At 35.3% G+C, this 72089-nt stretch overlaps 2 protein-coding genes and 1 long non-coding RNA gene across 6 annotated transcripts; 2 read left to right on the top strand and 1 right to left on the bottom strand.

Moving 5' to 3' along the window:
- The first annotated feature begins 6382 nt into the window (after positions 1-6382).
- LOC134851542 (uncharacterized) lies at positions 6383-7956 on the top strand. Its single transcript, XR_010164236.1, has 2 exons — positions 6383-6784; positions 7723-7956. It is a non-coding gene; the product is annotated as an uncharacterized LOC134851542 (long non-coding RNA).
- Positions 7957-14919: 6963 nt separating this feature from the next.
- On the top strand, positions 14920-56117 carry LOC134851235 (F-box only protein 21-like). 4 transcript variants are annotated; one of them, XM_063867233.1, is made up of 6 exons: positions 14920-15136; positions 24587-24868; positions 25161-25329; positions 32534-32674; positions 55147-55280; positions 55599-56117. In XM_063867233.1, the coding sequence occupies exons 2-6, from the start codon at positions 24656-24658 to the stop codon at positions 55701-55703; spliced, it is 762 nt and encodes a 253-aa protein (XP_063723303.1). In that variant the 5' UTR covers positions 14920-15136; positions 24587-24655; the 3' UTR covers positions 55704-56117. The 4 variants fall into 4 exon arrangements, with proteins under 4 accessions (XP_063723303.1, XP_063723301.1, XP_063723302.1 ...); XM_063867231.1 differs by having other exon boundaries at positions 24408-24868; XM_063867232.1 differs by lacking the exon at positions 14920-15136 and adding an exon at positions 17001-17230.
- A 2164-nt stretch (positions 56118-58281) lies between these two features.
- On the bottom strand, positions 58282-62341 carry LOC134851894 (uncharacterized). The gene is made up of 4 exons (XM_063868168.1): positions 60887-62341; positions 59982-60220; positions 58694-58982; positions 58282-58299 (listed from the first exon to the last, which is right to left on the bottom strand). Exons 1-4 carry the CDS (start codon positions 62339-62341, stop codon positions 58282-58284), a joined length of 2001 nt encoding a protein of 666 aa, XP_063724238.1.
- Between the last annotated feature and the right edge of the window lie 9748 nt (positions 62342-72089).

Raw genomic sequence — 72089 nt, 5'->3', positions numbered from 1 at the left:
CTAGCAGTTGCAGATATGGCCTGCTGACTATGAACGCTTAATCTTTTAATTTTTGACATGATGTTTTTTATTTAAAAAAATTATTAAAAGCTCAAATTTGATTTTTCTTTCAAGTTTTGAACTTTTCGACCCTAAGGCGGTGGGATGTGAAACTACCAAAGGGGTTGCAGGTAGGGCCTTTAAGTTTGACCGCTCAAATCTTTCGAGTGTTATCTGATCCAGTCATCCATCCATACATCCAACAAGCCATCTCTCCATTTAGCTATCCTCCCAGCTAGCAATCCATTCATCAAGCTATAAACCAATCGATCAAGCCTAAAATCATCAAACTAGCCATCCATCAATCCATCACTTTATCGAGCTATTCATCCAACCAATCATCCGCCCAGTTATTTTTCCGTCGAGCCACTCATTCAAGTAATCCATCCATCTAGCCATCAATCTATCCAACCAGCCAATCATTCATTAATCGACAAATCCATCTAGCCATGCATCCAGGAAGACATCTAGCCATCCGTCCAGCCAACGATGAAGCTATTCATTCATCAAGCGATCCATCCATTCAGCCAAGCATTCATCAAGTCAATCATCTATCTAGCCATCGAACCAGCTATCTATCCATTAATCTATCCATCCGTCCAACCAACCAATCAGCCATTCATCTAGCAATCAATTTAACCAGCCCTTCAACGAACCAGACATCGAACAGCTATATCTCCGTTCATGTAGCCAGTCATCTATCGAGCCAACCAGCTAACAAGCCATCAGTGCATCCATCAAAGCAACCATCCATCAGTTCAGTCACCTCTCAACCAATCCATCATTCCAACCAGTCCACTAGCCATCCAATTGTTCATCTATTCTGCCATACATAGATCCATTAACCGCTCTTCCTGTCTAGCACCTCTCAATGCTAACCAGCCATTCATCAATCCATCAAGCCATTTTACATCAAGCCATCGATTGATCAATCCAACCAGCTATCCATTTATCTTGATATCCGTCCATCCAACCAGCAATCCATTTATCTAGGTTTTCAGCGATCTGGCCATCCATTCTGCCTTCCATCCATTTATTTTGCCTTCCATTCATTCATCGTGCCTTTCATCGATCCGGTCAAACAGTCTTCCGGTCAAACATGCAGGGGGTCTGCTAGTATAATTTATGAAGTGAAATATATGCTAAGTAAGTGGTTAATCGAAGCTTGATAGTTAAGCTTCGAATTATTTGAATTACTTTACCAGCTACATATATAGAGCAAAAGATAAACAAGACTGCTCGTATCAGGGCGAAGCCCTGAATGTTCCGACTGCCTTTTAAGGTCTATGAAGCAGTAATAACTGGAAAAAACTTAAGGTAAAAAAATTGAATTTTTTTAATTTGAGTTTTTTTGTGAAAATTATCCCCCCACACGCCAAATAAAGTACAAAAAGATAGATTTCGTTCCTTCTAACAAATCAATTATGGCAAATAAGCTTCCTTCAACCAATTTGGAACGATTTATTAGACGGATTAAATCTCCGCTTACGCTTTATTAGCGCGAAATATATCGAGCGTTAATTGTCCCAAATTGCCAATCTTTAAACCCCCATAACTTAACAAAAAATTATCACAGGTGAAATATCTTTTCAAATTTAAGCTCAGGGCAACAATATCTTTTGGAGGCAACAATATCTTTTAATTTTTGACATGTTGTTTTTTATTTTAAAAAATTATAAAAAGCTCAAATTCGATTTTTCTTTCAAGTTTTGAACTTTTCGACCCTAAGGCGGTGGGATGTGAAACTACCAAAGGGGTTGCAGGTAGGGCCTTTAAGTTTGACCGCTCAAATCTTTCGAGTGTTATCTGATCCAGTCATCCATCCATACATCCAACAAGCCATCTCTCCATTTAGCTATCCTCCCAGCTAGCAATCCATTCATCAAGCTATAAACCAATCGATCAAGCCTAAAATCATCAAACTAGCCATCCATCAATCCATCACTTTATCGAGCTATTCATCCAACCAATCATCCGCTTAGTTATTTTTCCGTCGAGCCACTCATTCAAGTAATCCATCCATCTAGCCATCAATCTATCCAACCAGCCAATCATTCATTAATCGACAAATCCATCTAGCCATGCATCCAGGAAGACATCTAGCCATCCGTCCAGCCAACGATGAAGCTATTCATTCATCAAGCGATCCATCCATTCAGCCAAGCATTCATCAAGTCAATCATCTATCTAGCCATCGAACCAGCTATCTATCCATTAATCTATCCATCCGTCCAACCAACCAATCAGCCATTCATCTAGCAATCAATTTAACCAGCCCTTCAACGAACCAGACATCGAACAGCTATATCTCCGTTCATGTAGCCAGTCATCTATCCAGCCAACCAGCTAACAAGCCATCAGTGCATCCATCAAAGCAACCATCCATCAGTTCAGTCACCTCTCAACCAATCCATCATTCCAACCAGTCCACTAGCCATCCAATTGTTCATCTATTCTGCCATACATAGATCCATTAACCGCTCTTCCTGTCTAGCACCTCTCAATGCTAACCAGCCATTCATCAATCCATCAAGCCATTTTACATCAAGCCATCGATTGATCAATCCAACCAGCTATCCATTTATCTTGATATCCGTCCATCCAACCAGCAATCCATTTATCTAGGTTTTCAGCGATCTGGCCATCCATTCTGCCTTCCATCCATTTATTTTGCCTTCCATTCATTCATCGTGCCTTTCATCGATCCGGTCAAACAGTCTTCCGGTCAAACATGCAGGGGGTCTGCTAGTATAATTTATGAAGTGAAATATATGCTAAGTAAGTGGTTAATCGAAGCTTGATAGTTAAGCTTCGAATTATTTGAATTACTTTACCAGCTACATATATAGAGCAAAAGATAAACAAGACTGCTCGTATCAGGGCGAAGCCCTGAATGTTCCGACTGCCTTTTAAGGTCTATGAAGCAGTAATAACTGGAAAAAACTTAAGGTAAAAAAATTGAATTTTTTTAATTTGAGTTTTTTTGTGAAAATTATCCCCCCACACGCCAAATAAAGTACAAAAAGATAGATTTCGTTCCTTCTAACAAATCAATTATGGCAAATAAGCTTCCTTCAACCAATTTGGAACGATTTATTAGACGGATTAAATCTCCGCTTACGCTTTATTAGCGCGAAATATATCGAGCGTTAATTGTCCCAAATTGCCAATCTTTAAACCCCCATAACTTAACAAAAAATTATCACAGGTGAAATATCTTTTCAAATTTAAGCTCAGGGCAACAATATCTTTTGGAGGCAACAATATCTTTTAATTTTTGACATGTTGTTTTTTATTTTAAAAAATTATAAAAAGCTCAAATTCGATTTTTCTTTCAAGTTTTGAACTTTTCGACCCTAAGGCGGTGGGATGTGAAACTACCAAAGGGGTTGCAGGTAGGGCCTTTAAGTTTGACCGCTCAAATCTTTCGAGTGTTATCTGATCCAGTCATCCATCCATACATCCAACAAGCCATCTCTCCATTTAGCTATCCTCCCAGCTAGCAATCCATTCATCAAGCTATAAACCAATCGATCAAGCCTAAAATCATCAAACTAGCCATCCATCAATCCATCACTTTATCGAGCTATTCATCCAACCAATCATCCGCTTAGTTATTTTTCCGTCGAGCCACTCATTCAAGTAATCCATCCATCTAGCCATCAATCTATCCAACCAGCCAATCATTCATTAATCGACAAATCCATCTAGCCATGCATCCAGGAAGACATCTAGCCATCCGTCCAGCCAACGATGAAGCTATTCATTCATCAAGCGATCCATCCATTCAGCCAAGCATTCATCAAGTCAATCATCTATCTAGCCATCGAACCAGCTATCTATCCATTAATCTATCCATCCGTCCAACCAACCAATCAGCCATTCATCTAGCAATCAATTTAACCAGCCCTTCAACGAACCAGACATCGAAGCAGCTATATCTCCGTTCATGTAGCAAGTCATCTATCCAGCCAACCAGCTAACAAGCCATCAGTGCATCCATCAAAGCAACCATCCATCAGTTCAGTCACCTCTCAACCAATCCATCATTCCAACCAGTCCACTAGCCATCCAATTGTTCATCTATTCTGCCATACATGGATCCATTAACCGCTCTTCCTGTCTAGCACCTCTCAATGCTAACCAGCCATTCATCAATCCATCGAGACATTTTACATCAAGCCATCGATTGATCAATCCAACCAGCTATCCATTTATCTTGATATCCGTCCATCCAACCAGCAATCCATTTATCTAGGTTTTCAGCGATCTGGCCATCCATCCACCCATCCATTCTGCCTTCCATCCATTTATTTTGCCTTCCTTTCATTCATCGTGCCTTTCATCGATCCGGTCAAACAGTCTTCCATCTATTAATTTAGACTTCCATCAATCCTGCCATCTATTGATCTATCCAACGATCCGCCCATCCCAGCCAGCCATCAATCATCCGGCAGTTCATGCACACATTCAGTAGCCAGTTCTGCCTCCAGCTGTTCATCAGCGGTCTAGCCATCCATCCATTTAGATATCAATCCGTCCCGCATCCATCTATCGAGTCCTTCATGCATCCTATCAGGCATCCATGCAGCCCTCCAGTGTCGATCTAGCCATTAATCCAACTAGACATCTCCATCTAACAACCCATACGTCTAGCCATTCATTTAACAGGCCATCCATCCATTCAGACATCTCTCACTGCCGCCATCCATCCTTACAGCCATCCAATCAGCTAGCCATCCATTCATCTAGCTATCCATCGAGTCATCAATCCATCTAACTAGCCAGCCGGTCATATATTCAGGCATCAACCTATGTAGCTTTTCAACCAACTAGTCTATCCATCCATCCTTTCAATTCAGTCATCCATCCATTAAGCCATCTATTTATCCGACTACTCAGCTTCGATCGAGCCATCACGCAGGCCATCCATTCCTGCAAACATTCAATCAACTAGTCGTCCTCTAGCCATTCATCTAGACAGTCATCCCTGCGTTCATCTAGCTATCCATCTTGCCTTCAATCCATCCTTACAGTAAATCCAGCCAATGATTTAAACATCCTTTGATCCCTTCTGCCATCAACCAGTCAAACATCCATCCAACCTATTTTTCTCTTAGTGATAAAGGATGTCATTTTTCAGGAACAGCTAGCTGCAGGGGGTCTGCTAGTATAATTTATGAAGTGAAATATATGCTAAGTAAGTGGTTAATCGAAGCTTGTTAGTTAAGCTTCGAATTATTTGAATTACTTTACCAGCTACATATATAGAGCAAAAGATAAACAAGACTGCTCGTATCAGGGCGAAGCCCCGAATGTTCCGACTGCCTTTTAAGGTCTATGAAGCAGTAATAACTGGAAAAAACTTAAGGTAAAAAAAATTGAATTTTTTTTTAATTTGAAATTTTTTTGTAAAAATTATCCCCCCACACGCCAAATAAAGTACAAAAAGATAGATTTCGTTCCTTCTAACAAATCAATTATGGCAAATAAGCTTCCTTCAACCAATTTGGAACGATTTATTAGAGGGATTAAATCTCCGCTTACGCTTTAATAGCGCGAAATATATCGAGCGTTAATTGTCCCAAATTGCCAATCTTTAAACCCCCATAACTTTACACAGGTGAAATATCTTTTCAAATTTAAGCTCAGGGCAACAATACCTTTTGAAGATATAAAAAAATTCCGTCAAAAATGGCTAGTTAAAAAGTCGAAATTTGTCTGAAGAAAAAAAACCCACCCCGAGCACAAATATTCCGTTACTTTCGTATCGAAAGTCGGAACATTTAGATGCCTGGAGGGTAATCCCAAAGAGCGTTACTGCTGATCGAGTAGGATATCTTGGAGAAGAAAAAGGAGAAAATTTTGTTTTCGTTTAAGTTTTTTTTTTAGAAGTGGGCCCGATTTTGTTACGGTCCCGATCCAACAACCCAAAAAAGATGAATAAATTGTTTTCGTCCCCTAGATCTTTGATGATTCTTATCTGCTTATAAACAAAATTGCTATCAGAATACTTTTCTATAAATCAAGTATCTCATTTAAGTGAGAAGATAGCATATTACCGTATATGCTGGTTGTCGAGCTCACGTAAGCTGTTACAAATCATAGCATCTGTTGTTTAGAATAGGAAAAGCCTCAACAATCTTCAATCCCATAGGGTAACTATAGAATAAATTCTGAGATCTCTTAGTTGAGAGCCGAACTAAGGCTTCTCTTTAAATTTTTATCTTAGAATAGCTTTTTGATGATGAATGTTTGTTGCCGACCTTTTTTTCTTCGGTTTGCTCTACTGTACAAGAATAGAATACGTTTCTTGAACATCAATTAACAAATTTGTTTCTGAATCAGCGAACTTTTATTTCAGGTTCTTTTGAGTTTCGATTATTTTAAAAGTTATCATCATGAATTGGCAAGACAACCTGCAATCTTATCAGTTTAATTCTAATTGTCAATCAGTTGTCAACAGATACCAGTTTTACTATGCCTCAGTTGCACGTTGGCATTCGTGGGTTAAAATGCACTCGCAATCTTACTGGACTGTGGCGACAAATGCCGATATAAACACCAATTATTTTCAAGATAATGTTTCAAACGAGGGAAGTTATGATGTATCTTTAAACGAAGAGACCGAATTGTTTCTGAACTCAGGGGCAATGGAAGCACTTAGTTTGTTTCGAAATCAGAGTAGACAACATGATAATGCAGGAAAAAACAGTGAATCTGAAATTACATTGGTTGATGTCAGGTGAAATTCACTTTGTCTTTTCAACGATAGTTTAGTTTGAAAATTTTTTTTGATCGACCCCATTTTTTTGAAATTGTTGAAGACAATTCTTACCATTAAAAAGGTTCAAAAATACAATATGTTGTTACTACGTTGAAACGGAAACAACACAAAAATGCATTAGAAAGTAGTTGTAGATTCGCTCTTACTTCTCATTCAACTGATGAAAGCTGATCTGAACTTCATTCGAAAAACTGCCATACCACTGCGATCAGTCCACAAAAAATGTTTTAAAAAACAGGCAATTAAAATTTGCTTCTAGGATTTGAACAAAAAGTAGAATTGAAATAAACTATAAAAATGTTGTAATGTAACTCTCGAAGTGTCGTGAGTAAAACTGAACTAGACACAGGAACCAATCAAAATTGCTCGATTTCTGTGTCTAGAGCCAGATTGTTTGCTTTAACAGAAACTTGAAATTCGCATTCGAAGAAGAATTTACGGATCAAGTAAACCCTGTTTTTGGTTTCAAGTTCAAAGTCTATTCTTTTTTTTTCATTGTGGTTGTCCCTTTTGATGTCTTCCTTTTTTCGCCATTTTGATTTTGGCTCAAGTAGCAACTCGGTCTCCCGTCGTTAGTTTGTCGGGAATAATGGGTATTTATATAAAACACGAATACAACCTAACCATTTGTTTTTGCTACCTGTTTTTGCAATCTTATTTGAGGAGAAAATAACGTTTTCTTGGTCTCAAATAAAACACTGTTAATGTGGATAGAACGCTAACTGGAGACCGATTGTTGAGATCCAAAGTTTGTTTGGGCATTTCTTTCGACATGGTATAAAACTGGATCTTGGCCGTGAAATTAGTTGTGAAACAGGTATTGAGTTTATTAACGCGGTTCCAACTTAGTGTTGTCTATTTTTTGGCTATTTTTTTCATCAATCGGGTTTTTCTAGGTATGCTGAAGACCATGTGAGCAAAGCAAGCGAGGCTCCACCGTCAGAAAAGACAGCAGAGTATAAACTTCGCCAAGCAAAAGCGAAGCAGAAGTACGGAGAAGAAAGAAGCCTGAAGATAATAGCAAGTGAAAATGAGATTGACCACTCTTTTCACTCTTTTGTTGCCACACATAAACCCCTTTTGTGGCCTGTTATTCCCTTCAACTTGTGAAATAAGCTTTTTTTATATCAGTTTAAAACTAACAGGTTCTCAGAAGAATTATTGCAGTTTATTTTTGTTTGTAAATATGGAAAAAATAGTTGGATATTGTTAATTAGCCCCCCCCCCCCCCCCCTGATTGCGAAATGGCAAAGTTACAAGGTGCAAAATTAACTCAATTTTTTTTGCTAGATACGAGGAGGGATAATGAACAAGATCCAAATTGTTTGTTCTGGTATCTGTTCGTGCTGCTGATTGAAGCGAATGTTCGCTATAATGGTCAAAGTAGAATTTAAAAACGATATTTTCCTCCAAATTTTTGCACGTTTTCAGATGGGTTAATTTCATTGAAAAATGAAAGGTAAGAGGAGGCTTATGACCACTTTCTTTGGTTTAACTTCAATTAGTTTCAGTTTCTTCTTACACTTGCGAGAGCAAGTGTGTTGTAATCGGGCATTAGACTTTTTTCCCTAAAAATTTTTTTCTAACAAATCTGTAAGAAACTAAAGTTGCTTTATTAGTGAACCTCAACAACTTAAAGCCTCCTTCCCACTTGGTCGAGAGGTAACGAGAAGATTACTTTCGCGCCATAAGGTCTCAGATTCTAGTCCCGGCGTGGTCTTTTTTCTATCAGTATGCATCAAGATGATTTTTTTTTCCGAGAAAAATTGATCCTGACTTTCGTTTGTCTGCTCATGTTTTGTCGGCTTAGTTGCCGCATCAAGGTTTTTTGCTATAAGCAATTTTCATTAGCTCGCTCTAATTAATTGTTCAGGTCGTTTATGTGAAAAAAAGTTCAAAGTTTTAAAATTTAACTGCTTAATTTGTTTATGACAGCAATTGCGGATGGCGATTTTGAGCTCATGGGGTTTCTACCCACGCATTTTTTGCTTGGTAGTCGCTAGGTAAACACTTATTTGATGCTGTTTGTTGTGTTTCTTGTTTGATTTTCTTAAATGATTTTTTCATTTTTTCCAAAATAAATTCTATTATGCTTTCCGTTTCAGTCCATTCCGTCTCATTTTCTATTTGCTAATTTACAATGCTTTTGCTTTGTATCGCAAGGGATGCGAAGCTTTGCTTTGCCTCTGTGTTTATATCGGTGTGGCACGATTTTTTTGTAAATAACTTGGGAAATTGTCCTTCTCAAGTTAGCTTTTAATGTCCTGGTTTTTTTTAAATTTTGAGATTAAGTGTATTTGTTTCTACTAGGTTTTTCAAAGCTAGAATTTTTTCTATCTGGTCAAGTTGTGGGCAGTTGTTGGAATTGACGTCTTCATTGAAATGAAAGTTAATCTGTTATATTTATTAATGCGTCTGCCCATCTCCCTATATTTAAGAGTAATGAAGGTCTTACTGATTTTTTTTGTTTTTTTTTAATCCAGGAAAAACTCTCAAAATGTGCATAAAAGTCTAGTTTCGAAGGTGAAATTAATTTTTTGATTTCCAGCGGAATAAAAACTTTTCAAGTTGATCCATTTTTCTCAACTTGGTTGATGTTATCAAAAAAGCGCCAATCATAAATCGTTCTAGAATTCAAAGAGCTTAAAGGGCATCTATTTTTTTTTTGAAATTCGAAAGTTCGGATTTTTTCAAGAATGTCAGTTTTTTTATGTGTACTTGCGTTCATTACTCTTTTTCAATCTTCTATGTTTAAGCTATACCATATGTCTCACAGTTAAGCTTACCCAACTAAAAAATTGCAAAGGTTGCGCTATATTGTTTGTAGCCACGTTTAAGGCATCGCAGTAGAGAAAAAAAACGGCTAAATTTTACGCAGGCAATTTGAACAACCAATTGAGAGCTTTCCAAATTTCGCTTAAAATCCCACATTCCAAATATCGCTTGAAAAATTGTGTGAAATTTTGATCAAGTTCCAGATGCGATTTTCTTCATAAAGGAGAGGAAAGAGTATTAAGGGAATGGACCTTCTTAAATATTTCAAATATTCTTGTAATCGGGAACTCGACTTTTTCCCCGTAAACAACTTTTCTTACATATCTTACTTGCTTTACTTTTGAATCTTACCGACTTCCATTTCGTTCCCACTTAGCCTAGAGGTTACATGGTCGCCTGAAGGTCTAGGGTTTGAATCATGGCCGGACCTTAACTTTTTTCAGCATGTTTGAAGTTAAATTTTTTCCAGTCCGCCCACGTGTTGTCGGAACAGCTGCCACATCACAGATCTTTTTTGTGTTATAAGCTATTTTCATTATACTTGTAAGTGTTGTTCCTTGTAGTTTCAGGATGACTTTTTTTCCCACAAAATCATTTTTTTTCTGCGCAACTGATGTCTGCTCAAAGATTGTACGCTTTTTACCGCATCGTAAGTTTTGCTCCGCTGCTTATTTAGTATTCAAATGTTTTGCTTGGCAATTTTTGGTAGAAGTTGTATTTTTTTTTCAACTTTTTTCATTTTTGCACTCATGTTTTTTTAAATGTTTGTGGTGGGTTATGTATCGCCAGAGAGGCGAAGCTCTGCTTAGCACGTGTTCATTATGAATCATGTTAAACAGTCCGGGTAAGTTTATTCGATTTTTGTTTACTAGAATTTGAGACGACATAAAGTCATTTTAATGCATTAGACCTTGAAACTGAAGTGAAAATTTAGGTAATTTTTTGCATTACAAGTCAAAAACGGATTGCAAGGACAAATATGAAAATCAATTTGAGTTAACCTTTATTACTTTCAGTACTATCATTCATTAGAGGGAGCTATTTCTTCGGTTTTTCTCAACCTATCGAAAATAGTGCCATTCGCGTTAGTCAATAGTTACCCCATCTAACTGAGTCAATTACTATCAATAATACCTGCATGTTTGGGGCGCGATGGTGGTGGTAATTTTTCAAAGATGGGGTAAATGCGGACTGGGGGCGCAACGACAGTAATTTTTATTGTCTGGATATTTTGAATGCATTTTTTGATCGCCTAATTTATGAATTACAATTTTATTTTTCGGCAAAGGTAAGTTTCTCAGATCTATTATTTGTTTGAGTCGTGCTGAGCGCCATGTTTAGCATTTCAATTTCACCACTCAAAACGTTTTATCTTCTTCAGTTAAAACTTGAGCAGGTCAGGATTCGAAACGCCGCTAACAAATTGTGCGATGTAGTGTTGTATCCGCTAGAAGACGAGTGCATTGGTGACCTAAATATATAGCGATAGTAAAGAAAAGCTTTTTATCTAAGTATGTTTTTGTTCTATACTATATTATTTGCTTATAATCTTGGTTATTCTGAATGCAAAAGCTGCCAGTACGTGATTCAATTGGGACTACGCCTGGGATGGCAAAGGTCCTAGTTTTGAGTCTGGCGGGGACGTTTTTTATTTTCAAACTGAAAATGTTTCATTAAAAAAACGGCCTATCGTTTTTCTGATTATGCTTTGTCGTCTTAGTTCCCACTTCGCGAAAATTTCTTGTCCTGTAAGTAATTTTTCTTTTAGTTGCAAAATATTTTGATTTACTAGCCCTGAGCGTGAAAAGCCTTGAGTTTTAATAGCTGATTGGGCTCTTTTTCCTTCCCCCCCCCACCTGCAAATTTTTACATGTAAATTTGTTGACCAGATTGTCGGATTGTTATGAAAATTTACATACAGACTAATAAGGCCACGACAAACATATTTGGTCTTCATACTCAACCTCGTAAAACCACTCGTTACACTAATAAGTTGAAACTGGAGTCAAAAGTGTGATGTTTTAGTTATTGTGTAACTTTTTTTGACATTTTTGAACATTTTTTCCACTTTTGTTTTGTGACTTTCGTTTATGCTTCGACTATTTTTCTAACATTGCAACAAAAAATCATGCATATAGCCATAATAAATAACATGCATAAATTTTATGAAAACGAAAAGATTGCGGCTATTTTGATTGTTTGCCTCACCTGCGAAATTAAATCATTATAATTTTTGTTGCTTATTGAAGATTTCCTTGGAAGTTGGCGGAAGGCTATTCCAAGCATTTGGTCTTCATATTTTTATTTGTTTGACCGCCAAAAAACTCATAAAATTGATATTTATTTGAGGAGGAGCGAAAAGCAAAAAGAGCCGGCATTTGAGTTCAATGATGAACGAGTTAACTATTTTGAACTATTTGTTCTTCTAACTTTAAAAGAAAAATATTCGTTCAAAAAATCAAGTACAAATGTGATCAGAATAGTTAGCTTTTCAGCATGCAACATTTCATTTCATTATTACAAAGGAAAATGAGCCGGAGTGACGAATTAGTTTGGAATTGGGTTTTTATCATGAATATCAAATAGCCTGAAAATCTGGTGATATTATTGTAAATTCGAATTGGCTGACGTTAAAACAATTCAACATTCAAAAATCAGCCACCCATCACGGGCCTAGAAATTCATGGTCACGACTCGGTTTTTAAGGTATGGTCAAAGGGCTCTTTTTCCTACCCCCCCCCCTTCCACGTGCAAAATTTTTTTAGTGAAATTTTGTTCACGTAATCCGAATGTTACGAAAATTGACATGCTAACTAATTAGGCCATGACAAAGATGTTTGGTCTTCATGATTAACCTTGTAAAACCCCTCGTTTCACCATAAAATTGACGCTTAAATGAGGTGGGTGGGGGGGAGGGGAGGAAAAAGAGCCGGTCAAAGTAGTTTGCTATGGGCGAATTAAGAAATCCGTGGCTCTCTACTCTTATTCGACCGGGGCTCTTCTACATTACAGTAAGTCAATGCCTCTCCCTCCACCATCACATGTAATTTTGTGTATCTTCAAGTTGTTTACTTGTTAAAAAATTTTGACCGCCAAAAAACTCATAAAATTGATATTTATTTGAGGAGGAGCGAAAAGCAAAAAGAGCCGGCATTTGAGTTCAATGATGAACGAGTTAACTATTTTGAACTATTTGTTCTTCAAACTTTAAAAGAAAAATGTTCGTTCAAAAAATCAAGTACAAATGTGATCAGAATAGTTAGCTTTTCAGCATGCAACATTTCATTTCATTATTACAAAGGAAAATGAGCCGGAGTGACAAATTAGTTTGGAATTGGGTTTTTATCATGAATATCAAATAGCCTGAAAATCTGGTGATATTATTGTAAATTCGAATTGGCTGACGTTAAAACAATTCAACATTCAAAAATCAGCCACCCATCACGGGCCTAGAAATTCATGGTCACGACTCGGTTTTTAAGGTATGGTCAAAGGGCTCTTTTTCCTACCCCCCCCCCCCTTCCACGTGCAAAATTTTTTTAGTGAAATTTTGTTCACGTAATCCGAATGTTACGAAAATTGACATGCTAACTAATTAGGCCATGACAAAGATGTTTGGTCTTCATGATTAACCTTGTAAAACCCCTCGTTTCACCATAAAATTGACGCTTAAATGAGGTGGGTGGGGGGGAGGGGAGGAAAAAGAGCCGGTCAAAGTAGTTTGCTATGGGCGAATTAAGAAATCCGTGGCTCTCTACTCTTATTCGACCGGGGCTCTTCTACATTACAGTAAGTCAATGCCTCTCCCTCCACCATCACATGTAATTTTGTGTATCTTCAAGTTGTTTACTTGTTAAAAAATTTTGACCGCCAAAAAACTCATAAAATTGATATTTATTTGAGGAGGAGCGAAAAGCAAAAAGAGCCGGCATTTGAGTTCAATGATGAACGAGTTAACTATTTTGAACTATTTGTTCTTCAAACTTTAAAAGAAAAATGTTCGTTCAAAAAATCAAGTACAAATGTGATCAGAATAGTTAGCTTTTCAGCATGCAACATTTCATTTCATTATTACAAAGGAAAATGAGCCGGAGTGACAAATTAGTTTGGAATTGGGTTTTTATCATGAATATCAAATAGCCTGAAAATCTGGTGATATTATTGTAAATTCGAATTGGCTGACGTTAAAACAATTCAACATTCAAAAATCAGCCACCCATCACGGGCCTAGAAATTCATGGTCACGACTCGGTTTTTAAGGTATGGTCAAAGGGCTCTTTTTCCTACCCCCCCCCCCTCCACGTGCAAAATTTTTTTAGTGAAATTTTGTTCACGTAATCCGAATGTTACGAAAATTGACATGCTAACTAATTAGGCCATGACAAAGATGTTTGGTCTTCATGATTAACCTTGTAAAACCCCTCGTTTCACCATAAAGTTGACGCTTAAATGAGGTGGGTGGGGGGAGGGGAGGAGAAAGAGCCGGTCAAAGTAGTTTGCTATGGGCGAATTAAGAAATCCGTGTCTCTCTACTCTTATTCTACCGGGGCTCTTCTACACTACAGTAAGTCAATGCCCCTCCCTCCACCATCACATGTAATTTTGTGTACTCTTCAAGTTGTTTACTTGTTAAAAAATTTTGAATGTGAGTTAATTATCAACTATATGCCTTTTTTCGGCTCTTTTCCAGTTCCCCCCTTTTCAAAATACCGAGTTTTGAAAAGTCTATTTAAGGTTGTCACAATGCAATGAAATTTGGCGTGGTGAACAAATGGACAATTCTGAACAGATTTGTTCTTCATACTTTACAGCGTAACATCACACATTTAGCCGTAATAATACGTAAAACAAATATAAAACTCGGTATTTTGAAAGGGGCACTGGAAAAGAGCCCTTTTTTCATGTATACCTTGTAAGATCATTATTTACACCGCAAAGTTGGTGTTTTTATTTGGTGGGGACGACAGAAGACCGTAAAAGAGTCAAATTCGTTTGCTTGGAACTATCTTCTGATGGTGACAGGGTTTTAAAATGGTCAATAGCCCAAAAAGAGGCAGTGATTTGAAGTAGTTTTGCAGTTTGTCATTTTGTGTGAGAGTGATATACTAAGTTTGCTCATATTATAAGATACAATGTTGCTCTTCGTAGATCTCCTACCAGAAAAGAATGAAAGTTCGAAATGGTAGAATACTTGCAGGCAACTTGTTCTCAAAAAGCCACGTGTCTTTTCGCTATTTGAGAAATTATACACGTCAGCATATATTTTTCGTATTATCTATTTAATGCGCTGTCAAAAAGTAAAGCAATGTGTTATACTATTAACATTATATCTTGATTCGTTTTTTGCACCATATTGTTAAATCAAACGCTCTTGGTATAAATAGTCCTACATACAATTCTCTTATTAATTGGCCGTTTATTAATTTGAAGTCATTTTTGATATCAATTTCTATTTTATTGAATCGGTTTATCAGCTTGCTGTGTAAATTAACTTCATTCTGCCGTCAAATTCAGTGTCATCAGAGGTCGAGAAAAGTTAGTGTGCAATTTTTAAAGGCATAGCTTGGAGGCAGTGGAGGTTACCTCGGCTCTTTTTCCTCCCCCCCCCCCCCCACCTGCAAATTTTTATATTTGAAAATACTGTTACTTTGTCCAATTGTCGTGAAAATTGACATGCAAACTAATAAGGCCATAACAAGCATTTATGGTCTCCATAATTAACCTTGTAAAACCACTCGTTAGACCATAAAATTGACGCTTAAATGAGGTGGGTGGGGGGGAGGGGAGGAAAAAGAGCCGGTCAAAGTAGTTTGCTATGGGCGAATTAAGAAATCCGTGGCTCTCTACTCTTATTCGACCGGGGCTCTTCTACATTACAGTAAGTCAATGCCTCTCCCTCCACCATTACATGTAATTTTGTGTATCTTCAAGTTGTTTACTTGTTAAAAAATTTTGACCGCCAAAAAACTCATAAAATTGATATTTATTTGAGGAGGAGCGAAAAGCAAAAAGAGCCGGCATTTGAGTTCAATGATGAACGAGTTAACTATTTTGAACTATTTGTTCTTCAAACTTTAAAAGAAAAATGTTCGTTCAAAAAATCAAGTACAAATGTGATCAGAATAGTTAGCTTTTCAGCATGCAACATTTCATTTCATTATTACAAAGGAAAATGAGCCGGAGTGACAAATTAGTTTGGAATTGGGTTTTTATCATGAATATCAAATAGCCTGAAAATCTGGTGATATTATTGTAAATTCGAATTGGCTGACGTTAAAACAATTCAACATTCAAAAATCAGCCACCCATCACGGGCCTAGAAATTCATGGTCACGACTCGGTTTTTAAGGTATGGTCAAATGGCTCTTTTTCCTACCCCCCCCCCCCCCCCTCCACGTGCAAAATTTTTTTAGTGAAATTTTGTTCACGTAATCCGAATGTTACGAAAATTGACATGCTAACTAATTAGGCCATGACAAAGATGTTTGGTCTTCATGATTAACCTTGTAAAACCCCTCGTTTCACCATAAAGTTGACGCTTAAATGAGGTGGGTGGGGGGAGGGGAGGAGAAAGAGCCGGTCAAAGTAGTTTGCTATGGGCGAATTAAGAAATCCGTGTCTCTCTACTCTTATTCTACCGGGGCTCTTCTACACTACAGTAAGTCAATGCCCCTCCCTCCACCATCACATGTAATTTTGTGTACTCTTCAAGTTGTTTACTTGTTAAAAAATTTTGAATGTGAGTTAATTATCAACTATATGCCTTTTTTCGGCTCTTTTCGAGTTCCCCCCTTTCAAAATACCGAGTTTTGAAAAGTCTATTTAACGTTGTCACAATGCAATGAAATTTGGCGTGGTGAACAAATGGACAATTCTGAACAGATTTGTTCTTCATACTTTACAGCGTAACATCACACATTTAGCCGTAATAATACGTAAAACAAATATAAAACTCGGTATTTTGAAAGGGGGCACTGGAAAAGAGCCCTTTTTTCATGTATACCTTGTAAGATCAATATTTACACCGCAAAGTTGGTGTTTTTATTTGGTGGGGACGACAGAAGACCGTAAAAGAGTCAAATTCGTTTGCTTGGATCTATCTTCTGATGGTGACAGGGTTTTAAAATGGTCAATAGCCCAAAAAGAGGCAGTGATTTGAAGTAGTTTTGCAGTTTGTCATTTTGTGTGAGAGTGATATACTAAGTTTGCTCATATTATAAGATACAATGTTGCTCTTCGTAGATCTCCTACCAGAAGAGAATGAAAGTTCGAAATGGTAGAATACTTGCAGGCAACTTGTTCTCAAAAAGCCACGTGTCTTTTCGCTATTTGAGAAATTATACACGTCAGCATATATTTTTCGTATTATCTATTTAATGCGCTGTCAAAAAGTAAAGCAATGTGTTATACTATTAACATTATATCTTGATTCGTTTTTTGCACCATATTGTTAAATCAAACGCGCTTGGTATAAATAGTCCTACATGCAATTCTCTTATTACTTGGACGTTTATTAATTTGAAGTCATTTTTGATATCAGTTTCTATTTTATTGAATCGGTTTATCAGCTTGCTGTAAAAAATTAAATTATTCTGCCGTCAAATTCAGTGTCATCAGAGGTCGAGAAAAGTTAGTGTGCAATTTTTAAAGGCGTAGTGGAGGTTCCCTTTCGCGGCTCATTTCCACCTCCCCTACACATTTCAAAATTTGTATTTTCATAGCTGTTTTGCATGTTATTTTAGCTGAAGGTTAAAATTAAAACAGATTTTCGAAAATGAATATCAAATGTGGAGGGGCGGGTAGTTGAAAAGAGGGCTCTTTTTCCTTTTCCCCCCACCTGCAATTTTTTACTAAAAAAGGTTCTGTTGACATTGTTCGATCGCTATGAAAATTGACATGCGGACTGATTAGGCTATGACAAACATATTTGGTCTCCTTAATTAACCTTGTAAAACCACTCGTTACACCATAAAATTGATAGTTGTGTGAGGTGGGGGGGGGGGGAGGAAAAGAGCCCTTATCCCAAATTTGTGTTTATCACAAACCAGATTGCCCTTACATCGGCTATTGGCTCTTTTCCTCTCCCAGCCTATCAAACTTTCCACAAATAAATATTCCAGTTCTAATTGCTTGCTTACCCTTGCGATGAGCAAGAGTGTTGGGCTCTTTTCCAGTTCCCCCTTTTCAAAATACCGAGTTTTATGTTTGTTTTACGTGTTATTACGGCTACATGCGTGATGTTACGAGGTAAAATATGCAGAACAAATTTGTTCACAATTGCCGATTTGTTCACCACGCCAAAATTCATTGGAATATGACAATATTAAATAAGCTCTTCAAAATTGAATTTGAAAGGGGGGAACTGGAAAAGAGCCGAGTATTGTAATTGGGCACCAGACTTTTTTCCCGTAAATAACTTTAGGCACAGGACTCATCTCCTGGATCCTCGACTCATTCATCTCCTAGGCCAATCTGTTGCAACAGATTTTTTGAGCAGGTTAGCATTTCAAATATACGGCCTATTCGATTTTTTTTGCTGGTTCTAATTTTACCAAATCGGTTTGTTAAAATTTCATTTTTTTCTCTTATTTCTCGGTTTAATAGGTTTCGGCATATTTTAGTTCGGCTTAGTGGCCCCATGTTGCATCAATTGATGAGCCAAGAATATTTTTGTGCGCGTGTATGTGCGTTTTAAGGGTGGTTGGATTAGACAATTTTTATAATTTTGAATTTTTTGATTTCTAATTTTTTTTTTCGTTTTTAAGGGTTTCTGCTCTGACATGTTTGGTTTACTTCACCGCATGTTAAGTTTTTCGATGGTGAAGTTTTAAAATATTTTATTGTATTATTTTCGGCTCTTTTCCAGTCCCCCCCCCCTTTGATTTTCTCTGAAATTCATTGAAGGAAAGTCTATTTAAAACTACTTTTCATGATGAAAACTGCATTAAAACGTGTCAGCGTGAACAGGTTAACAAATTTTTATAACATGCAAAATGTTAGGTGAACAATTTTTGAACAGCTTTATAGATTTGCTATTTTACGAGGAGGGTGGGAAACTGGAAAAGAGCCTTCTTTTTTTTTGGTTTATAGAGCAGATCTAGTTTTTGTGTTTTTTTCGTTAAATTTTTTCGACTATGTTTTGTTTATTTTTTGAAGTTTTTTTGACCATTTTTTTCGTTGCAAGTGATGCGAAGCTCAGCTTTGCCTCTGTGTTAAATATTATGATAATTAAAATTTGCAACGCTGGGGAAAGGAAATGGAAAAGTGCCGTTACTTAAGTTTTTAGGCGGATTCGGGTTAAATGTAATCAAAGCGAGAGTTAATAATTAGTTAACTGCTAAAATGATTTTTTGATATCTTCGGCCGGCGAGAAAATTGGAAATCATTTACTGGCGTTTGATCTGGTATTGTTATTGCCGTTTTTTATGCTTTGGTGAAAAATATTTTGACGATTTCAGCAGTTATCGAGAAATTTTTTGGGCAAACACTTACCAATAAAAAGATAGTATACTATTCCAATGCTTTCATTTGCGAAGCACAGTGATATGATTGATCAAATATTTTCCCGGCCAACTTGTTTGAAGATTCGTTCTTTGCTTTGGAGAAAAACATAGATTTAGCTGGTGTATCCATAAAAACAACTGCACAGCGTATCCTGTCTAGGCTTTATTCAGGTTTATTTTATGAAGGGTTTTCATAATGATGTTTTTTGGCATTTAAATATTTTTTACAGAAGCGCATGATTTCTCCCTGAAAATCCACATTTTATAAAAAAAATTAATACTAGAACTTCAGGATCAACGTGTCAAATAAATAAATAAATAAGTTAATTCAGCAGATTCACAAGCTTCAAATCAAAAAGTGGGCTCTTTTCCCTTTTTCCTCCCAAATTTCGTATTTTCAGTTTTCTTAGTTGTCTTACGTGTTATTATGGTTGAATGCGTGATGTTATGATGTTAGGTATTATTACGCTTGCGATTAGCAAGCGTTATCAAACTGGAATATAGCCTTTTTTCTAGTTAACAACAAAATCAATTGAATCACTTACTGACTATGCAGCTAGCTGACATCTTTTCACTTTTATTCTGTTCTCTTAAGATCTTGTAGGTTGCTTACCGCTTGGCCTGGAGGTAAAGCATTTGCCTTTGTACCCTAAGGTCTGTGTTTCGAGTCGTGGCCGGACCATGTTTTTTCAGTATCAAGGAAATTGAAAAAAAAATCGAAAAAATGAATTGTTGGTTTTTCGTTTGTTCGCTCAAGTTTTGTCGGCGTGAATGCAACAGCGGATTTTGCTTGTGCTATAGACTTTTTATTGTAGTTGCAAGTGCTGTAAGTATTGTACATTCTAATATCAGGAGGGACTTGAAAGATATAAAACTTTTTTTTTTCGGTTCAGTTGGTGTCTGCTCAAAGATTGTTGGCTTAATTACCACATCACTGATTTTTTTTTGCTGCAAGCAATTTCCATTGTTGTTGCAAGTTAAGTTCTGTTCATTCTAGTTTCAAGGGGGACTTGAAAGATTTATAAAAAAAATCGGAAAATCCTTTTTTTCGGTTCAAGTGGTTTCCGCTCAAGATGTTAGCTTAGTTGCCACATCACTGGCTTTTCATGTGCTGTAAACAACTTTCATTCTAGTAGAGTGAGAGTAGGTCTTGGCTAATTTCCATTCCTTTCTCCACACTTCTCATTTTCTGTTTTCGCAGATTAATATGTTATGGCAAAATGCGTGATATTACGAGTAAAAAATGAAGATTTAAACTTCTCAATAGTTATTTTGTTCACGAGGCAAAATTTCAATTCACTATGACATTGTTTAATTGGTTTTAAACTTTGGGTGTTGCTTACATGAGAGTATGTCTTGGCTAATTTCCATTCCTTTCTTCACACTTCTTAATTTCTGTTTTCAGAGTGTAATATATTATGGAAAATTGCGTGATTTTGCGAGTAAAGAATGTAGAATTAGTCTTCCCAATAGTTATTTTGTTCACGATGCAAAATTTCAATACACTTTGACATTAATTAGTTGGTTCTAATACTCAAAATTCGTTCAGTCGGAGGGAAAAGAACTAGGTTTTTAACGCTGGAACCATATTTGAGTCCTTTCAGTTGTGTTTCAGATGTCGTCAAAATTTTAGAGTTTCGCTTTTTTGCCAGATTTGCTTCCGCAATTCAGACCCCAATTAAGCGATAAGCGGAACCTATTTGAAAAGCGGTCGTCTGGTGTTTGTCTTAAAGATGATCTGTTTTTTTTACTTTTACGTAATTTCAGATCGTTATTTCAAACGTTTATGAAAAAGGCTCTTTTTCAATTTCCACCATATATACACAAGCAAAGCTTGTGTGATATTACGAACTCATTGTTTTCCAACCTAAGTCGCAAATGATTGTTGTGCTCTTTTTGAAATATACAGCGATTAAATACAGCAAATGCTAAGGATAGTAACACACTATTGTATTACAAATAGGACTTTAGCTTCAAGGAGTTATGGTTCTGTAGTGTTGAGGTAGGGAAGGAGACCAGCAGCAAAATAAGAGGGTTCGAACCTCAGCAGGGTCGCATGTTTTTAATGAACTTTTTCGTATACTAATTAAAATGCGTTCGCTCTATAAATTGAGGCATGTTAGTGATAAGTTTCTTTTCAAATCGACTGGTACTGCTAATGCGTCATAATTGGCGTGCGTCACTTAAGAAATTTTGTAGACTCAAAGTTTTACTCATTCAGTTTTTCCCAGTCGCGTTGGCGGTCATATTTTTGCTTGTGTATGCGAAGTGCAACTTCCACTCTGTGTTTAAATTTTTCATCATTTCTACCTAGAGTACCAAGAAAGAAATTTAAGTTTTCTGATTGCCTAATTGTTTCGCAGGTTGTTGCTTAAATGCGTAATGTGTCGATGCAAAGTATGAAAAACAAATCTGTTGACAATAGTTGGTTTGTTCACTATGCAAAATTTCTTTGCATAATACAATGCTAAATTAGTTTTTCAAAGTGAAATCCAAATTTGAGTAGGGAACTGGAAAGGAGCCGAAGCCTCCTCTCCTTTTCATATTTTTTCCCAATTTTTCACCAAGAAATCATTTTTTGTTTTTTTAGTTGCCAATAATTTAGTCACTCCAAATTTAGATTAAAGACAAATTGGATGCATCGTTTTTGTATCTTCCATGAACAAGGCTATTACTTCTGCTTATAAAAATGCACCAACGAAGTTTTTGAATAGATTGTTAGAAATTTGCTGATAACTAGTGTATCGATTTTCATCGTTTTTGTTTGATCTACTTATATGACTAGGGTAGGTTTCCGGTGGTTGTTGTTTACATGAGGGTAGGTCTTGGCTAGTTTCCATTCCTTTCTCCACAGTTCTAAGTTTCAGTTTTTGTAGTTTAATATGTTATGGCAAAATGCGTGATATTAATTACGAGTAAAAATGAAGAATTAGTCTACTCAATAGTTATTTTTTTGCACGATGCAAAATTTCAATACACTATGACATTTTATAATTGGTTTTAAATTTTGGTTGTTGTTTAGATGAGGGTAGGTCTTGGCTAGTTTCCATTCCTCTCTCCTCACTTCTTATTTTCTGTTGTCAGAATGAAATATGTTGTTATGGCAAAATGCGTGATATTGCGAGTAAAAAATGAAGAATTTGTCTTCTCAATGGTTATTTTGTTCACGATGCAAAATTTCAATTCACTATGACATGTTTAATTGGTTTTAAAATTTTGGGTGTTGCTTACATGAGAGTAGGTCTTGGCTAATTTCCATTCCTTTCTCCACACTTCTAAATATCTGTTTTCAGAGGGTAATATGTTATGGAAAAATGCGTGATTTTGCGAGTAAAGAATGTAGAATTAGTCTTCCCAATAGTTATTTTGTTCACGATGCAAAATTTCAATTCACTATGACATTGTTTAATTGGTTTTAAAATTTTGGGTGTTGCTTACATGAGAGTAGGTCTTGGCTAATTTCCATTCCTTTCTCCACACTTCTAAATTTCTGTTTTCAGAGGGTAATATGTTATGGGAAAAGGCGTGATTTTGCGAGTAAAGAATGTAGAATTAGTCGTCCCAATAGTTATTTTGTTCACGATTCAAAATTCCTTCAATCGGAGGGAAAAGAACTAGGTTTTTAACACTGGAACTATATTTGAGTCCTTTCAGTTGTGTTTCAGATGTCGTCAAAATTTTATAGTTTCGCTTTTTTGCCAGATTTGCTTCCGCAATTCAGACCCCAATTAAGCGATAAGCGGAACCTATTTGAAAAGCGGTCGTCTGGTGTTTGTCTTAAAGTTGATCTGTTTTTTTTTTACTTTTTACGTAATTTCAGATCGTTATTTCAAACGTTTATGAAAAAGGCTCTTTTTCAATTTCAACCATATTTTAAATTTTTCATCATTACTACCTAGAGTACAAAGAACAAATTTGTTCACACTATTTAGTTTGTTCGTCATGCTAATTTTTGTTGCTGTATGACCAAGTTAATAAGATTTAATGATTAGTTTAAATGTCATTGGATTAGAGCTGGAACAGCCTTAAAACAGATTTTTTATTACCGGCGAAGTTTCAATGCATAAAATATCATTGTTGGAATTTTCTGTGCTACTTGCTCAGATGCGGGCCACTCATGTTGAGTTATGATTTTGAAGCTAAAATTTTTTATTGGCAGATATTTTGTCACGGAGTTTTTCAGTGCAAAAGAACGAAGTGATAAAAGTGATGGAGTTTTTTTATTTGTTCACATTCATTTTTAATGTATGCTGCATGATCTATGCTTCGTTTTTAAGTAAACTTCTTTTCATTTGTTATCACAAACAGCAAATATGAAGAGGAAAACCTGAATGACTTTGTTACAGAAAAGGATTTCATTTTTTTCGAGTTTCCAGCGGAATAAAAAAAATCACTGTTTTTTCTAAATGGGATAACAATAAAAATCATTACACTTGCGAAGCGAGTGTGTAAGTACGAACCTTTTTTTTAACCATTTTAAGTTGCAAATATTGGTCCCACTTTTAAGCACCTTTACAGCTTTTTCATAGTGTGGGCTTTGACATTCGAATAGTAATAAGTTAACACAGTTGATGCATTTATAATTCATCAAATGAACCGAAAGAAAAGATTCATTTCAAACTACATAAACACAATGAAAACTCGATTTCAGAAAATTTGTGACTCAAAATATCTCGCAATTTTTTGAAATGCATGTTTTATACATAATGTGGCTTTATGATTTGCGATTTGTTACATGCAAAGTTAATGCCTTCAGTTTGTTATAATTCAAATTATTACTTGCAAAATTGAGTCTATTTGTCTTTGGTGCTACTTTTGCTGATAAGTCTTGGCAATTATTAGCATTTGAAACTGCTCTATTCGTGACTAGTGTTTGTTGGTTGTTAAGCTTGCGTGGCTGATTGGATAGTGCGTGAGACTCAAAATCTTTTGATTGCAGTAGGTGGCAGATCGAATCCTAGACCTAGATGAGTTTTTGCTAATTCGAGGCTGATTTCTTATTGCACTCTCCAGAGCTGATTTGTGTTCTCGCAAGTATTGCGAAGCGCAGTTTCGCCTCTCTGTAAACAGTATTTTAAATTCAAAGAGCTTCAACGTGATATTTTTTCTTCGAAATTTGAAAAGTGTTTAAAAATTTTGTATAATCTTTTTTCGGTTTGTTTCTTAGACAGTTCCAACTGTCTGTTGGCTACGTTTTATGTTGCATCTAGTCGTAAGTCTATATAAATATACGATTCAAGGGATAATGAAAGAATCTTTTTTTTTTGAAAGCGTTATCTAAACTGTAGAAATGAATATTTCAGGTTAAAGATGAATCAATTCTTTACCTTTAATGTATTGTCTTGTTTTATTTGGGGACATTCATCAATTCAGGAAGAAGTGGATGCATAATAAATCACGATGAATTGGATGTTGTTTGTATTGTGCGCGTTTTTATTACATTAGTATAGGCAGAAAAAAACTTATTTATTGATATATTTAGCAGCCGGAGAACGCGCGAACATCTGCTTGATTTTTCTTCCTTGGCATCAGAGTTATATTAGTTTCATATATGCCGTTCAGTATTCCCTTTTTACGTCGGCGAGATTTCCGAAATGGGAACGAATTGAACTTTGCCCCCAACGAGCAATGGGATCGTGCTACTATACTCCAGCTAACAATCCTGATCCTCGTAGTTCCAGCCCAGCTGGTTCTAACAGACTGGATGGGAACTCCAGAATTCCAGAGGTCAGATATGATCCGAAGAATTGTGACTAATGCACAAGTATGTCGCAAAATGATAAATATGATACAGCGGTCCTTGTTAACCAGGTGTGATAAGTTATCCCTAAAACCAAAAATTAAACGGAATTAAACGACTAAGTCCGCTTGTTTTTTCACCATGGAGATAACTCTTTTTTTAAGGCCTTATTTTCTAAGGCCCAAGTATATTTCAAGGGAAAATTTAATTCATGGAACCCAATTCTTTTCCAGGATCCCGCCTTTGTTTTAATGACACGCCTGAATTTCAGCGCTCGTATGTTTTTAGGGACCAATCTATCATAATTATAATCTAGTTTTACTACGAGAAATATTGCGTGGACGTTGGAGCGTTGAGGAAGGCTATTCGTATTTGGGTGTTCAAAGAGGCATTTAATATTGACGACTATGATGAGCCGGAACCAGAAGTGAAGAAAGATGAAAAGAAAGAGAAAAAGGTCAAAACTGGAAATGGATTACTAGGAGGTGAGGAGTAACACTTGTTGCGACTTTCGAAGAAAGTGACGTAATATTTATCCTCGGGTGATTTTTTTCTCCCAAACAATTTTGGCTTTTTATTTATCCATTTTGAAGGAATTTTTTCATTTTATTTGAAAAGTATTGTTCTCTTAAGCTCAAATTTTAAAAGATATTTCTCCTGTGTCCATTTTTTGAAAAGTTTTGGGTGTTTAAAGATTGACAATTTGGGAAAATTAATTTACGAGACTTAGAGGTAAAAAGATAATATTGAATTTGGTCTTTTTTATGTAAATTCTCCCAGTTTTTGATAAATTTGCCATGGTTCGTAACTCAGGTTCTGCTGGAAAATATCTTTTCTCGGACTGTAAGATTTATTTCCAGTTGGATAGTTCACATTTGTTTTTTAATTGATCCGACTTTTGATGAAAGTGTGGAGTGTTTGTGGTTGGGGTGGTTTTTTATTCAGTCAATTTTCGACTTCTAAACTAAGCGTTCTTGACTTAATTTGCTATACCATCTGAAAGATATTGTTGTTTTGAGCTCAAAATTTCAAAGATGTTTGACCTGTGATCAAATTTCATAAAGTTAAGGGGGTTTCAAAATTGCTACTTTGGTCATTTCAGGACAACTAACGCGCTATATATTGCGTTTTTATAACAAGCGCGAGCGGCAAATTAATGCGTTCCTAATTGAATTGAAGCCAGTAATTTAGTCATATTTACGCTAGCGAGAAGCTAGTGTTTTAGTACGAACCTTGTTTTTGTTTCTAACCTAACTCGCAAATAAAATTGTTCATTTAAAGTGTTCACTTTTGTGCCTTTTTGCTATAATCACGATCTGTAGTATTGGAAATTTCATAACATTTGTTCTTGACCTTATTTGTGGCTAGTGTTTGTGATGGACTAAGCATCCATGGCTGTGTGGTTGCGTGAGACTCATAATATCTAGATCGCAGTAGGTTCGAGTTCGAGAACCAATTTTTGTCAATTTTTTTTTTTAACTAGAGGCTTTTTTAATTGCATTTTTTAGAATTCTAGAGCTGCTTTTTGCCGTGTTCTCGCTAGTGTTTGCAAAGCGCAGCTTCGCCTCTGTGTAAAACATTACGAGACGCTAAGCACACTCTTTATATTTTACAAAACGTGTGGGGTGATAAATTGTAGAAAAAAAATTCTTTTTTGCCTTTTCACTTATTCCATCAATTAATCAACCAAAACACTTTTTAATGGGCCTTAAAGGGCAGCCGGAGCATTAGGGCTTTGCATCTTGTCCGTCTTAGGAATTGTTCCAAATTGAATTGAGGCATTTTGTTTTAGTCGATTTAATACTTTGCTGCATGCGAAATAAATCTTTGTATTTCAGATAGGGGGGATGATTTAAAAAAAATAATATTTTGATTTTTTTTTTCATTTTTTTAATTCTCAATTTTTCAAAGCGCGGACTTTCTATCGACCTTAAAAGATAATGGGAAAATTCAGGACTTCGCCTTGATACGAGAGTAGTCTTGTTTTTCCGATTTTCGAAGAAAGTGACGGAATATTTGTGCTCGGGGTGTTGTTTTTCCCAACAGATTTCGGCTTTTTAACTTGCTATTTTGAGGGAATTTTTCAAATCTCGGAAAGTTATTGTCTTGAGCTCAAATTTAAACATTTATTTCACCTGTGATCTTTTTCACCTGTAAAGTTTGTCAAATTGGGACAATTAACGCGCGATATATTTCGCGCTTTTAACGCGTTAGCGCAGATTTAATCCCTTCGGAATCGTTCCAAATTGACTCGAGGCCTTCTGTTTTGAATTCTTAATTTCTTGCTATGCGGGAAATGTAATACTTATTACTTGGCATAGCCTTGTGATGATTTTCAAAAAAAGCATAAAGAATTTGAAGCAGAGAAGATCTTGTTGATCTCCTACAAAGTTGGTCCCATTATATGCCAGTTCTTTTTTATGCCATTATATGCCAGTATCGCGCTTTTATTTTTTAAAACAAAACGTTGCCCACGGAGAAGACCAATTCGATATGTTTCGCACGGATCATAAGGCTGCTTGAAAGGAAATTCCAGTTTTTTTTCAGATGAGAGTCGAATCGCGAAGTATAATGGTCACAGTTGTTAATTGTAGAAATCACCAACGGCATTTAGCGATGATCCTAATTTTCACTTAGAATAACTGCTGTATACGAATATCCGGCAATAGGAGCGAACGATGATATTGGTTTTTCCAGTAGGCTGCAAGGTTGCTGTAGGTTGTGTGTAATAGTTAATGTTACCAGCGACACTAGTTGAAGACATTTGGTTTGCATTATAATTTTTTGATAAACTAAAGTGCTACAGGGCGCTAAAAGGGGAATTATTTTATTGAACGTATATGCGTTGCAAGATGCTTGTTTTGTCTGTCTATATTCGGCAATGTCGCTGTTGAGTCCAAGCTAACAACTGTTTGCGGTAGTGATGCATTTTGATGTTGTGTGAGTAAAACTGAATGCATTTACAGTTCATTAGTTTTTCCATCCTGGATTCCATGATCATTGAAATTGCTGTATTTGGCGAAATGGATCCTCCCCGATAGACTTTGTTATGCATTGAGGGATCTGAATCTTTGAACTGTCTGGTGTGCATTGGGTTTAAATTCTGACTTGATGATGACGATTGAGTATTTAAATTTTTTTTGTAAATTTGAGCTACAAGTGCAAGTTTGAAGTTTTCATTGCTCCTTTGTGTCGTCTCTGACTTTGAACAGATTTTTGATTCTGAGTTTGAAAAGAGAGCTTGTTGAAAAGAGACTGCAATTTTCAGTTGGCTGGAAGATGTAGAGGCGAAAGATTTACTTGCGATGTTGTGGTGGGGTTTTTGAAATGTGATGGAAAACATGGGAAGGCGACGAAAAAAGATATAAAAACGATGAGTACCTAGATCGTATGAACACTGATTGATTTGGCAAAATCAGAAGTTCATATGATAGCAAATAGTTCCGCTCTTTTCTGATTGTTTCTTCGTGTTTTGGAGACTCTCCTAGGGTTTCTCTTTAAATCTTGTCTGCTTAAATAATCAAGGTTATTGAAGATTTCTCCGAGTGTTCCAATTTTTACAGCTGAACTTTGATGAAGAGCAGGATACTGCTTACCATTATCAGTTTTGAATAAATTTGATTGAATTATATATGATTTTTTTTTCAATACGGAAGTTTCCTTCTGTACCTTTTAATTAACCAATTTAACAGGGTTTCAAACTTGGAGGTCGCGAGACTGTTTACAAATATGCACTGAAGAGTAAGCTTCAGAGTTTTATTGCGAATTTATCTGGAAAACGCTTTGCATATGAAAGGTCAAAAGAAGCAATTATGCATGAAGAACTCTGCGCGATGAGTTTTGCAATTAATTCCAAAATTATTTGCACTAATTTACAACAAGATATCGAGCTATCGGGATAAGGTCTAACTATTAAGTTGTTCGCTACATAAAGCTTATCATTCAAAAAACTTAAAGATCCGTTAGATGAATGGCTGGAACTGATTGCTAAGATGATTGAATTTGTCTTCAGAAAATTGTTTTCATTAAATTTTAGTTGGATTGTTTGCAAGTCTAAGTTCTGAATAATGTTTTTGGCATGTTTGCCATAGCAAAGATAACATAGCTGGGCCCGGTTGCTTTGATGGCAGGTCGACAGCAGTAGTTGTCATAGTTGGAAACAGTTTTGATGTTGCTGGAGGGGTCTAGGACTAAATCCCCCAGGATAAAATCCCACCGGATATAATTCCCCAGGACTAAATCCCCCGTAGGACCAAATCCCCCGTAGGACCAAATCCCCCTAGGACAAAATCCCTCAGTTCTTAGTTTAAAATCCCCAACATTCGAATTCAATAAAACAGCGACACTGAAACTTAATTAAACGATCAAAGATAAATAACAGAAAAGAAGTAGATAGATAAAAGAATAGAAACTAAATTGAAATGTTAACAGCTATGGCTTTAAGATAATCCAACTCTTTGTAGATAGCGGCAGAGCATACAGTTCTTTTAATCCTCCCAAAATTATCCTCTTTCCTTTTATGCACTTTCTTGCCGAGCTGCATTTGAGCGAAACGAAAAGTTTGAAGTGGCTGCTGCCTGTGAATCGCCTCAATGAATTTCCATATGTCAGGATTAGACATTTGGAGCATGGATTTGAATCCACGGTGGAATCCTTCGAGGGCATTGTTTGTCCTGGGGAGGTCTTCATTGGTCCTGAAGTAAACGTTCCATATATCCATGTCGAATCGCGATTTCCGTCTTGTCGAGTTGCGCGTTTCTTTGCCTACAAAGGTGTCCTCAAAATAATTTTTGATTTCGTCAGGAATGTGGCAGTTTACTAGTATTTACTTATACCCGGCTCCTACATGTAAGGGCGGGGCAAACGCAAGAGCAGCTAAAAGACGTATAGCTAGGTTGAATTCTTTGTTCTCGCGATAATGTACAGCATAACCAAATTCGAGTATCTTTCTGTAAATGGCTTGCGAGAAGTGAAGGAAACAATCTTTGATTTCTGTCTCTGGAAATTTGTCACCCACAGAATTGATACAAGCCATTTCAAAGTCCATCATGATTGAACTGGGGGGGGGGGGGGACGATATCTGCTTTCAAGTCCGACCAGAAAGCGTTTATCGGGGAGTAGGGCATAGAAAAGTTGTTCGATCTACGAAGCAGTGGACACTGTATACTTGGTAAAAGTTATCAGGACAGCTTTTAAAGGTTCCATCAATAAACCAGTTTCCATAAGAGATAAAGATTTCGATATTTTTGTTGATTGCGAACACCAATTATCGCTTACCGGTTCCCGGAACTGTCGAATCTTCAAGAAGAAAACCTTCTCCACTCATGGTTTGCATGTATTTAACAGGCGGTTCAAAATCGAATCCTGTTGGGATCGGTGGCTGGGTACGATTTTCATGTCGGATTCTTTGTTTGAGGTGAGGCACCCCGGCATCTTCGAGGAGCATTCTGGTGTGGCTTTCGCCAGGGCATTTGACAGCACCTTTTGTGTCGAAGAGTCGGTGCAGGCCGCTGCGTTCGCGTTGATCTGTTCGTTAATAAAATATGTTTCCATTAAGGCATAGTCCGGGCCGTGTGTGTGCTCATGTGGCGACGATTTGAGAAATTTGCTCTTTGAAGTCCATATGCTTGCCTTACATTGTTGCTTTGATCGCCGCAACTCCCACTCCCATTGAAGAGAATTGACTAACTCTTTTTTCTTATAGTAAGCGGAAATATTGTGAAGCGCTTTCTGGCCCCCTTTGTTGCTTATTACAAATTTGACTTTGTTTTTTTTTGCATTGTAATTGTTTCGAATGAGTCGGTACTGAATAAAATGCACTTGTTTTACAAACTGAACAAAATTTTGCGTCAAGAGGCAAACGTTTAATTACTAGGGGTGATTAAGTTGCGACCACGCAAACTAGTAGCACACCTGTTACACTAATTGTTTTGCTGGGACTATATCGGGTTTTAATTTGTTTAGCAGTCAACATAAATTAACGTTAAATTAAGTTCAAAATTATGTTCAAAATTTCGGACCCCCCAAAATCAACACTCCGTGGTCCTAGGGGTCTGAAATTTTGACACAATAAAGAGGATGGTTTTCTAGGAATCGGGGACTTCCTTTCACAACATCCCGCACCCCCGCCTTAAGGGAAGCGCGGAATTTCTTACCCCCTGGGGGTAAATTTAACGGACCTATACATTGATTGCACAAAATGTCATATTTGGGATTCGAACTCACGCTGAAGGAGTCAACATTATTTTCCATTCACTTGTCGTACCGACTGTGGCTAATTAATTTTTGCAATCAAAGCTCATTCTTAAAGTTGCTGAAAAGTCACGTCAAAATGGCGATGGATGCTTAAATGGAAGTCAATTCAAATTGGAATCAATAGAAACATGAAATTATATAATGTGTACAATTTGATTTCCATTATACTGAATAAAATATGGGGGATTTTGTCCTAGGGGTATTTAGTCCTATGGTGGATTTAGTTTTGAGGGATTATATCTGGTGGGATTTTATCCTGGGGGATTTAGTCCGCGGGCGTTGCTGGAAGCTTCTGCTGCTTCATGCTCTTTAACTAGTGATGGTTTTACAGCGGTTTTTTTTTTCATTTTCCGCAGTTTGTCTGCACTTTGCTGTTTGTCTGCTTTTTATTCCGTCTGATTCGTGACATATACTGAATACCTGCGCCGAGGGCAAAAGGCTTCAAGGCTTGAGATTTTGGAGAATCAAGACTTATTTTTTTCGTAAATTCTCGGCGGGCTTGGTTCATTTTTGTGATTGAATTAGTGTCGGCAGGTATTCTCGTAGGTGTTTCAAGATTTGCTGGTTGTGGGCCTGAGATTCATTCCATGATGTCGAGCTCGTAACATGTCTTTGCTGAAATAATCAAGGTGACAGGTTCACAGATGGTCTGTCTTACAAGCCGAAAATGATGAGGCTTCAGAGGTTCTGAGTGTGTGGGGTCAGATGACTCATTTGTTAGGTGCAAGAATTCATGATTGCTTCTACATTGCAGGATGACGTAGACAAATTTCGTCATTTAGGGTGCGTGATCCAATTAGTTTGCACAAAATATCTTCGGAAATCTTTACCAATCTTTCCAAATATCTTCCTAAGTTTGGTGCGGCGGGCGTGTTCAATTTGTCTTTTGAAAATTGTTTTAAGTAAGTTTTTGTTTGATTGTTGACTTTTGGTTAGTGTTCAAAGTTCTTGATGAGTGATCAAGGCTGTTCCTCAGCTGGAGAACGGAAGAGCTGTAAAATGAGGCGTGACATGTTTAGTGAAAGATAAATTGATGCGGTGTTCCGATGATTAAATCAAGTTTTCACGGTTGGGAGTGTCGGTAATGAGTAGAGGTTAGTTACTCAAGTTAGTAACTTAGTTCTTCAAATAAGTTTGCATTGGATTGAACGTTTTTCAACCAGATTCCTTCTAAAAAGTGGTAAACTACAATAAAAAGAAGTTGGTTGCGGGATCTAAAAACTGATTTTGAGTTGGTTGTTTCCAACTACGACCTATTTTTATAAATTTCTCTAATTTCGAAAGCGTCATCCAGGTACTCAGCTTCTTCAGTGTTAGCTTCTGCTAGCTTTAGTTGGCTTTCTCGCCAGCAGGTTCATTCAGCTCCAAATTTCATCGGCTTGATGTCTTAAACCCTCCATAGCGTATTTACAAATGAACGTGTTGTTTGTTTAGCTTCTCTGGAGGTGCACAGTCCACGTGCAGTAGACGTGAAATACCGAGTTGGTCAGGTGGTGAAGCACAAGCTGTACAAGTACAGAGCAGTCATCATCGGCTGGGACGAAATACCAAGGGCGCCCAGAGACTGGTTCACGGGTGAGTCACCATTATTTCACAGATTGGAGATCAACTATTTGAGGATAGAAGAAAAACAAGTTCATAAACTCTATACTGTTCTTTTTTTTCAGCGGCATAATTTTATTCTTCAAATTGTCGGTTTTCATATTTTTTGCTGTCGGTAGTTGTGAGTTATGACCGAGGTGGTTAACTCATAGAGTAATTTCGGATAGGGTACACCGTCTGCTCGTCACGCTATCTTATTTTCGGCCGGATAGATTCGTGCAACTTCTTAGTCTAATACCGATCCTAATCTTACTCTTATACTATCTAGTCTCAGGTTGTTTAACTAGTCTCTGCTAGGCTCAATAGATCTAGGGTATACTGGTTTATTGCGGCTGCTGAAGTTCTCTTGGAGAGGCAACTAATTTCTAAGTTAAATTCAAATCTCTCTGGTGCTGAAATTACAAGTAATTTCAGCACTTACAAATAAGTGGGTTGTTAGTTAGATGGATCATGATTGGTTAATATTAAATACTTTACAGTGGTAAAATATCTAATTTATCCAATCATAAAATGTAGTTTAGATCAGGTTCCACCCATCCGGGTTTTACAGAGTTTTTTAGAATAGTCTTTCTGTAATTCAAAGGATGGATGATGGACGTTGGTATTTGGCGAACATCATATTTCTTCTGGATTTTCTTGTTAGAGAAGTTCCAGGTTCAATCGTTGTGTCTTCTCATGACAACGACTGGGTTTTCGCAACAAACTCAAATCTGATTTCAGAATGGTTGGCTATGACAGGTTTTTCCGTTTCATGTAGAGAACTTCTTTTGTGTTTGACCTTGTCTGGGAATGGCGTGGAGATTGTGCGCGGAGGGGATGCCTGGTTACTCGGATCTGTACGTATACTTGAACATCGAGGTGGTCATTGGTCTAGTTCAATGAAGTCCTTTTCTGCGAAGTCAAGTCGTACTCTAAATCCTTTGAGTTGTGATTGTGGGCGGCATATTGATTGTGGTTGGCCATTCTTTTTCGAGTGTAGTGGGGTCATTTTGTCTTTGGATGTTCGTCTTTTGTGTTGTATGCTGATCTATATACTGCAAGGTATAATTTACATTTTATAAAAGTTTTATTAGTTTGGTGTTTTAATTATGATTTTGGTTAGTTGTTTTCACAAAAGCTTTTTGTTTTAGTTTGGTTATTTTGAAGAGTTACTCACCCTTGAGTACCTCTTATTAAAAATAAGAGTGTGGTCACAAAGCGTGGATGTAGCGCGGTGGGTTAGGCCGGCCATAGAGCATGCTCAGGACGTCCTCTCTGGTGGGTTAGGCCAGGAGTGGGAGTATGATTTCGTGCGGTTTCTGTGAGAGGTCCTGTTATGTGATAACGTTTTATGTTGGGTTTATTGTGGTTTTTCTTATGTTTCGTTGGTTGTGTCCTTTTTTCAAAAATCAAATTGTTTTTGGTATGGGTTTGTCTTTCGACTTTTTTGTGTTTTATTATTTCTTTCTTAGACTTTATAATAGTCTTCAAAAGAATAATTTATCCAGTTTTAAACTGGGTTAATCCGGTTTGGGTACCGTTGGTTTCCTTTTCTTAGTCATGCTGTTATTCTATGATTTGTGGTGTTTAGTAAGCTGCGTTGGTTAGTGTTGTTTAGTATATAATTCTTTTCCAACCGGGTTAAAGGAAAGTTTGAAACGTGTTATCTTATGTTAAAGTTGTTGAGTGTGAAAGCTTGAAACTGAAATTCATTATTTTAAACAATTCTTTGTGGGCGAGCTGTGCGAGTGTGGATAGGATTTTTGTGCGAATGAATGGAAATATCAAAAGGTTAGTACTGCATTTTCGTTTTATCAATTTACTACATATAATTTCAATTTTACTGCTAGTTTTTGGGAAAAATTAAGTTACAAATTTTCATCATTATTAGATTTACTGCTTGTGGGGAAACAATTTATAAATTAATTTACTACATTGGTATGAATTTCATTTAAATTAGCTTGTGCAAAATATTAATAGAGTTTTGAGGAATTTGAAGAAGTTTTCTATTTTTTATTTTTCTTTTGTGTATTTTGCAGGTGATCGTGGGATGAAGACTAAAAATCTAAATAAGACATGGATAAAGAATGATTAGTGTTTTTTTTTAAATTTATTAGTTAAGAATATGTATAAGTCATACTTACCTGTTAGTCGTCGGGGAAAAAACCGTGAGGGAAGATGTCGTGGATTATGTCGGAATTTGTTAGTAATTTTGCTAGTATGCGAATAATGTTTTTAGTTTGAAGCAGTGGCCAAAGCAATTGAAGTGCTTTAATGGTTTTTAGTTCTTCAGTGCCAACTGCAAACTCATAAGGTGTGTTTTGGATGAGATTATATAATTTGTGGTTATATTTAGTGTTGTGGATGAATTCTAATATGGGGATTTCTATAGGTTGAACAAATTCATGTGGGATAAGGAAGGGTCTGGATTCTTCTGCGTTGAAGGTCTTTGTGATGGGACAAAAAATATACATTTGGGTTATGGGGTCATAATTGCGAAGAATACCGTGAAGGTTAGTATCTTTGATGCAATATGTGAAGTTAAGAAAAAATGGTGATGTGTATTTAGAGTTAATAAATTGAAAACGATAATGTGGTTGTCTTGATGGAGTGTGTAGGTCAAAGTGATTTTGTATGAAGCGGTAATATGTATATGTGTGGGTTTGTTTAGTGCGTAACATAATGTCGTGTGAGCAGTGCAAATCTCGTTCATGTGGTGCAAGGAAATGAAAGGTTAGTGAAAATAATTGAAATCTTTCTTTAAAACTTTCGTAAGCTTGTGTGTCGGTTAGTGCTTCAGAAATGATGTGGTCGAATTTGCGATCAAATATATTGAGTGTAAAAACATATGGTGTTTTGATGAAAAATTTTTCTGTGATTTGTGGGTTAGCGAAGCGATCATCATCTAAAAATTGGTCTTGGTTAGCTCGGATGATGTTATGATCGTAATATTCTAGCGTATATTCGTTAGCTCGGGGTGCAGTGTATGTTTTTAGTGACTTTTTATATCCTATATAAGTAAATTGTCTATGTGTTAGTGGTGTAGTGAGTCGATATAGCATATTTTGATTTCTTTCTATATCGATGTGAGTATTCGATAAAGGTAGGCAAAGGGGGTTAGTAAAATGATAATATGATGTCCATTGAAGTGTAGGCATTAAAACGTGTTCATCTACAAAACTGCGTTTGTTGTTAGTGTCGTTAGGGGTGTTCAAGGTATACTGTGGAAATGAAGGTAAGGTGATTGCTAAAAATTCTTTCGTGTTAGTATGATTTGGGTGATTAATATATTCACGGGCTGTTCCTGGTTTTGTTGGAAATGGATGGTTTGGGAATTTTCTTTTGAAAGTGCGGTAAGCTCTATTAGTGCTAATTGATGATTCGGTGGATGTGGATGATGGTGCTAATGATGCGGTATAAGCTGAAGAGGGTGTAGGGGTAGGTGGGTTTGATGATTCTATGGTTGATGAAATCTGGTTTATAGTTGAGGTGTCAAGGTGGAAGGGTTGTTGTTGTAAGGTGATAAAATTATCTAGTTCTTGGGAGATTTGGGGGGTGTCTGGAGAATTGGATGATCGGTCTGAATGAAGTGAAGAGTAGGTTGGGGTAACTTGTGAAGCATAGGAGGGTGTAGAAATGGATGGGAGTGGGTTATTTGGTGGGATTGGTTGAAAAGGGGGTTTCGAAAAAACTGAGGGATTGGTTTGAAAATTATTGGATGGGGATGGTTCAGAGTCTGCAAATTCATCAGGGGTTTCAATATCTGGGTTATTGAGTTGTGAGATGGAGTATAAAACTGAGATATGTGAATTAGTGTCTGAATTCATGCCTGATGTTATATTACTGGTTGGGAAATCGGGTGGCGGGAAAGCAAAAAGTGGAATTATTGTAATTGGAGTGTTGAGGTTGGTTGGGTGGGAATTTGAGCGGTGTAGGGATCCAAGTTGTCGGCTCATCGTGGGCTAAAAAAATTATTATTTTGAGACTGAAAAGCAGTTGTATGTGGTTGTTCTATAATTTGTTCATATGTGTTTTCATCTAGTGAATTGTGCGTCATTATATGTTGGATGGGACTTTGTGATATGGTTGGTCTGAAGTTTGGATTATGTGTTATTGCTAAATTTCGAAAATTTCGTGGGACTAGTGATAATGGATGGTTATGTGGTAGGGGTGGTAACTGTGGTGCTGTAGGTGTAATGTCTACATTGTTATGTTCTTCGTCATATGTGTTGTCTTGTTGCTATTTTTGTGTTGTATTCTTTTATTTGTGCGTCTAAAAGAATTTTGTTTAATGATGATGAAAAAATTCCAAAAAATCCTGCAAATAGGATGCGTGCTACACTTGCTTGTCTATTTACTTGTGTGTGTATAGCGCATGTATTATAGATTCCTTTTAAGAGTGAGAAAAGAAATCCTATAAAGTTAAACATTGCGTATAAAATAGTTAATTTTTCTAAGATGTAATAGGGCCATCCTAGAAAATCAAGAATTTCATTTTTGAGTGTAACAAAGCTAAAAATATTTATAGGTGAGATATCTTGTGGTCGGTATTTTTCACCGTTTAGATATATATAGTCTTTAATGTCTTTAAAATATCCGCTATAATCTTGTGTATAAATATCTGCAAATCCTGCGGTTTCGGCAAGTTTGCGTAAGTTTTGGTCAATTGATTGTCTTTGTATAGTGTCCATTTGTGTTAATAATTCTTGGAATTGTTGTGTTCTAATGTGATGTTGTATATCGGATTTTGAATATATTCCAATTGGTTGTAAGTCAATATTTGGGTTTCGAACAATAGCTCTAATGCTTTCAGGTGAAAATTTTTTGAGGGATTGCATTAATGTGGGATATGGGGTAAGAAGGTAATATTTATCTTCATCAGGGTTCAGTTGTACTACATTGTGGCTGCGGTATCCCAGAAATAGGTTCGTCTTGAAAGTGTGCCAACGAAATGTACTTTATTCTTATAAAAGATAGGGATTCTTTTATAACATCGTTTATCTTCAAAAACATATAGTGGTGATACCTTTTTGGTACAGGTATAAAACCATAACATGTTTCCTTCATAGTCTAAAAAATTTGATCTATTTCCTGATAATAAATATCCTGCGTAGGGTATTTTTAATACTGCTAGTGCAAGTGATTGTAGGATTTGTGTCCTTTCTAATTCGCATAGTTGGTGAAGTGTTTCTAATTCGGAGAGTGACATTTCTTGAAAAATGCGGCTAATTGTGTAGTCTAATTTCATATCTAGGTGAATATCATAGTGGATATTACCGAAATATGTACTATTCATTAGTGATAGTTCTTGTAAACGTGTGCTTCTAGTGTCATGGGGTTTTAGATGTCCACCAGGTTGACCTTTACTTTTTTGAAAATTAACTGGTATATATGATGTTCCTTCGTTTATAGGATGACTTGTGGCATATGGGTCGATTTTTAGTTTTCCAGTGGTCATGTCGAATCCTTGTTCGTATTCAACTAATATTTCGGAGTATTGTGTTTTGTGAAGTGGGTTTCTGTATTTACATGCAAGTTCTGTTTCTTGGTATATTTGAAAACGTGTCAATTTATTTTCTATATTGTGTATGTTTCTAAAATTAGAACTTTGTTTTCGTGATGGATTTACTTGTTCGTCTGGAATTGATTGTATAAAATATTTTTTGTGAAATTTTATCATACGAGCGTGTATTTTTGCTACTTGAAATAATGTACATGTGTCTTCGGGGAACCAAACAATTGTTGCTTGTGTTCGTGTTGTAGGGTCACAATAGCCTTGATCGTTTTCACAAGGTAATCTAATTCCTTGATAGATCATTGTGTTGTCTGATAAATCGCGTGTGAGTTGTATTCTTTCGAGTTGTATTTTCCAATCGAAAAACATTATTTCTTGATATCCTTTATTTTTTGTGTCTGCTTTGCAGTTTGATGGGTTATTAATACCAATATGTGGTATCCAGTGTTTATCGTGTATGTCATAAGTTAATCTTCCGTGTGCGCCGTTGTATGGATATTTTTCGTCTAGTTTTCCTTGATATCTTTCAAGTTCTGCTTGATGTACAGAATCTGAAAAAACTTGGAAGTATACTAACTTCCTATCTGTGTTTTTATTTTTTGTGATATTTAGTCTGAGTAACTCGTTTTTACAATCTTCGGGATTGAGATGTAAAAGTCGTTCTATATTACTCTGGTAGAATGATTCGTGGTCAAGTCGGTTTTTATTTCCATTTGAGACTTGTGAACAATGTACTTTCTTTTCAGAAAATGTTGCTGTGAATTTATATCCTATAACTGTTGTTGCTCGGGCTTTTGAATAAAGTGTCGCTATTACATTTGTTGTTTCTATGGCTTGTGGTTCTGTTTCGCATTGTGATACTTGATTTATTGCATATTTGTGTAGTGTTTTTTGTTCGTTTTCGTCACAATCGTAATGTGTTACTAATAAATCTTGGGGTCCTGTGCGGGGGGAAGGGTTTATGTTTTGATTGGAGATTACTAGAAAAAAGAGTTGGAGAAAAATCAATATTTTTAGAATATACATGTGTATGATAATCCTGAGTATGGGTTATAAAATGTGATGTAACCAATTGTCTTTTTGGTATATCTGTCGTATTTGTATATTACTTCAGTTGTTATAAATGGTGGTGGTAGTGATTGAGCTGTTATATTTGGTGGATTTAATGGATAGGGATGTTGAGTAATGTTGTTTAATTTAACCGTGATTTCAAATTTTAATTGTAGACTATTTTGTTGGAGTATTTGGATGTTATGAGCACGAATGTCTTCGTGGATGTCTTGTCTATACTGTAATCTATTTAGTGCCCAGTTGTGGAGTCGGTTACTTTCTGGGTGTTGTCCAAATAATGGTGGAGGTGCTGTGAATGTATTCCAGTCTAGTCTTAAAGGAATATTTGTTGATGATATTTCTCGGTATCTAGCGTCGAGGTTATTTGGGAAATTGAAGTTAAAAGGTGTTGGTGAAATCTGGCTGATTGATGGTGTTGATGGTAATGATAATGTTTCTGGTAGTGATGAGGATGTTGTTGTATCCGTAGAAATATCTATTGGATCATTGATTAAATTTGGTTCACCTTGTGTGAATGAATGTGTTGTCCAATATGGTAGTCGTGATGTTTGGTTTGTAGGGTTAAAGGGATTTTCACGTATTTGTTCAGATGTTGGTGTTGAACCTAAGTAATCTGATGGTAGGCTTGAGGTGCTACGTTGTGAAAGAAGCGTAGGGGTTTCTGGTAATATACCGATGGGGTTTTCTGGAGTACTTTGTGATGGGGATTGGGGTATATCAAAATGAACTCGGGGAGTTTGAAAATTTCTGTTTCGTCGAGGATGTACAATTTGTCTATTTATTTCGACTGTGTTTTGATTTTGACTAGGATTTCGTATTCTACTTAATTCTTGTGGTAATGTTGGGTATAAGTTATATGTTGGTTCACTTAGAGGTGCTTGTCGTTGAACTGGTTCTAGTGGTTCTGATAAGCGAGCGTGTCGTTCTTCAAAGGTATATGGGTTATCTTGAAAGGAAATTCGTGTAGATGCTTGGGGGTTTTGGGTAATTGAAGGTGGTGTTGGGTTTTCTTGGGATGATGTCGGTGAAGACTGACTGTGTGATTGTTGGTTAGCAATTTTTGATGGTTTTTGATCTATTCTTTTATTGAAAAAATTTATGTTTATTGTAGTATTCTTCTAGAAAGAGAATTAGGAGGATTGTTGCTAGGGCGAATGTGATAATTGCTTTCTTTATACATTTGCATATTGTCAAGATGAGGGATGATAGAAATGTTATAAAAATTACAAATAGTAAAAAAATATCTGTTCTACTAAAAATGGTTCGTATCATTTAGATAAGTTTTGTGAATCGTACCTGTGGATATAGTCAATAGCTTTTGAAAGCTGGAGGTATAGTTCGAATATGGAATAGAAAATTAAAAAAATATTGCAAAAAATGATTAAGATTATTACAAAAGATTCAAAGGTATCAAAAAGAAATATGATGAAAAGTTTAAATATTGTGAAAAAGTTTGCGAGAATGTTTAGAATTATGGTAACTGGTCGAGAGAAGAGCATTTAAGAAATGGCTTCTCGATCGAATATTTTTTGTTGTTTGAGGCAATTTTCAAGTGTGGTCGAATTATTTATTGGTTTTTTGACAAGTGGGTCGAGTTTTGTGAAAAATTGTTGGGGGCAAATTTTATGGTGATCGGGAGGTCTTCTTTGTCTTTATTTTTATTTGTCAAATGATCTGGGGTATTTTTGAGATTTTTATACTTTAGGCTAATTAAAATGGTCGTTCTTTTACTTTAGGCTAATTTAACATATTTGTTTTGGGGATATTTGAGGTCTGAGTTGGGGAAATATTGTTGATCTTTGGGTTATTAGATAAGGGAGGGTTATGATATTATGGGTATATTTATTTTAGTTGTCAAGTTGGAGTGTTTTGCTTATTTTTGACCTGGAGGTTGCAAAGTTATAGTTAGAGATATGCCTGGAGTTTTATATCGTTCGTCTAGTTGATCTGTGTTAGAGTTAGAGAAAGTGACGGATTTGATGAATCCTATTGGCTAATTATGAACTAGAATCGCTGCGTGTTTTGTCAGCATGTTATTTTGAAAAATGAAAGTTGAAAATATATTTCAGAGGTGTAAAAATTATTAAATATGAAATTAAAGCTGTTTTTGAAATTCGACTTTCTTTAATATTTTAGATTGTGGAATGAATGTTTTATAGTTTTTACGTGGTTGATTTCTAAGTCGTGATGACTCTCTATGTTCTGATTTGTCGATTTGTTCTTGGGGTATTATTTTTTCTGTCATTTTTCTATTTTTTCTTTCTTTTTGAGGTGTATTTTGATCTAGCTTTTTTGTATTGCTTTTCGTTGTAGTTGATTTTTCATTTTGGTTTTCGAGGTGAATGTCATGTTGTTCTTTTGGTTTATTTTCCATTTGTGGGTTATTTTGAATAACTTTTAAACCTGTGAAAGAATATAATTGAGTTAGTTCGCGTAGTGCGTATTCTTTTGGGTAATAAGGTAATAGGTTGTTTCGATGTTGAACAATTTCTTTTTTGTCTGAGTCGGTGATTTTATAAGTGACGTCAGTGGGTTTGGCAATTATTTGGTATGGTCCTTTACGAAGGGGTTGTAATTTTTTAGAAATTCCTTTTTGAGTGTTAAAATTGGGTATTAAAACAAATGTTCCAATTTTTAAATCTGAGGCTGGTGTAAAGCGTGAATTTATTTGTTCATTAATGTTTTGCCTTTGTAACAACTTTTTTGTTACTTTTTGGTAAATTTCATTGTGTTTTTTATCTCTGTTTAAAATCCATTCGGTGTGTGTACCGGAGGCTAATTTAAGAATTTGTGGGTGATGAAAATGATCTTCATCGTGTGTTTGTAGAGGTAGGTTATAACAAATTGAGTCTTTATTCGGTTGACAATAACTTTGTGCTTTTTTATGAGAGTTTGCTGTAAACATAATCGGTTTGGTGGCCTTTGATTAAAAACCATTTCATATGGTGACATTCCTAGAGTTGTCGTGATTTGTGAATTATATGCTAAGGGAAATAGTTTTACATCTGCTGACCATTCGGTGTATCTTGTATCATTTCCATTGATGATACATCTAAGATATTCTTGTAGTGAACGGTTCATACCTTCGACTAAGCCGTTTGTCCAAGGTGCGTGAGATGTACGTGGTTTGTGTTTGATGTGATATAAATGACATAGTGTGATGATTTCATTATTTATGAATTCTGTACCGTTGTCTGTAACTAAAATTTCTGGTAGTCCGAATTTAGCTATCCAGTGTTCATAAAGTGTTGTGTAAGCATAATAAGCGTTACAATGTGGTACTGGGTTAAGTGCTACATAATGTGTAAATGCGTCAACAATTACCATAATGTAGGAGTTTCCTTCGGATGAGGGTGAAATTGGTCCTTTTGTATCAAATGAAATACGGTGGTTAAAGTACAAACTTTGTCCTTTAAAATCTTGTTTTTGTGCTATTTGTTTTTGATTTGGATAAGGTTTATTTAGCTGACATACTATACAATCATTGCATAGTACTTTTATCCAAATTGGTGCATTTGGAAAATAAAAGTTTTGTATGAAATTTGAATATGTTTTCTCTGATCCAGAGTGTCCTTTAATGTTTTGTGTATGTGAAATATTAAAAGCTATAAGAATCATACTTAAAGGGAGACAGGGAACTGTAGATTCATTTAATTTGTATTCTAGAAGGTCTGTGTTTTCCTTAATTGTTGTATTATTAAACTTTCGAAAGTATCGGAGGAGTGTTTTATTTCCTATAATAGTTGTATCTGCCTTGACGGGTTTAGTTTTATATTTGTGCCATGATTTTAGTTGTCTAATTACTGGGTCAAGATTTTGATATTGTTTCAAAGTATTAATTGTAATTTTATCTGTTGGGGGGAGAAAAATGTTTTTAATTTCTAATTGAGATAAAGGAATTGTATCAAGTGGGTCATGGAGGTCAAAAACTTGATTTATTGTGTATTTCGAATCGTTTGTTTGTGGTCCTGATAAATTTATTTTATCAGTTAGATTTTCTTTTTCAATTAATGCAAAAAGGTCTTTTTTATGTGGGTATTGTTTTCTTCTTTTTTGTTGTGTGTTATTTTTTATCCATTGTGAATATGGAATTGGTTTAAAAGTTGATGTTCCAAGTAGATCAACTTCGTAGTGGTTATTTTGACAATCTAAATAAAGTGGGAAGTGTTGTAGATTATTTATCTGTGATTGTTCAACGTCAGTTTTTACTGCATATTTGCATTCTAGTCGGGGTGATGTTTCATTTTCTGTAAGGTAGAATTTTATATTTTTAGGTATTTCAACTGTAGTTTTACGTGTAAGTAATTCAGGTGGTGTATTTCGACTTAATGTGTCTGGTAATGCAAGATTTTTTCCTGCTGTCCAAACTATATATAAGTTTGGGAATTTCATTAGAATTAATTGAAATCTATAAACTCGGTGATTCGGATTGGATTTTTGTGTAAAGAGAAAAATGATTGGTTTGTGATCTGTAAATAGAACTGTTGGATGTTTTGATCCAAGTATCAGAAATTCATATTCTGTTAGTGTATATATTATGGCTGTACATTCTCTCATTAGAGTTGAAAGTCGTAGCTCTGCTTGAGTGAATAATCGAGAATTTGCTGATATAAGGTTCATTTTGTTTGTACCATTATGTGATTGTAATAATGCTGCGCCTATGCCAAAATTCGAAGCGTCGCACATTGCATAAAATGGTTGATTTGGATCTGGAATTGTATTCGAAATTTGTTCAGTTAAGAGTTTTTTAATTTTTTCAAATCGTGCTTGATGTTCTGTGTTCCATTCAAAATTATTTTGTTGTCTAAGTATATTATAAAAAGGTCTTAGGTATAATTGCATTTTATAGACATATTTGCTTAAAAAGTTTAACATTCCAAGGAATTCTTGGATTTTCTTTTTGTTTGTTGGTGGTTGGAGCTTCTGAATAGCATCAATGCGTGATTTTAATGGAGTGATTGTTTTTCTTTCTATATTATGTCCTAAGAATTTAACTCTTGTTAAAAAGAAATGTGATTTATCGGGGGCGGCCTTCAGATTTTCGTTCTGAAGTATTTTGTGGTAGTGTTCTAAAACTTTAAACATTTCTTCTTTTGTCTGTGATTGCATAAAAACATCGTCTAAATAAGTGATTGCGTTTTTCTTGAGTATTAGTGGTCTAAAAATTTTGCTCATAAAGGCTGAAAATGCTGCTGGTCCTATGGATATTCCATAGAATAGGCGGTTGAATTCATATTGCTGATTTCCAATAACAAATTGTGTTAAGCGTCGCGATTGTTCATCTAGTGGCATTTGATTATATGCACTATTCATATCTGCGGTTGTAAAGTATTTTCCATTTATTTTTGTTAAAATAACTTGTATTGGTTCAATAGGCCAATTGCATTTTGATTCGTCTATTAGTGAATTAACATATCTAGCGTCTAGAACTATTTTTAATGATTCTCCTTTTGCTAGGATGATAACAGGGTTGATAAATGTGTTACCTTTTGGTTGTTCTTCTTTGTTTACCGGTGATATAATTTTGTATTGTTCTAAAATGTCGAGTAATCTGTTCACTTTATCGTGTAGATGAATTGGTACTTTACTTGCTCTTTGTTTTTTGAAAACTGCGTCAGGTTTTAATGGGAGATGTAGTGATGAGCTGATTTTGCCAACATCAAATTTGGATGTTGCATAGACTGATGAATATTTTATTAGCTGTTTGGCTAATTTATCAAATTCGTCTTGTGTTATTTGTGAATGTTGGAAGTTAAACATTGTTAAAAACTTCTGTTGAGTCTCTGTGTAGTTACTTATGTTGAATGTAGGTTTGAAATAGGGGGTTTTTGTGAAATAGTCTGTATTTCTCTTTTCATTACTTATTATATTATTTATGGATAATTCTGTTAGATAAAGGAATTGTATCAAGTGGGTCATGGAGGTCAAAAACTAGATTTATTGTGTATTTCGAATCGTTTGTTTGTGGTCCTGATAAATTTATTTTATCAGTTAGATTTTCTTTTTCAATTAATGCAAAAAGGTCTTTTTTATGTGGGTATTGTTTTCTTCTTTTTTGTTGTGTGTTATTTTTTATCCATTGTGAATATGGAATTGGTTTAAAAGTTGATGTTCCAAGTAGATCAACTTCGTAGTGGTTATTTTGACAATCTAAATAAAGTGGGAAGTGTTGTAGATTATTTATCTGTGATTGTTCAACGTCAGTTTTTACTGCATATTTGCATTCTAGTCGGGGTGATGTTTCATTTTCTGTAAGGTAGAATTTTATATTTTTAGGTATTTCAACTGTAGTTTTACGTGTAAGTAATTCAGGTGGTGTATTTCGACTTAATGTGTCTGGTAATGCAAGATTTTTTCCTGCTGTCCAAACTATATATAAGTTTGGGAATTTCATTAGAATTAATTGAAATCTATAAACTCGGTGATTCGGATTGGATTTTTGTGTAAAGAGAAAAATGATTGGTTTGTGATCTGTAAATAGAACTGTTGGATGTTTTGATCCAAGTATCAGAAATTCATATTCTGTTAGTGTATATATTATGGCTGTACATTCTCTCATTAGAGTTGAAAGTCGTAGCTCTGCTTGAGTGAATAATCGAGAATTTGCTGATATAAGGTTCATTTTGTTTGTACCATTATGTGATTGTAATAATGCTGCGCCTATGCCAAAATTCGAAGCGTCGCACATTGCATAAAATGGTTGATTTGGATCTGGAATTGTATTCGAAATTTGTTCAGTTAAGAGTTTTTTAATTTTTTCAAATCGTGCTTGATGTTCTGTGTTCCATTCAAAATTATTTTGTTGTCTAAGTATATTATAAAAAGGTCTTAGGTATAATTGCATTTTATAGACATATTTGCTTAAAAAGTTTAACATTCCAAGGAATTCTTGGATTTTCTTTTTGTTTGTTGGTGGTTGGAGCTTCTGAATAGCATCAATGCGTGATTTTAATGGAGTGATTGTTTTTCTTTCTATATTATGTCCTAAGAATTTAACTCTTGTTAAAAAGAAATGTGATTTATCGGGGGCGGCCTTCAGATTTTCGTTCTGAAGTATTTTGTGGTAGTGTTCTAAAACTTTAAACATTTCTTCTTTTGTCTGTGATTGCATAAAAACATCGTCTAAATAAGTGATTGCGTTTTTCTTGAGTATTAGTGGTCTAAAAATTTTGCTCATAAAGGCTGAAAATGCTGCTGGTCCTATGGATATTCCATAGAATAGGCGGTTGAATTCATATTGCTGATTTCCAATAACAAATTGTGTTAAGCGTCGCGATTGTTCATCTAGTGGCATTTGATTATATGCACTATTCATATCTGCGGTTGTAAAGTATTTTCCGTTTATTTTTGTTAAAATAACTTGTATTGGTTCATTAGGCCAATTGCATTTTGATTCGTCTATTAGTGAATTAACATATCTAGCGTCTAGAACTATTTTTAATGATTCTCCTTTTGCTAGGATGATAACAGGGTTGATAAATGTGTTACCTTTTGGTTGTTCTTCTTTGTTTACCGGTGATATAATTTTGTATTGTTCTAAAATGTCGAGTAATCTGTTCACTTTATCGTGTAGATGAATTGGTACTTTACTTGCTCTTTGTTTTTTGAAAACAACGTCAGGTTTTAATGGGAGATGTAGTGATGAGCTGATTTTGCCAACATCAAATTTGGATGTTGCATAGACTGATGAATATTTTATTAGCTGTTTGGCTAATTTATCAAATTCGTCTTGTGTTATTTGTGAATGTTAGAAGTTAAACATTGTTAAAAACTTCTGTTGAGTCTCTGTGTAGTTACTTATGTTGAATGTAGGTTTGAAATATGGGGTTTTTGTGAAATAGTCTGTATTTCTCTTTTCATTACTTATTATATTATTTATGGATAATTCTTCATTAAGAATTGTGGATTGACAAATATCTAATAATTGGAGTATATTATTTACGCGATATTCTTTTTCGTGTATTGGTGACATCGTAGCGTTGGTTTCGCAATAGCCTAAAAGTCCTAAAGGTAATGTTACTTGATAGGGTGTATTGTTGTATACATGTAGAGATATAATATCTGAATTCGAGTTTTTCAAATATTTTATGGATGAGATTGTGATTTTGAAAAACTTATGGATAGGTTTGAATTCAAAATCTGACATATAGAGTTGTTGTTTATTTTGTTTTTTATCATATTGGTGAACTTGTTTTATTGAAAAATTATATATGTTTCCTGATAGTGGTTTCAGGTGTTTTCTTTGTTGGTTATAGATTGGATAAAATTTTGAAAAGAATGGTGGTTGTTTATTTAATCTTTGAAAAAATGTTAGTGATGTGTCTTTTGTTTTTGTGTATTTATCTTTGATTAGTATTTTACTATTCAAGATGTTGATTGTTGGTATATATTTAGAGATAATGGGTATTCCAATGATATTGTGTTTAATATCAGTGATATGAAATATTTGCTTAAATGGTTTATTTAAAATTTTATTCTGCTCTATTGTTCTTGCGGGGAGAAGAAATAATTGAATTTTTCCATAGTTTACCAATGTTGATCCTTGTGCTGTTGCTAGTTTACTGGAGGTTTCAAGAGGTGTTAATTTTGGGTGTAATGTTTTTATCTCATTCCATGTGGGAATGTTTATTATGTTTGATTCTGCTCCTGAATCAATTAGAAAATCAATTTCAAGATCTGGTGGTTGAAATTCTTTGTTTCTTGGACTTTCTAAAAGAAATGGTATTGTCCAAATTTTTTCTTTGGGTTGTTCTTTTTGTATATTTTGATAGATGTGATTTGTATTCAAGCATTTTGTTTTGTCATTTTCATTGGATTTATTTGTAGTGTTGATTTCGTTAGTTTCTTGTGTTGTTTGTGTGGAATGGATGGGTTCAATATAATAATTGTGAAGGAGTTCTAATTGGTTTTTATATATATGTGATGAAAAAGGTTGTTCATATAGAATAGGTTCGTAGTCATTTTCGACTGTTATCATATTGATGGAGGTAGTGTTTTCTGTTTCACTTTCTGAATCTGATGATCCACAATTTATTTTATTTAGTTGTAGTTCGTCATTTACTGTGTCATCAATACCTGGGGGGTCTGATGTTGTTTCCTGATTTGATTGTACTTGGTTTATATGTCTTTGATGTTTAGGTGTACTACTTCTGTGGCGATTGTTGGAATTGTTATAATGATTATTATTTCTGTGTGGTGATTGGGAATAATTTCTATAACGATTAATATAACTTGAATGTCGATTTTGTGAATTGTTTCGTGATCTATTTTGATAATTATTGTTTGATCTGTGATAGTTTGATCTGTTATATGAGTTATTCCTTGATCGATTGTTCGGGTAATTCTGATTTCGGTTGTTTGAATAACTTCTATTTCGATTATTGGAGTAGTTTCTATTCCTATTATATGATGAGTTTCGTGACTGATTGTTTGGATAGTATCTATTCCTTGATTGGGAATTAGATCTAGAAACAAATTGTGTTGTATTTGAATTTGATCTGGAATAGTTATTTCGACTATTTGGTCTATTGTAATGATTTTGTGACGAATTTTGTGTATTTCTTCGTTCTGGTGATCTTCCTCTATAACTTGAGTTATATGGTGATTGATTTCTCGTGTAATTGGTATTGTTCGGAAGTGGTTTTCCTGAACTGTTGTTGCTGTATACATTTTTGTTCGGTAGATTTTGATCTTTCTTCATGTACTGATAGAATGATTTATTTGGTTCTTTATATTTTTGAGGTTTGTTTTGATTATCTTGTTGTTTTTGTCTACATTCAGAAATGCTATGTCCGTATCGTCGGCAATAATTACACCATTTTTTGAAAGATGGTTTGCCTTTAAAGTTTGGGTGTTTTTCATAGATATTGAGTATTTCAGTGATTTTTTCAACAAGGTCTGTATCTGATTCCTGTATATTGTTGATACTTGTGGTATTTGTTTCGATTCGGTTAACATATTGTAATTTCTGATTTTCTGTTTCTTCAAGTTTCATTGTGATTTCCGCTTGCTCTAGCTTGTCTACTTTTTTTCGAAAATCTAAATCGGGCTCTCGAATTGAGGAGGGATGGGATGCTCTCTTTTTTATTGCTATTTTCCTTAATTGAGGTGTTAAGGTCATCATTAAGATTTCTGTCATTTTTGTGTTTTTATAATCGTGTGTATTTAATGAATATGCTTTTCGAACTAGTGTTTCGATACGTACTGCTAATTGTTTGATGGTTTCATTTGGTAATCTGCGAATTTCATTACATAAAACTCTTTGTTGTTGTTTGTTTCTTTCGGAGTCAAACATTTTTGAAAATTCTTGTGTAAATCTCTTCCAATTTGATTTTATTTCTATAGGCAATACTGAAAACCATTTTTGGGCTGCGCCGTCTAAGGTTGTCTGTATCAACGCTGTGCGTCGATGTATCCAGTTTTGATGTAGTGGCGTATTAATTGGTTCAGGTCCTATATTTAAAATTAAATTTGCTGTTACTGCATTTAAATAATCTTCTACAGAATATTCAGGGTCTGTTCCTGTGAATACCATTAATGGTTTGTTTGATGTTATTGATGATCCACCCATAAGGTATGGATTCATTGTCATTTGTAATGATTCTGCTGCATTTGGCATTTGTGAAAAATTTGAAAGTTGATTTTTTGTTATTTCGTGTTGTTGAAGATAATATGGAAGTGGTATTTCATTTTGCATTTGTGTTGGTTGAAAAGACTGTGTATTAATTGGGTTTTGCATTTGTATTGGTTGTTGATTTTGTGTATCTATCTGGTGTGGAGAAAAAATTCTATGATATGTATATGGTTTCTGTACTCTTGTCCGCGATGTTCTTGGGTATATGGTGCAAATATATCTGGTTGTAAATAATCATCATCAGAGGATAGGTAATCCGTTTGATGAGGTGCTTGTTTTTTATTTTTATTCTGTTGAAAGAATGGGTAATTTTCACTATGATCCTGTGGAGGATGTGGATTAGCTTGAAAATTTACTGAATTGGTTGTTGCCATTGGATTATTCCAATATCGAGATCTGATTTGATTATTATTATTATTATTTCGTGGAGGATAGTTTGTTTTTGATGAGTGTGTATAATTATAATTATGTTCCGCAGAATTGTTTCTTGTGAACGTTCTGCGTGTTTTTGACGGTATTGTCATGGGTCTATATGTTTGGTAATCCATTTGTGAATATTTTGGAGCAACCGAAGGTTTAACGGTTGATTGTAAGGTTACCTGTGCTAGTGAAGTGTGTGTATTTTTTGGTGTTGTTAAATTTGGACGTATCGGTGAAATACTTTGTTGTGTAGTTGTTGTTTGGACAATTTCTTCGTTTATGAAGTGCGATGGTGTCTGAATATCTTGTTGAGTGAGATTCCTAGTTCCATTGAGGTTTTCATTCAGTCTGTTCCTGTGAATACCATTAATGGTTTGTTTGATGTTATTGATGATCCACCCATAAGGTATGGATTCATTGTCATTTGTAATGATTCTGCTGCATTTGGCAGTTGTGAAAAATTTGAAAGTTGATTTTTTGTTATTTCGTGTTGTTGAAGATAATATGGAAGTGGTATTTCATTTTGCATTTGTGTTGGTTGAAAAGACTGTGTATTAATTGGGTTTTGCATTTGTATTGGTTGTTGATTTTGTGTATCTATCTGGTGTGGAGAAAAAATTCTATGATATGTATATGGTTTCTGTACTCCTTGTCCGCGATGTTCTTGGGTATATGGTGCAAATATATCTGGTTGTAAATAATCATCATCAGAGGATAGGTAATCCGTTTGATGAGGTGCTTGTTTTTTATTTTTATTCTGTTGAAAGAATGGGTAATTTTCACTATGATCCTGTGGAGGATGTGGATTAGCTTGAAAATTTACTGAATTGGTTGTTGCCATTGGATTATTCCAATATCGAGATCTGATTTGATTATTATTATTATTTCGTGGAGGATAGTTTGTTTTTGATGAGTGTGTATAATTATAATTATGTTCCGCAGAATTGTTTCTTGTGAACGTTCTGCGTGTTTTTGACGGTATTGTCATGGGTCTATATGTTTGGTAATCCATTTGTGAATATTTTGGAGCAACCGAAGGTTTAACGGTTGGTTGTAAGGTTACCTGTGCTAGTGAAGTGTGTGTATTTTTTGGTGTTGTTAAATTTGGACGTATCGGTGAAATACTTTGTTGTGTAGTTGTTGTTTGGACAATTTCTTCGTTTATGAAGTGCGATGGTGTCTGAATATCTTGTTGAGTGAGATTCTTAGTTCCATTGAGGTTTTCATTGTGTATGACGGTCGAGTTTAAACTGTTATTTCGAGTATCAGGTAAAAATGTATTGTAGTTTAATGGTGTTGCGTCAATGGTTAATGGTACTACTCTTACATAATCTCTTGTATAAGATATTGTACTTATTGCTTGACTTGAAATTGATTGTGGAAAATTTATGAATGCATAATGAGACCATTCGGGGTCCCAAATGTAGTCTGACTGTTCTGTGATGGCGGTATCATCGTTTGAATTTTGAGATCTAAAATTTTTTCTTGCTTGTGAAATTAAATCTATATTATGTGTGAAATAATCTATTATAAACCATGCCAAAATTTTTTGTAAGTCATGTTTTGTATGTTGTGAAACTTCATCTTTAGTGAAATTTTCTTTAATTATATTTAGGAAAGATGAGAATAGTGTGATTTCATGTCGTACCCTTATATGTTTGGATGTCTCTGTCGGTGAGACATTTGGGATTGGGATTTCGTTTTCTAATATTGAGATATAACTATATATTATTGCAAAAACTTGATTAGTAAATATGGAGTTTGCTCTTTGTGAGTTATGATATTGTATGCTTTTTATATATTCTGAGAATACTTTTGAAAATTCTAAATCAAGGTCGTCTGTTTGAATTACATATTTGCGGTGATTCGGGTTTGGTGAGGTTAATTCTATGGTGTAGATTCCGTAGTGTTGTGTCAAATTACATATATCTTTCAGATAGTGATCAATAATTTGTCTTTTGATTTTTACATCTGGGAACTCTGTTTTACATGGGCTGATTCCGGGTTCAAAAGAATTTAGGAGTAAATTCTTGCAAAATATATGCTGTCCTCTATCATTGGTTGCATCTACGAGGAAGGGGAAGATATTTCATCATCTGGACTATCTTCACTTGGAGTGTGTGTTTGGCTCATTTTTTCGTTTAATGACTGTTAATAGGTAATTATCGATGTGTCTAATTGGTTGATTCCAGTTATATAAGTATACTGGTTTGTGTTTATATTGCTTTTTTATTCGTCTTTTTCCTCTTTTTGATGAATTTGAAGTTGTTTCTGAGTCGGAAAAATATAGTTGATCGTGAATGGGACAACTTTTATCAATTGATTCTTTTAATTTATAAAGTTCGTCTAAATTGCTGGCTTCTGATTCTGAAAATGCGTTTCTGTTTTTGGAAAATCTTTTTCGTGTGATTTGTCTTTGTTTGTTTATTATTTTTCTTTTTAGTGTTTGTCGTTTTGTTCTAATATATCCAACTGTTTGTGTATGAGGTGTGATTACAAGATCGTATTTTTTGTTATCTATTTCACAGTTGTGTAATACGATTGTTTGTTTGTTTCCTAGATTTTTAAATGACATAAGGCTTAGGATGACGGATGCAGAAAGTTGTTAGATGATTTCTATTTTCTTAACCTGTTAGTCCTTACGATTTTTTGGTTAGCTTAACCTGGGTCTATTTTTTCAGGGTTGGAGAGAAAAGTATATCGATTCCGAAGAATGATTTTTTACTTTCTCGTGGCTAGTATAAGCTAAGGTGTTAACTTACTTAATCTTACTTAGGGGTAGTGATTGTGTTCAAGGGTTGGAGAATAGTAAATCGATCCACAAGGTTCAGGTATAATTAGAACGCGAGTAGTTCGTTAGATACTATTTTAAACTTACTAAGTCTAAGATTTATCCTGGGTCTTGATAAGAGGAGGGTTCAAGTGAAGGATGAATAACCGAAGTTCTTCACTGTTTATCCTAATTTGAATGGTTAGTTTTGTTGAAAAATTTCTATTAGTCTTGGGTTTTTAGAAAGGGTTGGATAGTGAATCGACGTTTGAGGTCGTTAGACACTAGCTAAGTGGGTGGGGGAGAACAAAATTGTTCTTTTTGATCCAAGGATAGGCCTTGATGATCAAGTTTTAAAATTTAATTAAATAGAAAATGAATTAAGATCCAAGGATAAGCCTTGATGATCTGATTTTAAAATTAAGTGAATTTAAGTTTAAAATGGTTTAAATTTGTTTAAGAAAAAGATTTAGTGTTTTAATGATATTAGTGAGCTTATGATTGCTGTTATGTTTTAGGTGATGAAGCTGGGACAATTGGATGATTTTATGATTACTAACAGTTTATTGTCATGCTACTAATTTTTGTTTTGATTTTCAATAAGTATTTTCCAAACATGTTTTATATAATACTGCAGAATTTTAAGAAAACGATCTGAGATCTTTTTATCAATCGTTATTGTATATTAATAGTTTTGTTTTAGCGCCTGAAATGATTATGAAGATTGACTTCAAAATTTTATGTTTGCAAATGAAAATCTAAATTCATTGCTAATAAAATTCTAAATATAAAAGTTTGTGTTGGCTTTTGCCGTACTATCATATAACTATTTGGTAAGTTTCTATTTTGTCGTATGTCGTCTCTGGTTCGAGGTCTTCTTGCAATTCCGGGTAGTTCTGTTATCGTTCGGAATATTGGCTCTGATCTATTGAGTCGTAGAGACATTTCGATTAAATTATCGTCGTATAACATTTTTTAAATGTTTTGTCTAAATTCTAATCTATTTTTGGTTAATTCTAGGCTATTAAGGTCTTGTTCGAGACTTATGGTCGCACCAGATGAGTTATGACCGAGGTGGTTAACTCATAGAGTAATTTCGGATAGGGTACACCGTCTGCTCGTCACGCTATCTTATTTTCGGCCGGATAGATTCGTGCAACTTCTTAGTCTAATACCGATCCTAATCTTACTCTTATACTATCTAGTCTCAGGTTGTTTAACTAGTCTCTGCTAGGCTCAATAGATCTAGGATATACTGGTTTATTGCGGCTGCTGAAGTTCTCTTGGAGAGGCAACTAATTTCTAAGTTAAATTCAAATCTCTCTGGTGCTGAAATTACAAGTAATTTCAGCACTTACAAATAAGTGGGTTGTTAGTTAGATGGATCATGATTGGTTAATATTAAATACTTTACAGTGGTAAAATATCTAATTTATCCAATCATAAAATGTAGTTTAGATCAGGTTCCAGTTGAATTTAAAACAGAAAACCGGTCTGAAGGTCTCGTCAGATTATCACGGATAAGTTAAATTAACGGAAGGAGGGAGGGCGGGATGGTGGGCGCGAAGAGGAGTGGGTGAAGTAGATGGTGTTAACTTGATACAAGAAATCATTTATCTTTAATATAAATCTGTCTGTTCCATTTTTTCCCCAGCACTTTATACACTCTGAATTATAACATAAGCCGTTTTTCGGCCCGATGATACTTAAACTCTTTTGTGAACTAATTAATACTCAAGATATTATGGGGTCCAATTAGTTATTTTTTAGATCTTAAAGACGTGAATCACATAAATTTTTTATCCTAAGCGCCGTCCTTTTTATTCTAAAAAACCAGGGGTGGGGGTTTGAACTTTAGCGAGTGAATTTAGCGAAGAGCATCAATGTCAGCTGAGAGAGGAGTGGTTAACGGTTGCTAATTGTAGTAGTAATGACTGAACTTTATCATCTGCATTTCAACGTTTTCCTTTCTGCGTTTGGCTTTGCAACCCCTCCTATATTTGTTCTATCTGAAACTCTGAGTGTTTTTAGATAGGATGCTTTTCTGTTTGCAACAGGTGCAGTGCCTGAAAAGGACATGGCCAAGTATCTGGACCAGCCGTTCTACTCTGTGTTGATTGACACCCGAGACAGGGCTCCCCAGACCACATATGTACCCAGTGCCAATATCGAACTGCTGCCTCACAATAGAGTGGGTTTTATTAAATTTTTTGAGGAAGTTGGTTTCCTTTGAAATAGATTTTCATAGAAGTTCACGCTTATGAAACGAAAAAATTATATACAATCGAGGATGGAAAAAGAGGCAAATTTATACATTTTATGGCAATAACTCAGTTTCAGATCGCCTAATTTTCCAGATTTTGTCTTTGTTAAGTAGTTTCATTCTTATGACCAAATTGTGAGCAAATTTTTGAGTAAAACTCGAAATTCAGTTCAAAATGAGATAAAGAGACATTAAAACTTTAGTGTTTTTCTTTACGCTGTATGAGGATGACTAATTGATTTTTAGATCATTCACCCTTCACTAGACGACTATTTTGAGAACTTTGACGGTCACTCCCAATACATCATGCGGCCATGGCTCAAACGCATCTACCCCCATGACGGACCATAATTACCATGTATGGTCACCTTAATCTCGTCCATACGGCAATCAAGCAATCCATGTCGTCTGCTAAAATATGGCATCTTAGCCGAGTTATTTCAGAATCAGTCGGAAAAAAAAATCATCAGTTTGACAGTTAGTTGCTAAATTATTACATAAAGCACAAAGAGTAATTTGATCAATTGGAATGTTTTTTTTTTCTCTTCAATTTGGGGGTTCTAAATTAAAATTAAAATTCATTTTGACAAAAAATGTCAATATATATGCATTATTTCGTTGCCTTAAACTATTCTAATGCGCTCTACTGCAATATGTTAATTCTGCTCTGAGATTGAGCTCTGTTTTGCTTCGTAATTATTAGCTCTAAATTTGTGTAGAATATTGAAACCTATTTACAAAGATGTGTATAGTTTTCTGGTAGAAATTAGTTTTAAATAAAAAAAAATGGTCAATTGTCTCTTTTTTTTTGTCGGAACAACGTCAAGAGACATTTACTTGATAATGACTCCTAGAAGATAATTTCTCCGAAAAATGAAAAAATTTCTAGTAACTTCATAGGAGACCGTTCTGGATAGAGAATTTGTTTCATACAAACTTGAAAGTTATACAGGATTGTGTTAGTGAAGATTTTAGTTTTTTGGTTGGCCTGTTCTTTCTCTTATCGACGGCTCCACGATGTGACGGGAATGGGTTTAACACAGCTTGTAATTTTTCTTTTGTGTTTACGTTTCGAAACATCTGTTCCTTTTTAAGCGCCCTGTTCTAAAAAGATTAGCAAAAATTCAAAGAAAAAATCTACTTTCATCGATTTTTGGTTAAAGAAAAAAGTCAACCTTAATTGATTTTCGATTTTTAAGAAAATTACTTTCTGTACTTAAATCATGATGGTCAGAACACTCTGCGCTAATTGCCAAGCAAACGGCTTTCCTTGTTGTTCTGATCACTCAAAGTGGAAGAAATTTGTCTTCGCTAGTCTTCGACTTTTTGATTTTTTCTACATGCAGAATCAGGTATCACAAATAATAATCGGAATGGGATGAGTGAGCTATAATTTCAAAGTCTTTTTAGCCATGGTTTGAACAACAATAAAACAGTTTTCAGTATTGAGAAAAAACAATGAAATTTTAAATTTTTAGTGCAATTTTGAGCCAATTACGCGAGCAAACAGGCTTCCAATAAAATTACTCTTCAGTTTTTTAGTTCCTTTCTTCTGATTTTTCTGTCTTCTGATTGTTAGTTATGTTTACACTAGTACGCAGCGTAGTGGATTATTTACGCTTGCGATAAGCAAGCTTTATTAATTGGAATCTAGACTTTTTTCGGGTTAACAACTTAATTAACAAAACCACTTGAATCACTAGTCTTCATTCACGCGCACACGTGCAAATTTAAGTTCTACAGGTCTACTGATACTAATGACAGTTCTTTCAAAAAATAATGTCTTAAGTTTTTGAAGACAAAATATTCTGTTTCAAAAAAAAATTTTCGGACTATTGTTAGTCTGATTATGTTTTGTCAGCTTAGTTTGGTGGTTACATCACGAAATTTTCATGTTTTTTTAATGTTAACTGAAAAATATTTGATAGCTTGGCTTACATCAAAATCAAGCTTTATTAGCTTTTCAGGCACGCATGTTTATCCAGAAAAATATTCGCCTGAGATGGTAAAAAACATGTGTTTGAATTTTTTTGGTGAGTTTTAAGCTTCATAATTTGTCTGTCCATGTGCCAAAACAAGAACTGTTTTTGAAGTTTCGTTCACAAGAGCAGATCCTTTTACTGAATTTGAAAGACTTCAATGTCGTTTTTTCTGGAACGTAGGCAATATCACACGTTGGCAATGCCGAGGTATTTGACCTTCATGAAGCGGGTTGTTCAAATGCACCCCTTTTTACTGGTTCTGGCAGTATGCATGAGATGCTCTATTCTGCAAACACTTGCCATGGTGTCATGGTGATAAAATGATTAATCAGATACTGTTTCGGCGTAAAGGTAATGATCATCTGTTTTAGAGTAATGAGCTTAGTGAAGTGTTTTTTTTTCAGGAAATATTAAAACGCTTGAATAACAAGTTGGGCATTCATGAGAAAGAAAGAAAAAATAAATTTCTCCGTTCACTCATAACATAATTTTAGCAATTAATTGTTATAAGAAATTTTAAAAATGAGACTCGGAGAGGAAAGATAACGGGGCCATATGGCCCCCAAGCGCCTACCCTAGTAGCTATGTATGTTTCTTTCACTATCAGGAAAAGTAATTTTTGTAAATGTTTGTAGAATTTGTTTATTCGTAATTTCATCCATATATCCTAGGCTACGAGCTTCTGGACGGTCAAGTATCGTTATTCTAATCGAAATCCTACATTATACCTTCCTAAGCAGGCAACCGCCGGTAAGAAACAAAAAACTAAATTTAAAAATGTTTTGATTTTTTTTTTTGAATTATAAAATCGTCGATATCTCGTAAACTAGAGCTCCTGGAAGGTCAAGTTTTAGCGTTGGAACCTCAAACTTAAGATACACTCCCCGTTAGCATAAAACCACGGGTTCAATAACTTTTTTCTACTTATAGTTTGAAAATGTAATCGGTCAGATCTTCATTTCGCACTAAAAACACAGTTTTTAATGTATTATAAAATATTACTAATTCTGTTCTCGAATATCTTTCAATATCCTCGGATTCATTTTTTGCGCCCACAGAAGGCTGAAATTCTTGGTAGCGCGAAATCGAATGGAAAACTGATCGATTTTTTTCTTACATATGGGTTATGCTAACTGTTGGAGGAAACGCCGCTTCTTTATAAAGCTTTTATTCAACACTATCTGAAATCAACATTAACATATAACAAATATATAACATTCATCCCCGCCAAAAGAAAAGTCATTCATAACGCCATACAATTTCATCATCTTCGGGTTTTTCCTTTATCTCTGAGCTCCCAACAGTAGAGCCATAAAATTGAGTTTGTTTTCTATTCCGACAACTCGTTCTTCGGCCAACTTGCTCGCTTGGTACTCGCACATCGTTTTTTTGACTGTTGATTGTTTCATCGAATTCTCCGGTCGTTCCCGTGGGTTCAGACGTGTTTGTATCAGATACTTCATTCGGAGGGTTCGGCTCATTAATATCCATTTGTTCACCATCTACTTCCACCGGTTGATCTGAAGGTTCGGAGACTTGAGAACCAATAGCAGGCATACGTGACTCATCTTGTACCGGAGGAACACCCACTCCAGGGGCCAACGAAGAAGTAGTCACTGTATCAGTCCTTCCGTTAGGAAATCGTACTCTAGCATAAAAAGGGTTAATTACCTGTTCAATGTTAACTGGAGTCACTAATGGATCGTCCTTGTTGCGGACAAACTTTTTCAAATAAGCGTCGCGGCCTGATGATAACCAAGACGGAAATGAGAAACCAGCACTGCCACGTCTGTCAAAGCGAAATAAACGTGAATGAGGTGTTTCGTTGGTAGCTGAACATACTAACGTTCGGATGGATGCTAGGGCTTGAGGAAAGACATCTTCCCATTTTTCAAGTCCAAGTTGTTGTGAGTGTAAAATGCAGCGAATTGCCGTCCATATCGTACCGCTGAATTGTTCAGTTTGGCCATTTCCACTAGGATGGTACGGAGTTGTACAAGAATGAGAAATGCCGTTTTCATGACAGAACGAATTAAAATCACTGGACACGAATTGTCGCCCTCTGTCTGAATGGATAAATGCCGGAGTTCCGAGCAAAGAAAACAGATTGCGCAAACATGCAAGGACACTACTACTGCTGGTATCTTTAATGAGAAATGCGAAAGGAAAACGACTATACTTGTCAATGACAGTTATCATGTGCACAGCACCAGACTTGCTAGATGGAGTTTTTGGCCCAACAAGATCAATACCTAAACGTTCAAACGGCTTACTAGCTCGAACAACAGAACTTCTAACGCTTAGTTTATAGAACCGTGGCTTGCACTCTTTGCATGTTGAGCAGCTGTCAATACATTTCTTTACTTCTTCTAGAGAAAAGGCGAGTTTATGCCTCTGAATGTATTCCCAAAAACGGTTTATCCCTGGATGTGCTAACGATTTGTGAAGCGATGTGATCTGAGAATCCTGAGCAACAGCTATTCTTGAAAGTGCATCGGCTGAAAGGTTTTGAGAGCCAGGGCGGTAACTTATTTCATACCTATACTGAGATAGCTCCAAACGCCAACGGATCAACTTCTCGTTCTTGATACGAGACTTCTGACGGGAGAAAATGAAAGCAATGGCTTTTTGATCAGTGAGAACTGACGTTGGATAAGATCGTATAAACTGTTCCCATTTTTGGAAAGCTTCCACAACTGCCATCGCTTCAAGTTCGACTGCGGACTGCTTCTGTTCAGCGTTAGATAAAGTACGCGAAAAATACGCAATCGGCCTGTCATTCTGCGCAAATGATGCTCCTATAGCAGAACCAGAGGCATCCGTTTCTATTCTGATTGGAGTTCCATTGCTCTGAGGTATGACAAGCGAAGATTTGGCAATGTCGGCCTTCAATTGCTCAATTGCATCGAGAGCTTTTGGAGAAAGGGGAAAACTTTTGGCACTTTGTGCTTGCAATATCGGCAAGATTTTATTTGAATAATCGCTCACCCATTTTGCATTATAAGCGAAAAAAACCTAGAAGTCGGCGCAACTGAACTGCTGTGGTAGGAATAGGATAATTCATCAATGTTTGTAACCTTTGTGGATCAGGTCGCTTTGTCCCGTTCTCAAGTATCTGGCCTAACATACTGATCTTCGTTATACCAAACGAACACTTGTCTTTATTAAGAGTCATTCCAAGCTCCTTAGAAACGGCTAAAAATTTGTGCAGGTTTTTTTATCGTTGCCTCCCACTATCACATCGTCAAGATAGGCTTTCGTCTTTTATAACTTATGTTCACTAATTATAGAGTCCATGCACTTCTGGAAAACAGGTACTGCATTCGTTATTCCGAATGGTAAGCGACAAAACTGATAAAGTTTCCCATTGACTTCGAACGACGTTAAAGGTTTATCACTTTCCCTAATTTCAATTTGATGGTAAGCTGATTTCAAATCAATTTTGGAGAAAACCTTCCATTCAGCTGCTTCATCAATAATAGAATCAGGATTAGGGAAAGGATACGCGTCGACTTCTGTATACTTATTGATAGTTTCTGAGTAATCAATTACCATTCTGGGCTTGCGATTGTTGCCTTTAACAACGAAAGCCTGCGCACGCCATGGTGAATGCGACACTTCATTTATTCCTGACTCCAAGAGTCTTTCTACTTCCTTGTCCATAAAATCACGATCCGATCGTGATGAGAAACGTGACTTCGTTCGGACAGGCTCGGCTACCTTGAGTGTTCTTTCAGAGAAAAGAGTTGGTGGCTCTACTTGAAGCGCTGGAAACATGGCTGATAGCATGGATACGACTGACTGCGAACCTGAAGGTTTTGTGAAACTGATTGGCTGTCTGTGGCCGCCTGGTTTGAATTCGATAGTTGTATGTTCGCCTAAAACATCAGTCCCTATGATCATGTCAGCAACCAAACGATCAACTACCTTGAAAGTGACAGTATACTTGTGGCCTTGAATTTCAACAGGAACTGTCGAAAATCCCACACACTCCAAACTGGTTCGATTTGCCATCATAGTATTCGAGACCTGAGAAGACATCGGCAAGTTCAACTGCTCGATAACAGATGAGCATACGAAAGACCCAGTAGCACCAGTATCTATTAATGATTTAACTTTATGTTTACTCCGAACAAAAACTTCATCGAAGAAAGCAGTCTCGGACGACAAAGAACACAAAACAGCATTCACGCCTTTGTCTTTGTCACTTCTATTGTCATTTGGGCCCGTAGTTGATTTACAAGCTGCTGCCCAATGACCTGCTTTGCCACATTTATGACAAGAATCATTTCGGGCCGGGCAGTTTCTATGCAAGTGGTTGCCATTCAACCCACAGAACTGACAGCTAGACCCTCTACGCCCGGACGCAGTGCTTTGTTTATACTTTTGAGCAGGCTTGTTGCTGTTACGAACCGCATTGAGTACTTCGCTGTTTTCTTCCTCGACCTCTGCGTAGGCAAGTGATGGGGTCGCTTCGTTGTTGTCAGTTTTGAACTGACGTGAAAACTCGTTTGAAACTTCTTCTGCACATGCTACTGATATGCAGTGCTCCAACGTCGCCTCAGCATCTTTAAGCTCGAGCAAACGCACCCGGATCATATCTGATTCGACGCCAGAAACTAAAGCATCTCTGAGACGAGCATCTTGATGTTGTTTAGCAGTCATCTCCTTGCATTCGCACTTTTGAACTGCTACCTTCAAGCGTTTAACAAAATCGGTTACGCACTCACCGTGCTTCTGTCGACATGTCAGCAATTGATGCCTTTCGTACAGGACTCTTGTCGGTTTCTTAAACTGGCGATCAAGAATGGTCAAACCTTCATTTAGTGTAGTTGCTTCTTCTAGAAGAGAAAACAAATCTGAACCGGCCTGAGTACGTAGATGGATGAGTTGATGACCATCATCGGTAATGTCATTGATAGCCAGTCCATCGGTGAAGCACTTTCTCCACCATCGCCACTGCTCGGGTGTCGGGTTTGCTGGAAGCTCTGGTGACTTGAACTTCATTGTTGAATAAAATTGTTGGAGGAAACGCCGCTTCCTTATAAAGCTTTTATTCAACAATATCTGAAATCAACATTAACACATAACAAATATATAACACTAACAGTTTTGTTTTCGACAGTCTCGTGGCCCTTGTCTTCTTCTCAAACGAGAATATATTGTTTAAAAAATTTTGTAAGAGAAATTTTGCGACTGCACGAAGCACGAATTTGAGTAGTTCGTAATCATGAAAATCAAACACCGATAAGAATTCAATCTCTAGAAATATATCACGAGAACTCTCGCTACGCTATCGAAAATAGATGGATATAAGAATTTTCATGTGAACTAGAAATAAACATTCAAGCGAACTGTAGTTACAACAACCGTATCTGAGAATATCTTTTTGAGTGATAGGAACCACGCTACTTCTATATAAGTTTTCTGAGTCACTCTTTCACCGAATCAATATGACTTGAAACAATAATTTTGGGACAATATTTAAATCTAGATATTTACAAGCAGGTTTAATAATCACCTCTGAGAAAATTAGAGTGAACTTTAAATTGGAAACACTTTTTGTCTTCATTTGTTTTGTCGTATCTTTATTTATAAGTAGCTTATTTCCATGCAACCAATGGTCGAAATGACAAAGATCTTTTTTAATATCCATTATCTGGCAGCCTATAGCAGTTATTATAGTGTCATCTGCAAATAGGATTATTTCTGCTGTTTAACATGTCATGGATAAATCGTTAGTGTATATAAGGAACAGCAGCGGACTTAAAATCGATTCTTGTGGGACGCCGCTTTTTATTTTCTTCCAATCTGAAGAAACACCATTAATTTCAAGTCGTTGTTGACGATCTTTTTGATAGGAATTAAACCATTTTAAGCAATTGCCTCTAGTGCCACATTCATAAAGTTTCGTCAGAAGTTTTTCATGATCGAGAGTATCAAAAGCCTTTCTTAAATCAAGGAAAAATTTATAAGCTTCCTTAATAAGTCTTATCTATTCAGTAAGCTCTACAATTCTTTCTTTTATACTTTAGGCAGTCTGAGCAACTGGCGTGGTTTTATCTAAGTCTTTCGCTAAGAATGATTATTGGCTTTTCAAAATGCTCAATTTACTTTAAAAATACCCTTTAAGTTGGGAAACTAACAGTTAGTCATTTTTTTAAAAACGTTTTTAAGTTTGAAGTATCATGCTACCAGTCTCTCTTTTAAGCCTACGATTAACTCCGTTTCATCTTCATTATAATCGGTTTATTTTTCTGTTGTCGTAATCAATTTTCCGAAAAAAATCAAAATTGTAGGTTTTGAAATTGAAACGGGTCAACAACTTAATTAACAAAACCACTTGAATCACGAGACTTCTTTCACGTGCACACGTGCAAATTTAAGTACTGACATTTTTTGTCATTTAAATTTAAAAGTTCTGTCATTTTTCGAAGCAGTTTCATTTTTTCTGAAAAATTTCTAATTTTGAAATATCATGCTACTAGTCTCTCTTTTAAGCTCAAAATTAAATTCGTTTCATCTTCATTATAATCAGTTTCCTTATTTTTCTGTTGTTCTTATCAATGTTCCGAAAAAAATCAAAGATGTTGAAATTGAAACGATTCTCCATGAAAAGGTATTTTCAGGTAAATAAGTTTTATTAGAATTCCCAATAATTTTTGTCATTATTCCTCTTTCAGGTTTGTTTATCAACCTATCTATTTTGAACTATCCATCACTACATTCTTTAATTGCCGTTTCTATGGACCCATGTTCAAGAAGTCCCTATGTTATGTTGAAATGCTGATATATTGAAACGTTCCAGCTGTTCTGTGAATTCAAACTTTTTCAAAAAGTTGTTTACGACTGGTGGATTACCTTCTTTGTACGAAGAAACAGTTGATTGCAAATTTTGAAGATCATCAATGGTTTTTCCATATTATTGTTGAAGTGCTAACGTTTTAGTTATAAGTTTTTTCCTTTTTTCACTTAACTTGAAATAATCAATCCCTTGAATAGGTGCCATCATGGTTCTCTTAGGGGTTACAAAATTTGCTACTGAATATTCTCATTTTTTCCCTTAAAGAGATATAACTTTTTTTTTTGATTTTTTCAAAATTTTCGAAAATTTAAATGGCAAAAAAATACATAGCAAATTTTGAAATTTTCAACTTATTGGTGGGATAATTTCAGCTTTTTTTGCAGGGTTTGCAGCCAAATTTGACTGTTCAGTTTGTTTTTGTTTGCGAGATATGATAATTTAGTTTAATGATAAATTTGTTTCAAAAATCTTCAACTCGTGCGGTCAAGGTACGCTTCTTGTTTAGAATGCTGTTTAAAAAATTTATTCCCGATATTTAGCGTTTTTATGATTATTTTAGGAAGTTGCAATTAAAAAATTTTAAAAAAATACCGTGAAAAAGTCTGATTTTCATAAAGTAAACACTCAGGATTAAACTATTTATGTCACCAAAATGTTTATTGGGGATGTTATGATTAAGTAACTATTTGGACAAGAGTTAAAGTTAAGAAGTTAATGATAACAGGAAAAAGAATCATTCGTTGTACGTTTTTTTTTTTTTCAAATATCGAGAGTGCTTTTATATGATTCCGAGTGGAAAGTTCTAAAAAATTTTAGAATCAAATTTCACGTTGAGAAATCTGTTTGATTGAGCCCCGTTGGGTCGAGCCACGCAATTTTTTCCCTATTTTTCAATTTACCGAAGTAGGTCATGTTGTTTGCTATGCGAACACAGTAGATTTGGTACTGACTGTCAGTTTAGCTGTTTTTCTCGCAGTTTATGTGACCTACATCTGAGCCTTTCAGTGAAAAAGCTTCAAATTATTACTCTAATTATGTTTTGGGACGATCAAATCTGTGTGTTGTGATTATCGTTTTAATTTCAGATGAGTGCATTGAAACTTTACAATTTGCCTGATCATATTTTGCAAAGCGTATGCAGATTCGCCTTCGGGCACCGTGATACTCCTAAAATTGTCCCTTTTATGCGAACATGTAAGGCTTTATATGAGTTCGTTAAACGAACACCTTTGAAGGTTTCGTTTTCTATATCGACAGATGTCATTCGATTCGATGGAAGAGACACCATTGATTTGCCTCCGCTTATTGAAAATAACCCTCAATGGAAAATTTCAAAACTTAATGTCTTTTTCCCCAAATATATGCGGTTCCCCGCTCATTTGAATGTCGATGACTCGATTTATCCTCGCTGGATCTACAATGTACTGGAGAAGCTGGAAGACAAATTACAGGACCATTTAGAGTACGTCCGTCTGTGTTTAGATAATAAATCTAGCGTCCGGGAAGAATGGTATGTAGATGTTATGGCTGATGTAGCTGAAAAGCTGGCATCGTTCAATGACAATGTTATGTTTGAGATAAGCGATTATTGCGGTGGTTGGTCGGAGAAAGTATACGAAAAACTACCAAGAACAATTAACGTTATTAGCCTTGAACTTAACGCGATTTTTCAACGACCCAGTTCTTTGTGCTTAAAGTCGCTAAATTGGTTACAAACATTAGTTTTACCGCTTTTCTCGGGTCGCTTTTACATCGACGACGTAAATCATATGCATTATTTGTCTTTTTTAAAAGTTGATAGTCTGGATTTACCGACTGATGAGTTAATGTCCTTCTCCTTTCCAAAACTCAAAAGGTTAGAGCTGTTCGATCAAGAATTCGAATACGCGTCGGAAAAATTTGGCGCTATTATTTCCAGTTTGTTTCCCAGTCTTGAGTCCTTCTCGCTTTCGAACAACGGTTCTGCCCGGAATATTGGCTTGGATAATTTACCAAAGTGTTGTGTAAGTTTGACATTAGACTATGAAAGGCTGTCCACAATTTCTAAAGATCAATTTCAATATTTACATATCAGAGTATCTCTGGAAAATACCAGTTGTTTACCAGAGCAGATTAAAAACTACTCTCTGAAGGCTTTATCGTTCCTTGGAAGCCTTGAGCCGAAAAACATTTCGACGCACTTGGACCTCATCACGCGTGTTGTTACGATACAGCCGAGGTTACTTGTGCTGCAATTGGACGATAGAAGCTGTATTGATCGACATTTCAGGAAGCATGGCGACAAGATTATTGATGATATACTGTCTTGGCGTGAAAACAACGAGCAGCTACTCGATTCCAGTGACATCATGCTAATTAGCTATGGACGAGAAGTTATTTATATGAAAAGTTCACTAGATTTTCGGTTTGTACAGCTGATGAAGTATTTAGATGAAGACCGAAATTGGGTTTTTAGGGAGGATCCCACAAATTTGATATTAGATGAACAAGAGATCCATGTAAGGTACTCAAAGCTCAAATCTGCGGAAAGATTGAAAAGAAAACGAGCTATTTCAAATAGCTAATTAATGCTGAACGAAAGCTTGTGAGTTAGGACCGAGTTGGTTAACTCATAGAGTAATTTCGGATAGGGTACACCGTCTGCTCGTCACGCTATCTTATTTTCGGCCGGATAGATTCGTGCAACTTCTTAGTCTAATACCGATCCTAATCTTACTCTTATACTATCTAGTCTCAGGTTGTTTAACTAGTCTCTGCTAGGCTCAATAGATCTAGGGTATACTGGTTTATTGCGGTTGCTGAAGTGCTCGGGAGAGTCCAACTAATTTCTAAGTTAAATTCAAATCTCTCTGGTGCTGAAATTACAAGTAACTTCAGCACTTACAAATAAGTGGGTTGTTAGTTAGATGGATCATGATTGGTTAATATTAAATACTTTACATTGGTAAAACATTTAATTTATCCAATCATAAAATATAGTTTAGATCAGGTTCCACTTGTGTGAAAGCTTATCTGTTAAATTTTTTTTAAAAGCATGGTAACAATTGATTATTGAATGTTTTTCATTTTTACCACTCCCTAAGATTTTTGATATTCGCTTCTCTAGAAAATGCAAGTTACCGCCTCAGTCTTAAAAAAAATTTACAGATAGACTCACTATACGGTGAAAATTTGTCTGCTCAATTTTATATTTGAATTTGCGTTTATCTTGCTTTCATATTAATTTTTGATAAAATCTTGCAGATTGTTTTCCTCAATGTTAAAGAAATGTGCACATTTATTTTCTCAGATTCTTCGAAGTTTTCTAATTTTACTTAAATTTAGCTTGATATAGCTTAAATTTTGTCATTTTGGATCTTTCACCATATCAGATAACTCTTCATGTTGAATATATTATCCGCTTAAACTTATAATATGCATTTGAAATAGTTTTTGATCCATTAGATTGTAAAATTAGAAGTACATAGTTGATACTGTATTCAAGGCTTAATTTTATCCGTCCTTCGCTAAGCAATTATAAGATAGAGCCGAACTCTGCCTAAATAGAGTATTTAAACCGAATGATCTGTACGGCGCGATCATTTGCAAATACATTTTCAGAACTCTTGTAGATATATTGTACATAAACTTATCAAATCTTGTTTATATTTTTTACATACTTCTTGTCTTTCTATGATTTTTTTTAAATTTTGCCTTTTCATTAACTTGATTTCATTTGGTCTTTTCATTGCATGGGTTCAATATCAGAAAAAGAATATATTGATGTATTCCTAGACATAGTGAATATTTGTTAGCTCATAACTGTCCAAATTGTCATGTTGAATTTGCTTTTAGCCTGCTCTCGTGTTTATTTTCTAAAATAAAATCGTTCAAATGACATTATGATACATACGTTCTCAGATTTTTTGAAGTTAGAATTCCGAGTTTTGGTTTTAAGCTCTTGTATACAAGTCAAGAGAAAGTAATTATTTTAAACCTAATTTTTGTCAACAGAAGTTACTTGATAAATTTTCTGAGAAACTGTCAGATGCGGAATCCTGCCACTCGAGGAACTCCTAGGTCTGCCCTTGCACCCTGTCATTGACTTCAAGATCACGTTGCTTAAATTTGAATGTAAATTGAGTTCTTTGTACGGCTAAACGTTTGTAAATTTATTCGATAAAATTTTGTATAATTGATATAAATCACTCAGCATTTAGGAAGCATTTAAATTTTGCTTCTCATATTTTATTTTTTTTCTACCATTATCAGGAAAATGGTCTTACACTTGTTTTCAAGGTTTATAGAACTAAGTTCAGGTTAAATCTGGGTTGTTATTCACCGTCTTTTTAGCTATATCAGCCATGCTTATTCTTGCAAACAGCTAGGGCATTGCAACTGGGTGCTAGACTTTTTATGTTAGAAAGAGTCGATTTGGTGAACTCTTAAACTAGTGAAGCTTTGTGTTAAGTATGAGGCCCATTTTAACCAAAAAGATACGCTGGTTTCTTTGCACAGTTTCTATTTCAGAATTGTAAATAACACAGATTCAAGTTAGTTTCCAGCAACTAGTCTACAGAATGATTCCGGATGGGGGGGGGGGTATTTTTTTGTTAAAAATTGAGTTTTCTTGGTTTGATTTTTGAGTTCTTTCCATTTTCAGTTCAAATGCATTTGCTAAAAAGAAAGCAATGTATGCTCTCCAATAACAAAATTTTAAATCGAGCGAAAAACCATACGCGAATGACTACTAGTATCGAAACACATGAACACTGTTGCCGCATAGTCTTAGCATTATAGCAATGGCCGTTTAGTAATATGGGTTTGATTCGCTTTTTTGATGGCTATTGCTTGAAGACAGATTTTTTTACTTTTAAAAGTTTGTGTTTTCTTTTTCTTCACTTGCGCTTTAGAGTTTTTTTTTGCTATTTTTCGTTTGTTCTTGCAATATGTAACAGAAAGGCCTCGTAGATGAATGAGTCCAGAATCCAGAAGATGAGTCCTGTGAACAATAAATTTACGGTACCAGTGAACAGTTATTTACCGGAAAAAAATCAAGTAACCTATTAAAATACCCTTGCTGATCGTACGGGTATAAACAAATTCAGGTCTTTTAACTAGAATCTCTAAAAAAAAAGCAGACAGCCATCAAAACCGTCCGGATTTGAGTCGATAATCAGAAAGCAGAAATAAGTCAACTAAATTAAACTATACTTCTTTTTTTACACTTGCGAGGCAAAGTGTGTTAGTTAACTTTCTTTTTTTCAACTCAAGTCGCAAAATAAAGTGCTACCTTTGCTGGCACTTTTGAATCGGTAGGCTGAAGTAGCAGTATAATATCATAAGTGCTTTGACATTTGATTAGTAAAAGGTTTACACAATTGATGCATTTTTAATTCATCAAATAAAACGAGAAAATTTATTTGTTTCAAACAGCAGACAATGATAAAAAGCTCAAGTTCAGTAATTTTTGGTTCAGCAATTGTGTCTTTTCGCATTTGGTGGTAATTTTGCAGCATCTAATTGGCAATTTATTAGAATATGTAGTTGCATTGTTGATGGCTAGTTTTCGGGGATTGTAAGCATCCGTGGCTGAGTGGTTAGAGCGTGAGGCCGAAATTCGCTAGGTTGCAGGTTGAATTCGACACGTAGCCCAGTTTTTGCTAATTCGAGGCTTACTTCTCTTTTTTCTTATTTCACTTGATAGAGCTGCTTTTTGGTCGTATTCTTAAAATTTGAGTTTCAAGTCAAATCTTGAGTTTCTACTAAAACAGGAAAACTTTTTGATATCAAAATTGACGAATTTTGATTTCAAAAAATTGTCCATGAAAAGTTCATAGAGCTTTGAGATGATACTGTTTTTTACCTGAAACTCAAATTTCGACTTGTTTTTTTTTCATATGCAGTCTATTTTACTGTTGTATTGACTGTCCACGTCTACATGCGGTTAGCTTTAAGAAGTTATCTTTCAGATAATAGTTCGATTTTTTAATCGGAAGTTTTAAATAAGAAAATATATTTCAATTTAATTGAACTGTTTCTGCTTTTTTACTATCGACTGAAAACCGGGCGGCTTTGCTTGCTGCCTGGTATTTTAAGGATTCAAGCTGAGAGACTTAAAACTGTTTTTACCCGTACGATCAGGAACAGTATTTCAGTACTAAAGATGATTATACCGTTTTTTAACAAGAAAAGTATTTGTTATTGAGAGCAAAAAAACGAAGAAAAAACTTAATTCTGATTTTATAAATTTTTTTACCTTGGTATAGCAAGGGATTGCAATCGGGTACTAGACTTTTTCCCCGTAAGCAACTTTGTCCACAGGACTCACTTCTGCACTCCTTCACAAATCCTCTTTTGGCTCCCCCCCCCCCCCCCCACCTCGCATAAGCATCATTTTTCAGGTTTTGCAAGGTTAAACATGAAGACCAAGTATGTTTGTCATGGCCTAATTAACTCGCATGCCAATTTTTTCAACATTCGGATGATGTGAACAAAATTTCACAAGTAAAATTTTGCAGGTGGGGGGAGGGAAAAGAGCTCTTTTCTTCGTCCTCATTCTCGTTCTCATTTTCTTCGTCCTCATTCCCTACTCTTCTCGGTTGCAAACATTGGCCTCAGTTGAGTTTGTTATTTTAAATATCCGTCCTTTTCAAAATTTGCTTTTTTTGATGATTGTGATTTTTCCAACTCGATTTGTTTAAATTTAGTCTTTTGTTTTTTTTTGTCATTTTTTCGGCTTAATAGACTCGGGCCTATGCTGAAATTTTTAATAGAAATTATATATTTAATTGCGGGCTTCATTATCTCGCCATGTTTAATCTTTTTCGACGTATTATTATTGCATGTTTAACTTAAAAAATTTTTTCACGTTTAAATTCAGTGTTTATTTCATCAAGTTTAAACTTAGCAACCCAATAGTAGGATATTTTCACTTTTCCCAGGTTTTGCGATTCACGCCTCCAAATATGAATAACCAAATCCTTTTAGTTCACGAGATTGGCGATTTTCGAGATTTCTCAAAAATTTCAAGAAAGTTCAATTTAGAAAAATTTCTCAATTTTTGAAACTCACGCTGTAGTTGGATGCTTTCAGGGTACTCTCAGAGGTTGCGAATCTTGCCTCCAATTCTCACTTCTCAAATTCTTGTAGTTTTCGAGATATGACGTTTTTTTATGATTTTTTCAAAATTTTTCAAAAACTTAGACTATAGTGTCTGCTTAAAGATTGTGGGCTTCGTTTTCAGATCACGGATTAGTTTGTGCTGCCAGCAACTTTCATTGCAGTTGAAAGTGTTGTTTACCAGAGAAAATTGTATAAATCGTTTTTTTTTGGCTCAAGTTGTGTCTGCAGAAAGATTGAACGCTTTGTTCCCTGTTTCTAAGTTTTGTCATGTTGCAAATTTATTTTTCAAATTTCTGGCATATTTGCCTAGGATGGAGTTCTATCGACGCATACGAAAATTTAAATTTTTTTATTGTTTTTTTTGACATTTTTTTTCGCATTGTTTTTTATGTTTCTGGTTGTCGGAACTGATGTGAAGCTCGGCCTCGTCTTCGCCTCTGTGCTTAAATTTTTTTGTTTTTGTTTTTTACCAACTCTGATTTACTATAGTTTTCTATTAATATTTTTAAATGATCTTTTCGCTTAAGTGGTTTCAGCATAAGTAATATCGACTGAGTCGCCTAAATTGGCCATTTGATGAGCAAAAAATAGATTGTACCTTTTAAAAATTACTTGGGAAGGGTTGAGGCGTAATAATTTTGGTTTTCAACTCCAATTTTGTTTTCAGTTCAACCGACGTCTAATCAATTTTGCAGGCTTAATTGCCATTCGGCAAATTTTTCTTCTGAATGTTTATTTAATTTTGATAATAATGCTTCTCGACATTTTCCCGTCAAATTGACAACCTTGAAAACAGACATATGAAATTCTGCTAATTGTAATTTTTGGCAGTTTTTAATTAATTTT

Source organism: Symsagittifera roscoffensis, chromosome 7, assembly GCF_963678635.1.
Source record: "Symsagittifera roscoffensis chromosome 7, txSymRosc1.1, whole genome shotgun sequence".
Lineage (NCBI taxonomy): Eukaryota > Metazoa > Xenacoelomorpha > Acoela > Convolutidae > Symsagittifera > Symsagittifera roscoffensis.
Note: the sequence above shows the minus strand (reverse complement) of the source record. Positions and strands in the feature narration are given on the sequence as shown.

Coding starts and splice junctions, on each gene's coding strand:
- LOC134851235 (XM_063867233.1), top strand. CDS start 24,656: ATGCCGTTCAGTATTCCCTTTTTACGTCGGCGAGATTTCCGAAATGGG. Junction 25,330..32,533: donor TGGAAATGGATTACTAGGAG/GTGAGGAGTAAC, acceptor TTGTTTGTTTAG/CTTCTCTGGAGGTGCACAGT. Junction 55,281..55,598: donor AACTGCTGCCTCACAATAGA/GTGGGTTTTATT, acceptor ATTGATTTTTAG/ATCATTCACCCTTCACTAGA.
- LOC134851894 (XM_063868168.1), bottom strand. CDS start 62,341: ATGAAGTTCAAGTCACCAGAGCTTCCAGCAAACCCGACACCCGAGCAG. Junction 60,221..60,886: donor ACAATCGCAAGCCCAGAATG/GTAATTGATTAC, acceptor GAGCAATTGAAG/GCCGACATTGCCAAATCTTC. Junction 58,983..59,981: donor TTTATACGATCTTATCCAAC/GTCAGTTCTCAC, acceptor TTTTTATGCTAG/AGTACGATTTCCTAACGGAA.